Consider the following 72,089-nt stretch of genomic DNA (forward strand, 5'->3'; position numbering starts at 1 on the left):
ATGGGGTCACACAGAGTCGGACACGACTGAAGTGACTTAGCAGCAGCAGCAGCAACCCAGGGGTCCCCAACCCCCGAGCCATGAACTGGTACCAGTTCACTGTCTGTTAGGAACTGGGCCACACCGCAGGAGTTGAGCGGTGGGCAAAACTGAAACCATTTCCCCCGTCTACACCCACCCTGCAGTCTGTGGAAAACTGTCTTCCACAAAATCGGTCCTTTGTACCAAAGAGATTGCGGATTGCTGCCCTAAGCATCTTCCTTACCTCCCACTGCATGAGCGCAAACTGATTGTGGCAAGTAAATATCATGGCTTCTCTCCACACTCTCCTTATGCTTGTAGGACACGGTGTATTTGTACCCAGATTTCAGTAGCAGACATTCTGTGGATGATATATAAAATAGACTGCAGGAAAGCCTGTAAAGTATCAACTCCAGAAAACCATCTCGACAAACTTCTAAGGAAACAAGATATTATCAAATCCAACTGAAAGTTTAGGTCTCATGGGATCTGGCAAATTAGGATTTGCTTTGCATCCTGGAAAAAGAATTGCTGATTTGATGATGATTATGACAATGATAAAGATGGTGATGATGCAGCAGCACCAACTGACTGCAGAAGAACTACCAGGTGCTGAGTGGCACCTTTAAGAAGCTGAAGCCAAAGAGCCAGTGCAGCACTGGCCGCCCAGATAAAAGCAGTCACAGCCAGGGAAGACCCGATATGGCAGAATGAGTTGAATGGCTTTGGTTCTATTCTCTATTTTCTAACTTCCTGTTGACTATTAGATGGCCATTTTCCTTAGTTATCAGTGCTAATCTCTCACTCTCAACTTTTAGCCCTGTGCCTTAGCTCTTTATAATGTCTAGAGACAGTAAGCACTGCCCTTGGCTACCCTGTGAACCTCTCCCTTAAATGGCAGAATAAAAACACCACATGTCTCCTGTTTTTGGAACTGACCCTGCAGAACCCTAGGTTTGACTTTGCTTAGCCTTGCATTATTTCTGTATGACAGTTACAATCTGAAAAGCAAACCATAACATCGAAAAAAAATTTTTATGGTCCACATCATGTGCTTTCAGAGCTAAGTAACAAAAGCGTTGCACTCTTTAAGTCTTAATAACAAGACCAGTTCTGCTCTTTGAATTGGGAGCCAGCTTTGCTGCCTCTGATAGAAGAGAGATTATTTCTTGCTTATTTTCATTCTTTTTTAAAGCATCTCAGGTATTTAACTTATTTTTATCATGTTGGATTTTAGTTGATTTGCAATCTTGTGTTATGCTTATTTCCATTCTGCCAACTCCCATCGTTTTAGGCAAGAATTATCTGGATAAAAAGAACTTTAAAAGAACAAAGAATCTTCCTTTGCTTTCAGATGAAACTGTAACCCAATCACAGAGTAAGTTAGAAGTTAGGTAATTGGGAATTGTTTCTTCTGATGTGATGTGAAGTCGCTCAGTCGCGTCCAACTCTTTTCGACCCCATGAACTATACCCTACCATGGTCCTCCATCCACGGGATTTTCCAGGCAAGAGTACTGGGGTGGGTTGCCATTTCCTTCTCCAGAGGATCTTCCCGACCCAGGGAATCGAACCCAGGTCTCCTGCCTTGTAGGCAGACGCTTTACCATCTGAGCCATCAGGGAAGTTTCTTCTGAGGATGACATCATTTAGCTCTATGTAATAACTTCTGCTTGATGGAAGGAAAGGAAGAAGGAATGATCTAAGAAAAATGGATTGGGATACATGAAAACTCACAGCAGTGTTTTACCTTTCGGTTCTCCGTGAAGGAGTTTCCTGTTTCTTGGGAAATGCCATTGATCCCTATGAGAAATGTGTTTGTAGTGGTCCGTGCTAGCTCAGAGCGTCCCAGGAACTGCTAGAGATTGATGGTAAGAACTAAGGAACCACCAGAACAGCTGGCCAAGGGTGAAGAACTGATAGACAAGAGGAGATGAGGTTTGGTTTGTAGTTTGGGCCACACTAAGGAAACAGTGAGGCGAAAGAGTGGAAAGGCAGGTTGATTTTTGCTCAAGTCTTTATGAGCTGTTACACTAATTTGTGGGCAAAGAGGAGAACCGGCTCAGATCCTGGGCTGCGACTTAGCTCTACGATGAGACAGCACATCCTCAGAGGCTTCTTATGTGGCCTCACTAAGAGTCCAGGGAGAGGGATTTTCCACTCAGCTACGTGATAATAAAATTTAAGTCCTGATTTGCAGGCAGTTAAAAGAAAGGACAAAGCTAATGTCCTCGTAAAAGCCCGAAAAAAGGAAACAATTAAGGAAATGATCATGAAAACTCTTTAAGAACCATTTCCAAGATTGAATCATAAAAATGTACGCTAAAAACTTAATAGCGATAATCATGGTGATGAGGATAAAGACTGTAATCCAACCAAAGAAGTCGTTCAATTCCCATATGACTATCCTAAGAGAAAAGAGACGCTAGCCTAAAGGAAATATCAAAACTTTTTTTTCTTTGAGTGCATAATCCTGTTATTTTTTTCAGAGAATTTGCATTTGGAGGTTTATTTTGAGTAAATTTCCCCAGAGAAGCGTTATGCTCCCTTTCTCTGAGGATATAGAGAGTACAGATAGTGTCAGAACCAGAAATGGAAATGACACTCAGAAATTAAATAGGGCCCAAATGAAAATACTGTGCAGGTGAAATGTTTTTAAATCACTAGTACATTTTCCTAATCTCTCTGATAGGGGTAATTTAGTTTTGGGTGAGAGTGGGGATGGGATGGGTGGGGTGAGGGTGGGGAGAAATTGTGTTTTGGTACCACAGGACTTGAAAGGGAAAGGAAGAATACCTTTTGTTCCTCCATTTGGATTATATTAAACAATTTTCAAATAAATCATGCCTTCTCAGCAAAAAAAATAAAAAAGAACTACTGAGCTTCCAGACGGAGTCTAACTTCAGATGACCTTGGGAAGACCCTAAGGTAGTGAATTTCAGTTAAAGCTGAAGTGGAGTGGATTACCTAAGGACTCAGAATTGAAATGTTCGTAAATCCAATTATACAAATTATCTAAAAACTATTTTTAGGAGAAAAGTCACAAAATATAGTTCTGATGCACAGGTAAGATTATTAAGAAAAATTTTTTATGAGAAACAAGTCCCGGAGTTTAGAATTAGGGACTCAGTACATGGGTTGTGCATCTGTGAGAGCCAAGGGGGCCACAGGAAGGACCCAAAGGTGCAGTTTCCTTCGGCCCAAAAGAGGATGCACGGCAGGGCATACCCTCTGATGTTTGAGGATGTGAGCATATCTCCAGGTTATAGGTACCTTCGTGTTATCTTACAGTTTATGAAGCCCTTCATTTGTATATAAGCGTTTGCTGTTCTAATCAAATGCAACTTGAGATAGACTTTAATTTTAACACATTTAAGTGTTAACACATTTTATTATATACTGGATTATTGCACATCATAATAATTAGACATAAATACTAACTTTGTATTTTTGTCTTCTCATTTTGCCATTTCTTCAACATGCAAAAACTAAGGTCAATGCTTATGTCCCTAATGCCAAGTACAATTTAACTATCATCCTTTTCGGTCCTAACTTTCTCATCAGGTACCTGCTTATTTGGTTTGGTATCTGCCCCTCAGTACCTGAATCCATGCTCCTGGCCTGGGGTTCTCTGTGCCTAAGTATTTTATCCCAGTATCCCTCTGCTATACCTTCACCCCATCCACCCATTCTCCAGGATTTGGGCAACCGCTTTCTACTTCCATTCCTGCTCATTGTCTTAGGGAGCGAGAGGCTTGAAGTGGCAGGAACTCTGGTCCAAGACTTAAACTGTAGTCTTCAACAGAAGGGCAACAGGAATGTTACCAGGTTGTAATTGAGGAAAAGAAGGAACAGGGAAGGCAAAGTGGAAGGTGAAGAAGGGAAGGGATGGGATGGGCCTGGAAAGTATAGGCTGCTTCCTTTCTCAATTATGGTAAAGTGCCCACGGCATCCCAGAACCAGGAGGCCAAAGCAAGCAGGAGGAGACCTCTTTGGGATGTGGTGAATGGTGCAGCATGTCACCCACATCTCCTTGCAGGAATAAAGGCCTTATTTCTCCAAATGCCAGAAGTGCTGGTAGCCAGCAGCCTTCAACTGTCTGCCTTGTTTAGAATTGCCTGGGCTGAAGGGAGCTGTCTCCGCCCTCAGTCATAGCCCCTTCCTGCAGCTCTTTGTATCCAGTGACTGATCAAAATCAAAGGCCACTCCTTCACCCCTAACAAACAATGAACCTCTCTGAAGGTCCAGCTCAGCTTCACTGTAGCAAGGAATTGGTGTTTAATGGATGTGGAGTGTCATTTGGAGATAATGAAAATTTCTGGAGATGGATGGTGATGAAGATGGTTGCACAATAATGGGAGTGTACTTAATGCCACTGAACTGTACACTTGAAAATGGTAAGGATGATCAATTTTATGATATATGCATTTTACCACAATAAGAAGTTAATAAATAAGTTAATTGAGAAAATACAGGGAGGGGTAGGGTCAGGTATGCTTTCAGTTTCACTGCAGTTCTCTTAAGTTACGTTTCCAGCGCACTTTGGGTTGGTGTGGTTTCAGGGGCTAAATTATAGAGCAGTTCTCAATTTTGGCTGCAAACGAAAGTCAGTTTGGAAGCTTTAAAAAAATGATGCTTCAGTACCTCCATGCTGATTTATACATAATTGTCTAGGGACCTAGGTTTGGGTATTTTTAAAAGCTCCTGGTGATTCCAATATGCAAAGCTCAGTTGAGATTTACTGAGCGAGAAGAACTGCAGCCCACACCTTCCCCACCCACTTGCTCTTGCTCCTGAAGATTTATTTGGCCACTTGCATATCTTTCTAGACTATCTTTCCAACTCACCTGCTCTTGCACGTACCCAAGGTACAGCTGAACCCAACGACTTGTCATTTATCCTCTTCTGTCAGAGCCTGTCTGACTTCTGTCCCTTTGCTCCAGTTTCCTCTAGCAAGACTGCCCTCATCTGACCAGTATCAGCCTCAGTGGGCCCCTCCTTTGAGAAGCCTGCCCTCAGCACCCTCACGAGGCCATGCCAGATGCCCTCCTCTAAACCGTGGAAAGACTGCCTGTGGAGACCCCCCCTGCCCCCCCGATACGGCTGCCCTGATCACAGAGGTGGGAGACCCCTCCCCAGGTCCGGGAGCCAGTCTTTCCTCTTTGTTCCCAAGTGCAAAGCAAGACACCAAGGACGTTATCAGTACACGTCAGTTGAACAAATAGATTTCTTTAATAGGTAATTCATCCCACAATTGAATAGCATTTTTTTTTCTTCGCCACTACAAAACATTTTAATGATCAACTTTGATATCCATTTGGGCTACTTTCTTACTTTTTGAAATATGAACCTTCCTCCCTTTGAAGAATCTGGTCTTCATTATTTTTTAATTTATTTATTTTTTAATTGAAAGATAGTTGCTTTACAGAATTTTGTTGTTTTCTGTCAAACCTCAACATACATGTATCCCCTCCCTTTTGAACCTCTTTGAAGTAAATGCATTGGGAAGAACTTACCAGGTCAGTGTAAATGAGGCAGTTTTCTTTTCACATTAATTGAGCCATTATTATGTTTCTGGGATTGTGCTAAAGCTTTACTTAGAATTTCTTACTGCATCTCCATGACAACCCTAGGAGGCAGGTACTATCATCTCCATGTTATAAATAAGAAACCAATTTCAGACAGGTCAAAAATTTGCCCAGGGGCTTCCCTGGTGGTCTAGTGGTTAAGAATCTGCCTGCCAGTGCAGGGAACACAGGTTCGATCCCTGATCCGGGAAGATCCCACATGCCCCAGAGCAGTTGGGCCCACGCACCACAACTACTGAGCCTGTGCTCTAGAGTCCGGGAACCAAAACTGCTGAGCCCACATGCTGCCACTGCTGAAGCCCACGTGCCCTAGAGTCTGTGCTCTGTGACTAGAGAACCCACTGCGATGAGAAACCAACCCATGCACCCAGCTAGAGTACCCCTAGTCCTTGCAACTAGAGTAAAGCCTGTGCAGCTTTTGAAAAAACTACGAAGACCCAGCGCACACAAAATAAATTATTTTTTGAAAAATGCCTAAGCTCAATCCTACCAGGTAACCATTGTAGCCATCAAAAAAGGGGCAGATTTTGAGTTTAAAAGTGGCAGCAAGTTCATAGTCTCCCAGGTCCTCGACAGGAGAAATGCAAATCTTCTCTGAAAGAATGCCTCTTAAAACCTAAGCCTCACACTTGAGAAGAACATTTCCAAGGAATGTGAGCTCACAAAAGGAAAAAAAAAAAAGAATTTACCCAGGATCCCAATGAGTGTACAGCAGAGCTGGGGGTTTCAGCTAGAATACAAGTGATGATTCTAGGTCTTTCCTGATTTGGCAAAATCAGAGCAGAAATGTAGGAGGTCACTGGGAATCTAAAACAAGAAGAGAGACTGTAACTGGTAGGAAAAGGGAACTAAAAAAAAAAAAAAATTGAGGTCACAGACAGAAATGACAAATGTTGAAATCTTACTTCTTTTGCTCAGGCCTCAGCTTAACCATGAGGAGATATTTATTTATTTATTTTTGGTTTTGGATTTTTATTTTTTTAATTAATTAATTAATTAAATTTTTACTTTACAATATTGGTTTTGCCATACATCAACATGCATCCGCCACAGGTGTACACGTGTTCCCCATCCTGAGCCCCCCTCCCACCTCCCTCCCCCATGAGGAGATATTTAAATGACAAGCACCGGGCTGGAAGCTGGGACCCTCGTTCCTCAGATGCACTTCAGTTGAGCTCAGCCCAGCAATGTTTATTGAAGATCTGTCCCACACCAGAAACAGAACCGGTGCCAGAGGTCTGGCTCCAAGCGCAGATGATGCTAGGTCTCTTTGCTCACATAGGGCTCTCACTCTGCTAGGGCAAAGAGGTACACCATTAGCAGTCACTCCAAGTACAAAGGGATGTGTTTTTATTTTCAAGGTATGTTTCTGCAGCTGTAGAAGTACAGGGCCACCAAGTTTCCCAGAGAAATCAGGGCGGGTTTGACAGCACAACTGACATTTGAACTTGGGTTCGGTGTGTGAATGGAAAAAGAGCATGAAAGTTCAGCAGGTGTGAAAGCAAGAATTCAAAAGACAGAGTAGGTGGGAATGGGTTAAGGAGTCAAGGTTATGGTAGGGACTAGTGGGTTGGGAGGAACACAGGATCACCTTTGCCTAGCTAAGGGATCTGACCTTATCCTGTGAATTTAAAAGCAAGAGAGTAATGGGATTATATATGCGTTTTAGAAAAAATGTACTTTGATGGAGCTGTGAATGAGAGAACGCTTAGAACTCTGACAAAATGCAAATCCTGGAGTAGATCTGCAGTGTTTGTATGTGTGTGCATGTGACAGAGAGGATCTGTAGGACTTGGTAACCAATTTTTGGAAAAGAGAGATAAAGGGGAAAATCAAGGATCCTAGATCTCTAAGCAACTAACTTGATGAGTTGAAGACTGGAACCTCAGGAGCAGTTTTGCTCAGGAGGAATGTGAGGTACCCCAGAGATACTGAAGTGAGGACAGAAATAATATAGGAGGCACAGGGTTGTGACCCAAGATGTCAGGTTAGGGAGGCAGCAGAATTGAAATATTGTCAGTTTTTGAAAAATGAATGCCAAACTGCTAGTTCTATTGTCTAATGTGACATTAGAACACATCTGGGAGTCCATATGGGCTTTGGAGCCGAAAGACTCAGGCTTCCAGACTTGGTTTCTGAGTGCTGTGACCTTGGGAGGTTACCTTGCCTCTGGAAATCTCATATGTAAAATGGAAATAATATTAACCATTGTATTCACGTTAGCAAGGAAGTTTGCGAACTCCTAACAATGCTATTCTGGGTTGGCACATGGGAGTTTTTGTTAAAGTTCATGGATGGAAGAAGTTAGGTTAAATTCAGGAGAGGGGCCTGGTCTGTGTTCAAAAGAAAGAAAAAAATCCAGGGAAGGGACTTAGTTAAAGTGGCTAGGGTAAGGCAAGGTGGACTTACCCTCTGTAGAGAAATGGGTCCTTATGATCCATAGCCCTGCTCAGGTCCCAGAAGTAGGTGTTAGAGGCAAAAAAAAAGCATAGCCACCTTTTCCATTTGATTCCCTCTGGCACCCTCAAGGAGTTAAAATCATTGCATTTCAGAGTTATCCTGCCTGTGCCCCTCTCCCACCCACTCCCCAAGAAGGAAAGCAGAAGGGGAGGGGGAGGAGGAAGGAGGCCCCTGTGGATGGAAGGGAGAACCCTCGCCACATGCTTATTCATACCTGAATTTCCTTTCAGAGGATAACACATTCTTCCATTTTACAGTAGAGAAAGAAATTCAAATGAGATTCATTAATTCCAAATTCTAATCAGTCCGCTAATGTACGAGTAAAAAGGATAAAAGGGAGGTCTTTCCTGTTCCAATAAGAGGAAGGAGTGAAGAGGATGGGGAGAACTGAACCGGAAAAGGGAAGGCTAGCTGGCAGAGTTGTTGAGGAAGCGAATCTTTTTTTAATGCCAAGAGGGAGTATATAGGAAACATGCTTCAGATTTCGCCTGCAACTGTTTTCCAATATTTGACAGATGTTAGCTGCATGTAAGACGTGTCCACAGCTGCTAACAGTGGCGGCTGTGCATCTGGAAATTTGTAAAGCTGTTGTTACAGTGGTGTTGACTTTTGTTCGTAAAAAAAAAAACAGGAGCTTTGTCCCCTGAGGCTTCACAGAACTCTCTGCCTTCCTAAGAGCCCAGGCTCCCCAGATATCAGTGTTGAGTGAAGCTCAGCATGCACCTAGGCAGTGCACTCTTCAGAGACCACCCTGGGAGTGAGAGAAATGAAAAGTTTTTGTCCTCAAGGAGCTTCCAGTGTGGAGAGGAGTGGGGTAGCAGCCGTGATGGTGAAAGAGATGAGGGTGAGGGGAGGCAGATGAATAGTGACCACATAAACAGATAACATTTATTGGGACCTTGACCCATTTGAAACCATTATGTAATCACTGAAACAAGTCCAGCTAAATTATTCTAAGAATCTCTAAATGCCAATTCCATTTAATTTTAAATAACAAGCATCCCTGAGAGGAATGATTCTTCGGAACGATGACTAAGGGAAAATATTTTTCCAGCAGAGTTTCTGCACAGGAAAAAATTCATTGCTTCCATCCCCACATCCCACACCCTGCATTCCACACCCCTTGGTGTAAAAATATTTGTATTTAAATAATTTTAAATGTCATGCATTTATAATTAAAAGCAATTCTGTGCTCAGAGGAACAGAAATTACTGACTTCAAATCAATGAGAAAAACTAAATTTTCCTCAAAGGAAAATTTCCTGAGATTCAAAGGTTGTGTACATCTAGCTAATGTAAAATAAGTCTGTTAATTGCATATGGTCTCTGGTGTGACCGCTGATGTAACTACCCACCTCCAGTGGCAGGAGCATATAGGACAGTCCTGCAAGAACCCTCCATTTTCCCCAAAGGGTCTCTCCTTTCTCCATTGTCTTTCATACCTCTAAGTACCCAAGGACTGGATTTGCACAAAATGTTTTCTTTTGCTTCAAAACCACACTCCCCATGCCCTTGGTTGGTGAGATATTTCTAGTTGAACAGCTCCTGATGCCTTCTCAACCTCCCTTCTTAAACGCAACAGCCTGTCTCCCCATTCCTGGCCCCAACCAAGGCATTACATTCCCTCAGCCACAGTGACGGGTTCCCCAGGGCATGAACTGGAAGATGAGCCAGCCAAAGTCTTCATCATGGAAGATGGGAGGGGTGGATTTTCCTGATAACTTTGGGACACTCCCTGGATTCCACTCGCTGTGGTGCTTAACTTTCTGTCAGCTTCTCTGGGCTTTGCCAGGTTGTTTAGTCAAACACCAGTCTAGATGTCTATGTGAAGGTATTTTTAAAATGTGATCAACCCAGTCAATCCTAAAGGAAATCAACCCTGAATATTCGTTGGAAAGATTGATGCAGAAGCTAAAACTCTAGCACTTTGGCCACCTGATGCAAAGAGCCAATTTGTTGGCTAAGATCCTGATGCTGGGAAAGATTGACAGCAAAAGGAGAAGAGACAGCAGAGGATGAGATGGTTAGCTAGCATCACTGACTCACTGGACATGAATTTGAGCAACTCCAGAAGATAGTGAAGGACAGAGGAGCCTGGAGTCTGCAGAAGGCAGAGGAGCCTGCGGTCCATGGGGCCTCAAAGAGTTGCACAAGACTCAGCAACTGAACAATAACCACAAAACATTTACGTCAACAGACTTGGGTTAAATCAGATTACCTTCCATAATATGAGTGGGCCTCATCCAATCAGTTGAAAGCCTTGAGAACAAAGATAGGTTTCCCAAGAAGGAATTCTTCTCAAGACTACAACACAGAGACACTGCTTGAGTTTCCAGACTACTGCCCTGCAGAATTCGGATTCAAGACTCTTGCCTCATTATCCAGCCTGCCAGCCTGCCCTACAAATTAGCCCACAATCACATGAGCAAAATCCTTAAAGACCTCTCTTCTGTCTCTCTCTCCTTCCTTTCCTCCACCCTTCCCCTGCCTTTTCTCTTCCTGTTTCTCTCTCTCCTGTTGATTCTGTTTCTCTGGAGAACCCTGACTATTACACTAAGTCATATTTTCACCCTCCAAAAACACAGGGTTTCGCTTGTTTAAGCCAGCTTGAGTTGTGCTTCTATCACCTATAGCTAAGAATCTTGAACATTCTTGGGTATAATTGGACAGAGTATCTTATGGGTTGATAGATGAAAGATTCTTCTAGAATTCTGCCTTATTAGTTACTATACAATAAGCTACTTAAGGACTGAGATTGTGTCTGATGCTTTATTCAACTGCCCTTGCTAAGAATTCTTGATACATTGTCTTGTTAATAAATGTTGGTTGAGCTGACTTATGGGCTTTCCTGGTGGTTCAGACTGTAAAGAATCTGCCTACAGTGCTGAGTTATAGAAGGAGGTGACCTGGAGTGCTCAGCTCATGAAACTGTCCAGGTATGTGGGAATACAGCTCCTCTGACGTGTAAAAAGACCAAGAATACCACAGATTTTTATCATTTGGTTATGATAGCCATAGCGGCTTCCCTGGTGGCTCAGCAGTAAAGAATCCACCTGCAATGCAGGAGATGCAGAAGATGCGGGTTTGATCCCTGGTGGGGAAGATCTGCAGAATGGAAGGGCAACCCTCTCCAGTATTCTTGCCTCGAGAATCCCGTGGACAGAGGAACCTGGTTGGCTACAGTCCATGGGGTCGCAAAGAGTGGGATATGACTGAGCACACGTGTGCATGATAACTGGAACAGGTAGCTTCAGCAATTATTATTTTTATGGAGTTTCCTAGAAATCATTGCAGAGTGTTTTTGTTTATGTCCCTACATGTGTATGTCTATTATCAACACACATGGGTTTCATTCTAGGTGTTTGGATTGGATGGTGCACATTTCTTAGCCGCATCAAAGCAGTACCCATGCAGGGAGATCCCTAGTCAAGAGCAGGACAGCTCCTTCATTATTACGTTGTAGTATTAGTTGGCTTGCCCTGTCTTTTAACCAATTACCACAGACTAGGTGGACTGAAGTGACTTAGCAGCAGCAGCAGCAGCAGCAGGTGGTTTAAACAAATATGTACTCTCTCATGGTTCTAAAAACTGAAAGTCTGAAATCAAGGCGTCAGCAGGGCCTTAATTCCTCTGAAGGCAACGGGAAGGATTGTTCCAACCCTCTTTTCTAGTTTCTGATAGTTCCTTGGCTTATGAAAGCATGACTCCAACCTTCTAGTGGTATTCTTCTTGTCTGTGAATGTTCATATCTGAATTTCCCCTTTTTAAGAACACTGGTCATTTTGGATCACAGGCTACTCTGGGGTGAGCTCATCTTAACTAATTACATCTGCACTTATTAACAGAAAAATAAGGTCATATTCTGAGATATTAGGGGTTAGGAGTTCAGCATGTTTCAACCCATAACAATTGTCTGTACTTCCTCAACTAATTTCTGAGCAGCCTTTGTATGAAGACACTAGAGCCATGAGTGACGGGAGGATGGGAATGCTGGCGCCAGGGCTGGGGACACGTTGCTGAGATTCTGGCCGCTCAGTGGCTCTGTGACTGCAGCCACGCACTCCCACCCCAAACAATAATTTCTGTCTGGTGGCAGCAGCTTTGTTCCAGAACTAATACTGATCATCCTCCTCTTGTACTCTCCTCTAATGGATCCTCTTTCCTTCTCTAATATCCTCTAATTGGTTTTCAATCTGTTTCTTCTCCCTCCTTAGAAAACAATAACCAAGAAACAAGAATTAGAAACAGCAAGAAAAGAATGAGAGGAAGAGCAAGAGAGGTTTTAAGAATAACACTGTTAGAGGTGGCAAAGGTACAGTTTTCTGAGACATATAGAGCTGAGGTTGGAAAGCTTCAAAAAGGCATGTTCTGAGCTTCCAGGGTCTTTGTGCCGCTCAGACCAGCTAGAGATGGGGGAGGTGGCACGCGGGGCAGCACCTAGGACCGTGCTCGGCAGTGGGAGAGCGTGAGGCCATCGTGCTGCTGCAGGCTCTGCATCTCAGTGGTGGTGGGGGCCAGAGACAGTTCTTTCGGATGACTGGGGAGAGGGGACGTGACCGGGTGGAGGGGGGGTGGCAGGGAGGCTCGAGGAAGTTGATGAGTTTGTGGAGAAAACCTGCCTAAGGGACGCTGAAAATAGGCCCACGTGCTGTCTTTGTCGTGCCTGCTGTAGGTCAGAGCCACCTACTCCTGGAAAGCCTTCAGTGTGGTCCCTGATGCATAGAGAGCTGTGGGCGCCTGGCCTATATCAGCTGGTAATTTTACATAACTCCCATGCAGCCTAGTAGATCGACACCAGCTTACAGGCCAGCACCCAACACAGAAGATAGAATCTAAAAGCAAGTAAGAATTAAAGTTAAGACTTAAATGCATTAGCAATATTCATATTATCCCTATTTACTTATATTTAACATATTTCTTGTAAATCAGTAGCAAATTCAGAAAACTATGATGACTCACTTAAAGGCCAGAAAGTATATATCTTTTTCCAGAAACTCTCTGAAATTACACATTTCAAGAATTTTACCTGTGATGTTCTTGGGCCTGCCATCCATCCAGCTGAAAATAAAAATTTAGCCCAAGAGAATTTTTTTTTTTTGCCTACTTATCTACAAATAGTAAAACAATAGGGAAAGGATTCTCCCCACATGTTGTAATCTGATAAACCTGGATGTTTGGCTTTATAAAAATCCAGGCTATCTTTTGTAGAGTCCTTCTCCTTTTTCTTGATTTCTGTCCATATAGCTGGAAAAAAACAGTAATTTTGTGGTAATCTTCACTAATATCAAAATAATGGAGAAAGTATTAATCACAACACAATTTAAAAAGATATACAGCTGATTTTTTTTTTCAAAATACAAATCTGCTTAAAACTGGCACAAATACTGGGCCATAATCAATATTCAGTAAATGATGGTTTAAATAAATTGTAGAAGGAGGGGGCTTGGAGTGCTCCTACACACATACACACACACACACCACACACACACACCCTCACCATTTATGATGGTTTCCTATTCTTTAGGAGCAAAATACAAGTCAAGATAGGATGTAAACACTAAGTAAGGGTGTATCCTTAAGCTTCAGGTTAAGATATATTACTTCTTAGTCACTCTGAAGTTATGAGGTTTGGTCATAAGGTTATTCAGTAAGATCGTTGTTGCCTGCAAGTTACAGCTGTGCTGGTGGCAAAATAGTTCACGTCTACATAGCCACGTAGTAAGATGGATCTCGATGACTATCTCAGTTACATTCAGAATGAAGAGAATTGCTCTCCTAGCTAGTAGACAAAGTGGATTCTTTGAGGATCACAGTTAAAAAAAAAAAAAGTCATTCTGCTAAAATGTGTTCTCAACAGTGTTTCAGAGTAGTTTGCAAAGTTTTGGGGACAAAAGCAAAACATCACTTGATGCTCTTCCACGGGAAGGCTGCAGTACCGCAAGTGATAAAAACGATGACCAAATCAGGAGCATTCTTCAAGACACATATTTGAATCCAGTGAGACATTGTCTGGAAAAGCAGTTCTAAGTTACAGTTTAAAGTGATATTTGTAATACTGGCTTGCTTAGAATAAGACCAGTTTCCTAAAAACACTTGTAGGCATCTGCGAATAACATCCATAAGCAGAATGGCTTAAAGAATAAACATCTGCATCTTTCCTCACTCTCTCTTCTGCGGGAAAGGTCGCAGTCTTCTCTTCCCCGTCGCCAAATGTCCTCATCTTAGCCTCGAGCAGTGATGTTCACCAAGGGAGACTTTGTTCCCCAGGAGACTCTTGGCACTGCTTGGAGACATTGTTGGTTCTTATTAGTACATCTGGTGGGGGAAGGAAGGAGGCAAGGAGGGGAGGAAGGGGCACAGGGCTGCTGCCAACCATCCTACAATGTACAGGACAGGCCCACAGCAAAGAATCATCTAGACAGAAACATCAATAGTTCTGAGACTGAGAAACACTAACCCAGAGGGATAAATGAGGCAGGTGTGTATGTGTTCGTGTGTCTGTGTGTATATGTGCAGCACTGTCATGCAAACAGGCAGACTCTACCCATGCTTGGACTCTGAAAGCTCACTGAGACCACGTAAACTGGTAGCCTTACCAGTCAGCAGTTCCATTTTCAAGCTAGACGTGAGGCAAGCTCAGAAAGGATATTTTTTATTCTTTGCTCCACCCCAGTTCCTCAAGTAGAAGCTCTAAAGAAAGCGTTGTGGTAAACAAGCCAAGGAACTGCATTATTCTAAGGTTCAACCCATGGTAAACCTGTTGACTTTATTCTAAGGCTTTAGTATTGTGGCTGGACCTTTTAGGTGGAATGCTCCACTTCTGTATCGGGCACTTTCATGAGTTTGCTCCTTCTGTCCTAGAAGTACTAAGTGAGCATTTTAACAGTGACTGCCATGGGGGCATTCTCTCTGTCATCCCTTTTACTCAGTTGTTCTTTTTTTCTTCTCATCCTCTGGGCCCTTGTCCAAGACAGCAGGAGAGTTCGGGTCATGTTTCCTTTCCAGAGAGTTGTTTTGGATAGCAATGGGGTCTTTAGCAGTCACAGGATTTGGAGGGCTTCAGCATAATTTTGTCTTCACATACCAACAGTCCCTTATGGCAAGTTCCTTTTCTCTCTTGAAAACCATATAGCACACTTCTGTTTCCCCATCCAGTCCCCTGTCTCACTGGCCGCAGCTCTGAAATGACTATGTTCTCTACCACGGTCTTCCTGACCATGGAGAACACAGTCCTTCCTGAGCCAAGTCACAGCCTCCTTTTAGGAAAAACGACCACCCATGGTAAACCCACCTGAGGAGGGTTTTGACTCAACTAAAAAGTCAACTAGCATCTGCTGCTGCTGCTAAGTCGCTTCAGTCGTGTCCGACTCTGTGCGACCCCATAGATGGCAGCCGACCAGGCTCCCCCGTCCCTGGGATTCTCCAGGCAAGAACACTGGAGTGGGTTGCCATTTCAGCATCAGAGCCTTTCAAAATTTAACTGATAGATACTAGAAATGTCTGTCGTTTCACACCAGAAATTTTAAGCAGATAAAGCACCATTTAGCAAAACTACCTTGGAGAAGGCAATGGCACCCCACTCCAGTACTCTTGCCTGGAAAATCCCATGGACCAAGGAGCCTGGTGGGCTGCAGTCCATGGGGTCGCTAAGAGTTGGAGACAACTGAGCGACTTCACTTTCACTTTTCTCTTTCATGCGTTGGAGAAGGAAATGGCAACCCACTCCAGTGTTCTTGCCTGGAGAATCCCAGGGACGGGGGAGCCTGGTGGGCTGCCGTCTATGGGGTCGCACAGAGTCGGACACGACTGAAGCGACTTAGCAGCAGCAGTAGCAGCAGCAAAACTACCTACCAACATCCTTTTAACAAACAAAAAGGCAAGAGGGAAAAAAAGCAACACCCTATATAATTAATCTGTACAAAATAACACAATCAATGTATTTTTCACCAGTAATAATCATAGACTGCTAGAGCTGGATGGGACATTCTCTGCGGCTTAGGTGGGCTCCCTGGTGTAAAAAGTGCTGGCTTTTTTTTTACCCTCTTGTTTTGTTTTGGTTATGACGACTCAAAGACCCAGGGAGGGAAACTGACTTGGCCAAAGTCACACAGGCATCTGGGCAAAGTCAGAACTGGAGACACAATGTGTGTGTTCTTCCGCATAGTTCAAAGGCTGAAAGCAAAAAGGACTGTGGTATTTATATGCATACTTTTCCAGTTGCTTCCAGTGCTTTCCTTTTTCCCCCATTATCTTTTAACCAAAATTTCCCATATTTTGGAAATTAGAAGACATATTTTTAATGCAAATAATGCCTTTTTAAAACAAGTTGTAAACACCCACAACATTTTTATGTTTTGTGACTTGATTGTTGTTGTTCAGTCGCTATTGTGTCTGACTCTTGAGACTCCATGAACTGCAACATGCCAGGCTTCCCTGTCCTTCATTATCTCCCTTAGTTTGTTCAAACTCATGTCCACTGAGCCGTGATGCCATCCAACCATCTCATCCTCTGTCGGCCCCTTCTCCTCCTGCCCTCAGTCTTCCCCAGCATCAGGGTCTTTTCCAATGAGTCAGCTCTTTGCATCAGGTGACCAAAGTATTGGAGCTTCACTTTCAGCATGAGACCTTCCAATGAATATTCAGGGTTGGTTTCCTTTAGGATGGACTGGTTGGATCTCCTTGCAGTCCAGGGGACTCTCAAGAGTCTTCTCCAACACCACAGTTAAAAAGCATCAATTCTTCAGCACTTAGCCTTCTTTATGGTCCACCTCACACATCCGTACGTGGCTACTGGAAAAACCATAGCTTTGACTAGACAGACCTTTGTCAGCCGATTGATGTCTTTGCTTTTGAATATGCTGTCTAGGTTCGTCATAGCTTTTCTTCCAAGGAGTAAGCATCTTTTAATTTCATAGATGCAGTCACTGTCCACAGTGATTTTGAAGCCTAAGAAAATGAAATCTGAGACTGTTTCCACTTTTTCCCCATCTATGGTGTGAAATGATGGGACCCGGTGCTGTGAAGTGATGGGACCAGATGCCATGATCGTCATTTTTTGAATATTGAGTTTTAAACCAGACTTTTCACTCTCCTCATTCACCTTCATCAAGGAGCTCTTTAGTTCCTCTTCACTTTCTGCCATTAGGGGGTATCATCTGCATATCTGAGGTTGTTGATATTTCTCCTGGCAATCTTGATTCCAGCTTGTGAGTCATCCAGCCATTTTGTATGATGTATTCAGCATATAAGTCAAATAAGCAGGGTGATGGTATACAGCCTTGATGTACTCCTTTCCCAATTTTGAAACAGTCTGTTGTTCCATGTCCAGTTCTAACTGTTGCTTTTTGTCCTACACACAGGTTTCTCAGGAGGCAAGTAAGGTGGCCTGGTATTACCATCTCTTCAAGAATATTCCACAGTTTGTTGTGATCCACACAGTCTAAGGCTTTAGTGTAGTCAGTGAAGCAGAAGTAGATATTTTTTTAAAATTTCCTTTCTTTTTCTATGATTCACTATATATTATGTTGGCAATTTGATCTCTGGTTTCTCTGCCTTAAATCCAGCTAGTACATCTGAAAGTTCTCCATTTATATACTCCTGAAGCCTGGCTTGAAGGATTTTGCGCATAATCTTGAGCTAGCATGTGAAATGAGCAATTGACAGTAATTTGACCATTCTTTGACATTGCCTTTCTTTGGGATTGGAATGAAAACTGAACCTTTCCAGTTGTGGCCACTGCTGAATATTCCAAATTTGCAGCACTTTCACAGCATCATCTTTTAGGATTTGAAATAGCTCAGCTGGAATTCCATCACCTCTGCTAGCTTTCTTTGTAGCAATGCTTCCTAAGGCCCAGTTGACTTGACACTCCAGGATGTCTTGCTCTTGGTGAGTGACCACACCATCATGGTTATCTGGGTCATTAGGAGCTTTTTTGTACATTTCTTCTGTATATTCTTGCCACCTCTTCTTAATCTCTTCTGCTTCTTTTAGGTCCTTGCCATTTTTGTCCTTTATTGTGCCCATCTTTGCATGAAATGTTTTTTGCTCTCTCGAGTTTTCTTAAAGAGATCTCTAGTCTTTCCCATTCTATTGTTTTCTTTCACTTCTTTGCACTGTTCACTTAAGAGGGCTTTCTTATGTGTCCTTGCTGTCCTCTGGAGCTCTCCATTCAGCTGGGTATATCTTTCCCTTTCTCCTTTGCCTTTCACTTCTCTTCTTTTCTCAGCTATTTGTAACGCCTCCTCAGACAACCACTTTGCCTTCTTGAATTTCTTTGTCTTGGGGATGGTTTTAGTCACCACCTCCTGTACAATGTTGCAAACCTCTGTCCATAGTTCTTCAGTCACTCTGTCTACCAAATCTAGTCCCTTGAATCTGTCATCTCCACTACATAATCATAAGGGATTTGATGTAGGTCATTGGTCTAGTGGTTTTCCCCACTTTCTTCAGTTTGAGCCTGAATTTTGCAATAAGGAGCTAATGATCTGAGCCATAGTCAGCTCCAGGTCTTGTTTTTGCTGACTGTATAGAGCTTCTTCGTCTTCAGCTGCAAAGAATACAATCAGTCTGGTTTCAGTGTTGACCATCTGGTGATGTCCATGTGTAAAGTTGTCTCGTGTTGTTGGAAAAGAATGTTTGCTATGACCAATGCATTCTCGTGGCAAAACTTTGTTAGCCTGTGAAAGTGAAAGTGAAAGTGAAGTCATGTCTGACTCTTTGCGACCCCATGGATTGTAGCCTTCCAGCCTCCTCTGTCCATGGAATTGTTAGCCTTTACCCTGCTTCATTTTGTACGCCAAGGCCCAACTTGCCTGTTACTCCAGGTATCTCTTGACTTCCTGCTTTTGGATTCCAGTTCTCTATGATGAATAGGACATCTTTTTTTTTTTTTTTGGTGTTAGTTCTAGGAGGTCTTGTAGGTCTTCATAGAACCATTCAACTTCATCTTGTAGGTCTTCATAGAACCATTCAACTTCACCTTCTTTGGCATTAGTGGTTGGGGCATAGACTTAGATTACTGTGATGTTGAATGGTTTGCCTTGGAAACGAACAGAGGTCATTCTTACATTTTTTAGACTGCACCAAATACTTCATTTCAGATTCTTTTGTTGAAAATGAGGGCTGCTCTAATCTATGCCAGCTACATATGTTCATGGGATGATGGGTGGATATGGATTATAAATGTCATTCGTATATTCATATACGTTTGTACACCAGATTTCCAAATCTAGTTGCTTCCCCTCATCTCCAGGGAAGACACCACTCCTGACATTTTGATAGCAGTTCTACCATGGGAGTTTGTATTATATGTAAGTTGATGATAAAGGTAAAAATATTAGGGCTTGATAGTTTTCTTCCAGTGATACAAATCTTTTTTAAAAAAACTTACTGTTTTGTTTTTGGCTGTGCCCAGGCTTGCCAGGTCTCAGATCCCCAACCATGGATTGGACCTGGGCCCCTGGCAGTGGAAGCGCTGAGCTCTCACTGCCAGGAATTCCCACTGTCATCATCGTTTGCTAGGAAGGGCTTCCCTGGTGACTGAGACGGTAAAGAATCTGCCTGCAACGTGGGAGACCCGGGTTCGATTCCTGTGTTGGGAAGATCCCCTGGAGAATTAACTGGCAGTCCATTATTCTTGCCTGGAGAATCCCATGGACAGAGGAACCTTCAAAGACAAGCAATCAATGCTTTTCTGTAGAAAGGAAGGAAAGTTAGACCTACATAAGAATAAGCAGCATCTCAGGCTTGACAAGCTTTTCTAAGAAGTCTTTTTTCCCTTCTCTGCAGAGAACCCCTAACATGGGACATGAGTTTGGTGAAATATGTGCCCATGCAAATCTTTTTCTCTATTTTCTATAATCACCATCTGAAATCAGTAAGTGAAGGACACCACAGTCTAATATATCTTACTATTCATCTTCATACTTTAAAATAAACATGATTTATTGGTGAGTATACTTGAGAAGTTTTCTATTTAAATTGCATATTATGTATGATACCAATTTTTAAAAACTGTGTGTGTGTGCGCATACATAGGGAAAAAAAGTCTATATGTGTGTTTACCAAGATGTTGATTGTTTTCTTTCAGTAGTATGTATGACTTCTCTTTATACTCATCTGTATTTTTTACAAAAATTATTGATTTCTTTAATATTTAGAAAATTGTTAATTAAACACAAAATGTTTATGTATAGCCTTTTCAAATGGCCTTCCTTGTCTCTCTGATTCACTGGAGTTTGTACCTATTCATTCAATAAGTAATGAATACCTGTCGTGTTCAAGGTCCTGTGCTAATGGCTTAGATAGTTTTGCTGTTTTACAAAACCCAAGCCCGTCAGCTCACAGATATTCAGAGTGCCTGCGATGTGTTCATAGCTGCCCGGTAGGACCTCTGTATCCAATAATGAACAGGAGAGCGTTCTTTCTCCAGGAGCTTATATGCTATAACCATGTAAACGGATAATAAGTCATAGTGTCCAAGACATATGTTATGAAGAACATTTGGGGGTAATACCACAGATAGTGACTAGGAGGGTGGGGCTGCTTTAGCTGAGGGTTTGTGGAAGGCCTCACCTGATGGCCTTCAACCCAAATGTAGGACTGAGAAGGTCACGTTTGGGTTGAAGCTAAATATTAGGAGAGGCTTTGTGAAGATATGACCTTGAGCAGAAGGAACAGCAGAAGGGAAAGACCCAAGATGAGAGCAACTTGGTTTGTTCGGGGAAAACAACAAAAGTTGGCAGAGTACCGAGAAGGAAGGGATGTAAGCTGAAGCCAGTAGCGCAGCCTTCCAGGCCACGGTACAGCATTCAGATGTTATTCTCTGTTGCAACGAGAGGTTTATGGTAAGTTCTAACTAGAGAAGTGATGTTGCCTCGTTTGCATTTGAGAAAGAGTCCTGCTGACTTCTGGGTTAACAGTTAATTTGGGGGAGGCAGAAGTGGTGGCCAGATGCTATTGAGGACACAGCTAGAAGTTGCTGCCTAAGGATGATAGTGGAGGAGAGATACTAAAAACTTAAAATGGGAGAATGACAGATATTCCTGGGTTCCAAAATCACTGTGGACAATGACCATGAAATTAAAAGACTCTTGCTCCTTGAAAGAAAAGCGATGGCAAACGTAGACAGCATATTCAAAAGCAGAGACGTCACCTTGCCAACAAAGTTTTGTGTGGTCAAAACTACGGTTTTTCCAGTAGTCATGTACGGATGTGAGAGTTGGACCATAAAGAAGGCTGAGCACCAAAAAATTGATGCTTTCAATCTGTGGTGCTGGAGAAGACTCTTGAGAATCCCTTGGACAGCAAGAAGATCAAACCAGTCCATCCTAAAGGAAATCAGCTCTGAATATTCATTGGAAGGTCTCATGCTGCAATACTTTGATCACCTGATGCAAAGAGCCGACTCATTAGAAAAGACCCTTATGCTAGGAAAGATTGAAAGCAGGAGGAGAAGGGCCGACAGAGGATGAGATGGTTGGATGGCATCACGGCTCAATGGACATGAATTTAAGCAAACTCTGGGAGACGGTGAAGGACTAGGAATCCTGGTGTGCTGCAGTGCATGGGGTCACAAAGAGTCAGACATGATTTAGCAACTGAACAACAACAACCTCCTGGTTGGAACAACACCACCAAAAAAGTGCTTTACCATTGTATAGCTACTCTTCTGTTTGAACTTTTGTCAGAGTGTGGCTGAGATTGCTGTCATCTCATGGTATCCCTTCTCCTCTACTTTTGTATGAACTCCCTGAGTTCTAGGTAGACACATGTCTATTGGGTTGTCAACTACATATCCCAGTTTTCCTTGTTACTGGGAGGGACCTTGACCATTTAGACCATCGGGAAATGAAGTAATGTATGCTCAGCCTAGATTATCTCAAGGACACAGCCCTTGGTAAACTCGTCACTCTTCCCTTGGGCTGAAACTCAGACGTGGCTCAGCAGGGCGTGACCCCAGGGCGTGAGAACATCACCCTAGTGCATACCATGCAGCACCAGCTGCGAGGACAGACTTCCCTGAATGACCTCATGGGACAGCCCTCTGTCTGGCCTCAGCGCTCGCCTTCAATCTGTATCACATGAGCAAAAGAAACTTTTTTCTTCTTAGAGCTCTTCTGAGTTCTAGGGCGTTTTGGTTAGAACCGTTTATATCCCATACCTTCAGTAAATGGGGAGCTTTGGGGAAGCCAAAAGAAGTGTTTACAGCAGAGAAATCAGGGAATGGCATATGTCTTTGGGCTGATTAGTGCCCTCTTGTTTGGAATAGGAAAAAAGCATAACCAAATGAGAAAAACTATATATAGATACTAATCTACTGCATCTACTCCAAAGCTCTAGGGCTATACCCAAGCCTTGGGAGAGTTCTGACCCCCCAGCTAAGATTTAGGGTGAGTAATAAAGGAACATTCTGGTCATGAACTCTTTATAAAATTGTTTGTGATAAACTGATTTAAAAAAAAGAAACAAAAATAAAACAGGCTTGTTTTCTTTACCAGGTATTTTAAAGAAACTTTCCATTTTGAATTAATTATTCCAAGTGAAGAAGTATGTATAGATGACACATAAATGGAAAATACACCAAGTTCTATATCAATGGAGCACGTGTCCACACAACCCTTATTCCTGCATCTGTACTGGGTGGCTGCAGCCAGCTGTTTTCATCTGGTTACAGGGTACCTTAATTTGGAACCTTACTATTTTTTTTTAAAAGCCTATATCAAGATTATGAAGCTTTACACGCACACAAAGTGAATTAAGTAATACTGATATTACATTAGGTAAGAAATACTCTTCAACATGGGAGAAACACAAGCTCCCTTAGAGGATTTTTTGAGAATTAAAAAAGAGAATATATGTTAAGCAGCCAGCAAAAAATGTTGTTGTTAGTTTCTCCCTTTCCTATACATACTAAATTATTTGGCTTTCAAATTCCAACATACTCTGAAATCTGCCATGAATCCCTGAAAGAATGATCATTCCCAGTAAACTGGTAATTTGGCTTTTCTACATTTCTCAGTATAGGATTGGAGTGAAAGGTGGGAGGCAAGGGACACTAACATTTATGGAGCATCTACCTTGTGGACACTTTAGGTTGGTTATTTCCTCTGATTCTCATAATTCAATGTGGTGATACCATCATTCTTTTTTTGTAAATTAATTAAAGTGTAGTTAATTTACAATACTGTATCATTTCAGGTGTACAGCAAAGTGATTCGGTTATATTTTTCACATTATATTCCATTAAAAATTATTATAAGATAATGATTATAGTTCCCTGTGCTCTTCAGTAGGTCTTTGTTGCTTATTTATTTATTTTATTTTATGTGTAGTTGTTTGTATCTGTTAATCTCATACTTAAAAAAGTGTTTTTTAATTTTTATTGGAATATAGTTGATTTACAATATTGTGTTAGTTTCAGGTGTACAGCAAAGTGAATCAGTTACATATATATGTAATACATGTGTGTAATTTATGTATACACACACACATATATCCACTCTTGCAGATTATTTTCCCATATAGATCATTACAGAGTATTGAGTAGAGTTTCCTATGCTCTACAATAGGTCCTTATTGGTTATCTATTTTATATATAGTAGTGTGTATATTGGAGAAGGCAATGGCACCCCACTCCAGTACTCTTGCCTAGAATATCCCATGGATGGAGGAGCCTGGTAGGCTGCAGTCCATGGGGTCGCGAAGAGTCGGACACAACTGAGTGACTTCCCTTTCACTTTTCACTTTCATGCATTGGAGAAGGAAATGGCAACCCACTCCAGTGTTCTTGCCTGGAGAATCCCAGGGACGGGGGAGCCTGGTGGGCTGCCGTCCATGGGGTCGCACAGAGTCGGACACGACTGAAGCAACTTAGCAGTAGAAGCAGCAGCAGTGTGTATATGGCAAGGAGGGCATGGCAACCTACTCCAGTATTCTTACTTGGAGAATCCCCATGGACAGAGGAGCCTGGCGGGCTGCAGTCCAGGGGGTTGCAAAGAGTCAGGCACAACTGAGCGTCTAAGCACAGCACAGCACAGCACAGTATGTATATGGCAGTTTCACTCTCCTAGTTTACCCCCTGCTTTCCTGCTGATGACCGTGTTTGTTGTTTATGTATGTAACTGTTTCTATTTTGTGAATAAGTTCATTTTTACTTTTTTTAGATTCCACATATAAGCAATATCATATCCCATACTCTTTAATTTGTCCCTTCCTTCCTCCTCCCTCCCTCTCTTTCCTTTTCTTTTCCTTTCCTCTCTTTTTCTATGTCTCTGAGTCTGTTTCTGTTTTGTTTATACATTTATTTGTATTATTTTTTAGATTCAAAATATATGTGATATCTTATTTATCTTTCTCTGAGTTGCTTCACTAAGTATAATATTCTCTGTGTTCATCCATGTTGCTGCAAATGGCAATATTTCATTGTTTTTATGGCTGAGTAATATTCCATTGTGTATGTATATATTTTTATATGTTTATATATATATATATATGCTACATCTTCTTAATCCAGTGATCTGTTGATGGGCACTTGGATTGTTTCTGTGTCTTGGCTATTGTCATTGGTGCCACTATAAAAACTGGTGTGCATTTATCTTTTTTAATTAGAGTTTTTGTTTTTCCCAGATATATACCAGGACTAGGATTGCTGGATTGTATTATAGCTCTGTTTTTAGTATTTTGAGGAATCTCTATACTGTTCTCCATAGTGGCTGCACCAGTTTACATTCCCTCCAACAGTGTAGGAGGACTCCCTTTTCTTCACACGCTCTCCAGCAGTTATTATTTGTAGGCTCTTCAATGATGGCCATTCTGACCAGTGTGAGGAGCTATCTCATTGTAGCTTTGATTTGCATTTCTGTAATAATTCGTGATGTCAAGCATCTCTTCATGTGTGTGTTGGGCATCTGTATGTCTTCTTTGGAAAAATGTCTGTTTAGGTCTTCTACTCATTTTTTAATCAGGTTGTTTGTATTTTCAATATTGTACTGTATGCACTGTCTGTATATTTGGAATATTAAGTTCTTGTTGGTAGCATCATTTGCAAATACTTTCTTCCATCCCCCAGGTTTTTTCATTTTTTTGATGAATTTCCTTTGTTGTGCGAAAGCTTTTAAATTTGATTAGGTCCCACTTGCTTATTTTTGCTTTTATTTGTTTTGCCTTGGGAGACTGCTCAAAGAAAATATTGCTACAATTTATGTCAGACTGTTAAACGCCAGTTCCTCTTTTGACAGTAAAGAAACCTGCTTTGACAGAGGTTAATAAATTCCTTGAAGTGAAGTAAAGTGAAGTGAAGTGAAGTCGCTCAGTCGTGTCCGACTCTTTGCAACCCCATGGACAGCAGCCTACCAGGCTCCGCCGTCCATGGGATTTTCCAGGCAAGAATACTAGAGTGGGCTGCCATTTCCTTCTCCAGGGGATCTTCCCAACCCAGGGATCAAACCCCGGTCTCCTGCATTGCAGACAGATGCTTTACCCGTCTGAGCCACCAGGGAAGCCTATCATATAACTGATAACTGGTTGTTAGTCATTGAGCTAAAATTCAAACCCAAAGCTATGTGGCTCCAAAGCTTACCTTTCTGGCTGCACCTCTGGAGTGTCTGAGCCTCACAGTGCCCAGAATGCAGGGTTGTATGCACCAGTCCCAAACGTGGTAGTAGACCCCAAAACCACTGTCTACTCTCAATTTTCTTTTTTAATCCCAGGCACAATTAATCATTTTCTCCTCTGTATTCCCATGTGACATCTTTAAATTTTTTAAAATTCTGTTTATATGTATTTACTTTGGATGTGCTGGGTCTTCGTTGCTGCGCAGGCTTTTCTCTGGTTGTGGCGAGTGGGAGCTGCTGTATGGTTGCAGTGTGTGGGCTTCTTTTGCAGTGGCTGTTCTTCCCGTGGAACATGAGCTCTAGGGCATGTGGCCTTCAGCAGTCCCAGCTCCCAGGTTCCAGAGCACAGTCTCAACGCAGTGGCAAAGGGGCTTAGTTGCTCCTTGGCATGTAAGATCTTCCTGGATCATGGACTGAACCTGTGTCTCCTGCATTGGCAGGTGGATTCTTTACTGCTGAGCCACCAGGGAAGCCCCCGTTTAACATCTTATATATCTTATATGTAGAATAATTACTGGTTTACAGACCTATTAATGGTTGCCTCCCATGGATTGACAGCTTTACATCAAACATTTAGGCAAATATTTTGACATCTGTGTATTCTTCGTGTCTCATTCAATACCTGCAGATAGCAGGTACCTAATGAATGTTTCGGAGAAGGCAATGGCAACCCACTCCAGGACTCTTGCCTGGAAAATCCCATGGGTGGAGGAGCCTGGTGGGCTGCAGTCCACGGGGTCGCACAGAGTCGGAAACGACTGAAGTGACTTAGCAGCAGCAGCAATGAATGTTTGCTGAAGCATCAACAGATTCCCCAACAGCAATAATGTATTATCATCCAGCTGTCCATGACCAGTCTCAGGTCTGTCTTTGACTTATCTTCAACCCAGGCCCCTAAGCCTGGAGGAAAGCCTCAGGGTTTCCATGAGTTAGCAGCTGTCACACGTGTGTGAAAACGTGCGAAGCACTGCGTTTCAGAATTGTTACACATCAAGTAATATACACAAAGGCCTTTTGAAGTTGTGTTTTAAGGTAACTGCAGAAACCTTTCTCAGTAAATGAGAAAACAGCTCTCTCCCTCTGCCTTGATTTGACGTATTAAAAGGTTCTGAAGGGCAGTCCATGTGCGCACGCACACGTCCACACGCACAGTGAGCGCTAGCATTAACCCTCCAGTATCAGGGACCTCCTGAACTATAATCTCACTGCATGAAGTCTGAGTAACAATAGTAAACATCAGAGGAGCTTTCACAACAAATTCTTTAAACAAATTCACAGCTGTCAGCCATGATACGAGATTTAATTAGGCCACCCTGAGTTGTGCTGCATACAATCTTTACTGTAATTAGGTTCTTTGTTGTACCCGCTGTGTGGCCACTGAGGAAAGGTCCTTAAGAGGCACACTCTCCCATGGGTAATCACACCCGGAGCCCAATAAACCTGACGGCAACTGGCAAAGAAAATACACGGTTTCTTCCCCTGCATGGTAATACGAAAGGAACAAGTAGTGCCTGGATCCTACTCATTTTCATTTTTTTGGTCAAAATGTTCTTTGTACAATCTTGCTGAGTCCACAAGAGCACGTAACAAAGTTATCACTCTCAGTCTGACAACACGAGGAAGAAAGTTAGGAAGTCGGCCTCATTTCTGTAGAGCTCTGCGCTGTGATTGCTGTTCAGTGCTGGCATGGTGTCAAGAGCTCTGAAGAGTCTGATACTGTGCTCTGCGAGCTGGCAAGTTAGCCTGCCATAGTTTCAGGTGTTCTGGTAGAAGAAATAAGAAAAGAAGAAGAAGTCAGAGACAAAGGACAATTTATTATTCATAGCAATAGTGGGCAAACCAACTGTTTTGGCCTGGGGTTGCTATTAGGAGAAAAGTAAAAGCATCTTACCTGGGAATAGTCAGGGAAGAGTCCTAAAATTTTTAATTAGGACTCTGTGTGTGTGTACGCACACTCAGTTGTATCCAACTCTTTGTGATCCCGTGGGCTGTAGCCCTCCAGGCTCCTCTGTCCATGATTTTCCAGGCAGGAATACTATAATGGGTTGCCATGCCCGACTCCAGGGGATCTTCCTGACCCAGGGATTGAACCATTCTCTTGCATTTCCTGCAGTGGCAGGTGAATTCTTTACCACTGCACCACATGCGAAGCCCAGATAGGACGATATATTGTGCTAATAACTTCCTACCCCTTTCATCCTAATCATTACCCTGGAAGCAACTGAGAGAAAGTGATCCCCTTCTGGGGAGAGTTGCATTTAGTGATATAATTATCTTCCTAAGGTATGTGGACCAGGAGGAGGTGAAGGAGTTAGAGTTGGAAATATTGTTGAGTCAGTTATCTAGGAGCCCATTTCAGAGTTCAGCAATACCAGATGCCTGTGGATGGCAGGAAGCATGGAAGGTCCATCAGATACCTTGACTGGCCAGCCCATTGTTGAGTGGCTTGTGATAAAAAGCACACCATTGTCAGACTGTAGATGGTCCAGAGAGCCAAAAACTTCACCTGGATTAGTTTCAAGGGCCACGGTAGGCTCAAACACACCTTTATTAATTAAAATTGGAACCATTACAATCAAAACATTTTTGCCACCGAGAAATGTTTGCTTATTCCTGTAACATAAACACCTGTGCTTCAGGATTCGATGAACTCTTGGAAAGCATTTTCTGTATTCTGCTGGTTGTGGAAGCCTTTTCCTGCAAAAAGTTGTCAAGATACTTGAAGAAGTGGTAGTCGGTTGGCGTCAGGCGAATATGGCAGATGAGGCAAAACTTCATATCCCAATTTATTCAACTTTTGATGTGTTGGTTGTGCAATATGCAGTTGACACCGTCATGGAGAAGAATTGGGCCTTTCTGTTGACCAATGCTGGCTATAGGCATTGCAGTTATCAGTTTGCTGAGCGTACTTCTCAGATGTAATGGTTTCATCAGGATTCAGAAAGCTGTAGTGGATCAGACCAGCAGCAGACCACTAAACGGTGACCATGACCTTTTTTTGGTGCAAGTTTGGCTTTGGGAAGTGCTTTGGAGCTTCTTCTTGGTCTAACCACTGAGCTGGTTGTTGCCGGTTGTCATATAAAATCCACTTTTTGTCACATGTCACAATCCAGTGGAGAAATGTTTCATTGTTGTTGCATAGAATAAGAGAAGACAACACTCCAAAATGACATTTTTAAAAATTTTCTATCAGCTCATGAGGCACCCACATATCATAGAGCTTTTTCACCTTTCCAGTTTGCTTCAAATGCCTGGTGACCATAGAATGCTCAACATTGAGTTCTTGGGCAGTTTCTCGTGTAGTTTCAGGAGGATCAGTTTCGATGATGCTCTCGGTTGTTGTCAACTTCCGATGGCCAGCCACTGCCCTCCTCACCTTCAAGGCCAGCCCCTGCCCTCCTCACCTTCAAGGCCCTCGTCTCCTCGGCAAAAGTTCTTGAACCACCACTGCACCGTACATTTGATAGCAGTTTCTGGGCCAAATGCGTTGCTGATGTTGAAAGTTGTCTCCACTGCTTTACAACCCATTTTGAACTCAAATAAGAAAATCACTTGAATCTGCTTTTTGTCTAACATCATTTCCGTAGTCTAAAATAAATATAAAATAAGCATCAAGTAAAACAGTAAAGAATCTACCTGCAGTGGGGGACACTTGGGTTCGATCCCTGGGTTGGAAAGATCCTGTGGAGGAGGGCATGGCAACTCACTCCAGTATTCTTGCATGGAGAATCCCCACGGACAGAGGAGCCTGGAGGGCTGCAGTCCATGGGGTTGTAAAGAGTCAGACACGACTGAGCAACTAAGCACAGCACAATGTCATTAGCGAAAAAAAAATAGTAAAAAGGAGAGATGTGCATTAAAATGATATGTAACATCACCACATTTATTTAAGAATGTATTCCATATCAAATGGCAAAGTTCAGCAGTGCAAAACTGTAGTTACTTTTGTACAAAGCTAGTAATAGGGCATAAAGTTTCCCCTAAAGGAACAGGTACCACTTCTACGTGTAAAATCTAGGTGCTGTGGAGGCCAAGCTGGTTGTGTTCTCGAAGGTGCTGTTTTCATTTGACAAGTGAAACTTATCGGGACTGTCCCCCTCTGTTAGTCATTGAATCTGAGGTGACTCACCCAAAATAGGAATATCACATCAGAGAGTCACAAGGTTTCCATGGGTCAGGCATTCAGTGTTGATAAGAGCACAGTGGCACGCTAAGAGCTACTTTTTAAAAAGAAGATCTTTGGTGGTTTCATCAGGGACATAATGAATCTAAAACGTCACAGGAGCATCCCTGGGTGGAGACAGCCTCCTTTTGCTAGAGGCTGCAGTCAACAAAACCATTAGTCACAGAATTTTGTAACTCAGAGGGATCATTAGAGATTTGGGCCCCCAGATTAGAGAGTGTGTTATTTCAATAACTTTCCATACAGCTTCCAAGGCAGTCTCTAGGTTTGGGCCTCATCCAAAGGATGCTAATTTGCAAATTAGCGCATGTAAAGAACCAGATACCGTCTCCAATACTCAAGCTGTCCCACATGGGCCTCCTTTTTGGTGATAGAAGGGCAAAGAGACAGCAGGTTTTTGGTTTTGTTTTGTTTTGTTTCTGCCAGAGATACTGAGTATTGTGAATCTACCCTCATTGTTTCAAGAAACTTTAATTGGTCATCAGACTCCTGAATTTTTATCTGGATTTATCAATAAGTTTCCACTTTATCAATAAAATTGCCACGTCTGTCAATAGGGATATGATCTATATGCAGGTCAGGAAGCAACAGTTAGAACTGGACATGGAACAACAGCCTGGTTCCAAATAGGAAAAGGAGTACGTCAAGGCTGTATATTGTCACCCTGCTTATTTAACTTCTATGCAGAGTACATCATGAGAAACGCTGGGCTGGAAGAAGCACAAGCTGAAATCAAGATTGCTGGGAGAAATATCAATAACCTCAGATATGCAGATGATACCACCCTTATGGCAGAGAGTGAAGAGGAACTAAAAAGCCTCTTGATGAAAGTGAAAGTGGAGAGTGAAAAAGTTGGCTTAAAGCTCAACATTCAGAAAACTAAGATCATGGCATCTGGTCCCATCACTTCATGGGAAATAGATGGAGAAACAGTGGAAACAGTGACAGACTTTATTTTTTTGGGCTCCAAAATCACTGCAGATGGGGATTGCAGCCATGAAATTAAAAGATGCTTACTCCTTGGAAGAAAAGTTATGACCAACCTAGATATCATATTCAAAAGCAGAGACATTACTTTGCCAACAAAGGTCCGTCTAGTCAAGGCTATGGTTTTTCCAGTGGTCATATATAGATGTGAAAGTTGAACTGTGAAGAAAGCTGAGTGCCGAAGAATTGATGCTTTTGAACTGTGGTGTTGGAGAATACTCTTGAGAGTCCTGTAAGGAGATCCAACCAGATCCTCTCCTGTAAGGAGAGAACTGTAAGGAGATCCAACCAGTCTATCCTAAAGGAGATCAGCCCTGGGATTTCTTTGGAAGGACTGATGCTAAAGCTGAAACTCCAGTACTTTGGCCACCTCATGCGAAGAGTTGACTCATTGGAAAAGACTCTGATGCTGGGAGGGATTGGGGGCAGGAGGAGAAGGGGGAGAAGGGGCCGACAGAGGATGAGATGGCTGGATGGCATCACTGACTTGATGGACATGAGTTTGGGTAAACTCTGGGAGTTGGTAATAGACAGGGAGGCCTGGCGTGCTGCGATTTATGGAGTCGCAAAGAGTCAGACACGACCGCGCGACTGAACTGAACTGAATACTGCAGTAAAAGTAGTTGAACTGAGGCTTCTGACTTGCCCATTGACAATGCATCATGTATAACAGGTGTCCGCACTCTCCAAGATTTAATGATCTGATGATCTGAGGTGGAGCTGATGTGATAAGAATAGAAATAAAGTACACATTAAATGTGATATACTTGAATCATCCTGAAACCATCCACCTGGCCTGCCCCAACAGTAACCCTCCCCCCACCCCCGCCCCTGTCAGTAGAAAAATTGTCTTCAGTGAAACTTATCCCTGGTGCCAAAAAGATTGGTGCCTACTGACTTATGTATTGAAAACTTTGGACATCGGAGGGTAAAGGCACTCACTAAATGCTGGAAAATGTCCTGGCAACCAAAATCAGCTGTTGCCCCACAGCGTCAACTTTGCTAGACGCTGTGACTGCACCCAAATCTATTTTACAGATTAGTGGCATGTTACAGACAAATGACGCCACACCACTGGCACTTGATCAAGATCAGTCTCGTTTGCATGGCAAGGCCTCCGTGTGTGTTTAGTGCTTCTCCAGGGATACCAGATTCCCCTCGGCATCATTAAAAACGTTTGTGTCCTATCAGCATTCTCTACATGCAGCTCTTCTCAATTGTGGAGACTCCTCTCTGGCACTTATGAGAGAGGGAAGTAAAAGCATCAATTCTTACTGACATAAAGATGTAAAAGCAGCAACATCTGTACATTAAATTGACTCAAAGTGCCCCACCCCCAAAGTCAGACTAGCTTCTCCTTCCCCTCTGTGAAGGCTGCCCAAACCCCGTTAGCTGAATCTGCGTGCATTTTCCTCCCACATGTCCAGGTGTAACAGTGTCTTGGACTCCTGTGTTTAACAGAGCCGTAAAAGTTTGATTCACTCCGAGATTCCCAGCTTACTGAGATAGATGTGTGTGGCCTTCGACCTTCCTTGCTGCTGCTGCTGCTAAGTCGCTTCAGTCATGTCTGACTCTGTGCGACCCCACAGATGGCAGCCCACCAGGCTCCCCCGTCCCTGGGATTCTCCAGGCAAGAATACTGGAGTGGGTTGCCATTTCCTTCTCCAATGCATGAAAGTGAAAAGTGAAAGGAAGTTGCTCAGTCGTGTCTGACTCTTCACGACCACATGGACTGCAGCCTACCAGGCTCCTCCATCCATGGGATTTTCCAGGCAAGAGTACTGGAGTGGGGTGCCGTTGCCTTCTCTGTCGACCTTCCTTAGGGATGGGAAAATATTGACCCCCATCTCTAACTGTTTCTCCCCAGTGTGGCTGAGGTCTGAAGAGGTAGGATGACATCATTTCCTCATTCATCAACATTAGATACCCACTCCAGAGTACTGGCTTGTTGTCAATGCCATATCTGTGGTTTCCCATGGAGTTTTTCTGTGTCAGAAAAAAAATCTCCCCATGAAGGTCAGTGTTGCCTTATAGAAGCCAGAATCCACTGCAGAAAAAGTCTGAGACCTTTTACTGTCATCTCCAAATGGATCAAAAGTTAGCATTAGAGGTTGCAGGAGGATTTGTTGTGAGAAAGCCTAGTTGTCATTCTTCCTTAATAAACTTTACACACTCCACATCCTCAACTCCTAAGCAAACCAGCCAAAGCTCTATATTTGTCTGGTTTTTGCTCATAATGATAGCAGTTTTTCTTCCTTTCATGCTCAGTATGGATGTGGGTCCCTGTAACTTGTCTGAATGCAAGTGGAACCTTCTGCCAACCGAGATGAATCTTAGTGTTGTTGTTTATTCAATTCACTAAGTCATGTCCGACTGTGTGACCCCATGAATTGCAGCACGCCAGGCTTCCCTGTCCTTAACTATCTCCCAGTTTGCTCAAACTCATATCCATTGAATCGGTGGTGCTATCAAAACATCTCAACTTCTTCCACCCCCTTCTCCTCTTGCCCTCAATCTTTCCCAGCATCAGAGTCTTTTGCACTGAGTTGGCTCTTCACATCAGGTGGCCAAAGTATTGGAGCTTCAGCATCAGCATCAGTCCTTCCAATGAATATTCAGGGTTGATTTCCTTTAGGATTGAGTTGTTTGATCTCCTTGCTGAGGAAGGGACTCTCAAGAGTCTTCTCCAGCACCATAATTCAAAAGCAGCAGTTCTTCGGTGCTCAGCCTTCTTTATGGTCTGACTCTCACATCTTTACCTTTCTACTACTGGAAAAACCATAGCTTTGACTATTCATACCTTTGTCGGCAAAGTAATGTCTCTGCTTTTGAATACATTGTCTAGGTTTGTCATAGCTTTACTTCCAAGGAGCTGGCATATTTTAATTTCATAGCTACAGTCACCATCCGCAGTGATTTTGGAGCCCAAGAAAATAAAATATGCCACTGTTTCTACTTTTTCCCCATCTCTTTGTCATGAAGTGATGGGACCAGATGCCATGATCTTAGTGTTTCGAATACTGAGTTTTAAGTCAGCTTTTTCACTCTCCTTTTTCACCCTCATCAAGAGGCTCTTTAGTTCCTCTTCACTTTCTGCTCTTAGAGTGGTATCATCTGCATATCAGGTTGTTGATATTTCTCCCAGTAATCCTGATTCCTGTTTCATCCAGCCTGGCATTTCTCATGATGTACTCTGCATATAAGTTAAATAAGTAGGATGATAATATACAGCCTTGAGTACTCTTTTCCCAATTTTGAACCAGTCTGTTGTTCCATGTCCAGTTCTAACTGTTGCTTCTTGTCCTGCATACAGATTTCTCAGGAGGCAGATAAGGTGGTCTTGTATTCCCATCTATTGGCTATTACAGTGGGGTAGATTAGAGTTTGACCCCTGGGTTGGTGAGGAAAGTTCCTTCACCCAGAGAAGAGTTAGCAATAAGCAGGGCACTCACTGGTCAGGCAACTGTCTCTGAAACTCCTTCCTAATAATTCAGCCTGCAAGTACCTACCAAATTCCTTCAATTTAGCAGGAAATAAAATAAAATTTTAAAAAAGACAAGCAAACAAACATTTATTTCCTAGTTGGCCATACCATTTGCAGTTCAATACTGATTCCCTTGGACTTTCCTCAAATCCCGTTAATTGGCCTGGGAGGCCCTCATGCTTCCTGTTTCAGAAAGCCACGTCTTTGTCATCATCCCACCATCATTGCCAAAACTGTCAAGAACCCTAAAGGGTCTGCACTTGCCCTCCTTGTAAACCAAAAAGTTAGCCTGCCACAGTGTCATGATGAAAGCCTGCGATTCCTAGGTCAAAGATGAGGTTTATTACAGCACTAGCAACAACCTGAGCATCAGCATTTTTATGTCAGTTCCCAGTTCCCATGGGGGGATGAGAGTAGGATCAGGTGACCTCTGCCTGTGCAGTAGGTCATGTTACAGAAAGACCCCAAGCTCAGGGACTCAGGATCTCTTTATAATGCCAAGAAGTATGCCCGCCCTTTGTTCCAGAGAGAAACTACCTTCACTTCCAAGGCTGCTTGCTATACAAAATCCTTTTAAAGGAACAAAGGGTAACCCGGTGCTTTGCTCACAGGTGTGCAGAAATATGAGAAACCCTCAGAGAACTGTCTCCATTAGCAGAAAGAAATAACCAGCAACAGCAATAGGGGAGCGGCACTCAAACACCTGGCAACTAGGGATTACGTCCACGGCTCCTGTCCTCCTGTGGACTACAGACCTGGAGGTATTGGGAGCTGATGATCACACAACATTCTCAACCTTCCACAAGAGGTTGTGGAATAAAATAAAAATCCTCACAAGAAGAGGAAGAATCTGAGAATTTCAGACATCGCAGTGACATCAGAAGTCGAGGTGTTTTTTTATACTAAATTAAACTCAAGAGCTATTGAAAACTGTTGAAGCAGTATGATAGGTATTTGGGGATGCTTTTTACTGATCACTCTATAACTATGTGTTTTAAAGTTTTTTATAATAATTAAAAATTTCTTTAAACAATGTGAAATTAACAGAATTCTCCATTGAAGAGAAAATGCTCAAGATAAAAACCTCTAATAGTTGAATTTGGTATAGAATATTTCTCCACCAGAAAATATCTACTGTGGTAGGGAGAAGAAAAATATGTATTTTATCCATAGATATTATTGAAATTTTAGTTTTAGAAATGCTTGAAGTATTTTGAATATGGGGACAAAGACCTGGGATGAAAGAAAATTGAAGAATTGAATTTTATTGGATAGACTTAACTGCTGAAGAGATCTGGCGTCTAAACCAAACATCACTAAGATGCCAGTGTTCACTGAGAACAAGGAGAAGAAGGAGCTTGCACATGTTTCCAGCAGAGGCTGCTTCCACACAGCAAATGCAGCAAAACAAACTGACCGTAAGAGGACTGTAGGTATTCGTTCTTTCACTCAGTATCACCCGAGCATCACCCCTGGGCTCGGTGAGTTTATCTAGAAAAAGAGAACAGATTTAAAGATTTATTTTTTAAGAGAAGGGGAATGAAGTCATCATCTTCAGTATTTTTTCTTAAAATTATATTATCCTTACATTGTGATAGTTCTTGATTAGGATTTAAACATATTTACAGAAAGGAAGTAGAGAATGAAATCTGAAAGGGGACCTGGACAGGTGATACAGGTCTGAACTGATATAGATAAAAATGAAATGATACCTCATCAAGCTTGGGAAATGGTTAGAAAAGTAGCTAGTAACTCTGCATGGGCCATCAGCAGACAGTAAGTGAGTCTTGGGAAAATTAACCTAACCTATGGTCCTAAAATGGTCCTCTCTGAATTATTGAAATCATTAGAAATCCTGGAAATAGAATCGTTACTGCCCTGTTCCTCTGACCCCTGTTTTATAACTGCCACAACCCCACATCCCAGGAAAGACAGAGCAGGGTCAATAGGCTCTAAATTAAGAATTAACGGAAAGACTAAGATCCCTTAGAAAGATGATCACTGAGAAAGGATATTATCAAAATATGTACAATCTTGATGAACCCAGGAGCGCTGTGTAGCTCCGTGCCAGCTGCGCCCAGCAGGGCAGCAGATAAGGGCATATGAGGGGCAGGGAGCCGGGAGGAGACCCAGCCAGGACTGAAGCCATGCTCGGCTTACTGGGCTGTGCACTTGCTCCAAAAAGGGAGTGCCCATTCCTCCACTCGAGTGCCCAGAGGGCATGGCTTTCCTTACCCGCCTAAAGCCCTGTCTGTGCTAGCTGTGGCTCTCGAGTGAGAGCATCTCAAATCCTGGAATGTTTCCGGGCATCCATTGAAATGCTATGAAAGTAGTTTAAAGACAAATAAAAGATGGCATTACTTTATACAGTGGGTAGTAAACATATGGAACTCATTATCCTCAAGATGTTGCGTAGCTTACAAATATAAATAGGATAAATGAAGATTTAGATAAATTCATGCTTGTTTGATTCATATGAGCTGCTAGAGCATTGTTAGAAATACACAGGGAACGTCTCCAAATGCTTTCAGGGGAAACACCGTGTTTATCTTCGAAATGTCCTGGAGTGCCAGTGCCGTGAATTGAACAGGCAGCTCTCGGACTCTCCGAGTTTCTCAGCACCCACGGTACTCAGGTTAGATTTCAAGTAACTGAGGGCTAAGCTTCTGTATCATAAGGATTTTCTTTACATTAACAAATTACATAAACATTTTTCTCAATGGTGGGTATGAAGTTTCATGTGACCTTAAACCTTTCCCTGAGAACTTGGAATTGCCGTGACAACTGTGCATTTCATACTGGGCTGTAAGAGAGTGCTGTGTTAGGACCCAGCTCAGATGTGTGCTGGGCTGTAAGAGAGTGCTGTGTTAGGACCCAGAGAGTGCTGTGTTAGGACCCAGCTCAGATGTGTGCTGGGCTGTAAGAGAGTGCTGTGTTAGGACCCAGAGAGTGCTGTGCTTGGACCCAGCTCAGGTGTGTGCTGGGCTGTAAGAGAGTGCTGTGCTAGGACCCAGCTCAGGTGTGTGCTGGGCTGTAAGAGAGTGCTGTGCTAGGACCCAGCTCAGGTGTGTGCTGGGCTGTAAGAGAGTGCTGTGTTAGGACCCGGCTCAGGTGTGTGCTGGGCTGTAAGAGAGTGCTGTGTTAGGACCCGGCTCAGGTGTGTGCTGGGCTGTAAGAGAGTGCTGTGTTAGGACCCGGCTCAGGTGTGTGCTGGGCTGTAAGAGAGTGCTGTGTTAGGACCCGGCTCAGGTGTGTGCTGGGCTGTAAGAGAGTGCTGTGTTAGGACCCGGCTCAGGTGTGTGCTGGGCTGTAAGAGAGTGCTGTGTTAGGACCCGGCTCAGGTGTGTGCTGGGCTGTAAGAGAGTGCTGTGTTAGGACCCGGCTCAGGTGTGTGCTGGGCTGTAAGAGAGTGCTGTGTTAGGACACGGCTCAGGTGTGTGCTGGGCTGTAAGAGAGTGCTGTGTTAGGATCCAGCTCAGGTGTGTGGTGCTATTTCACTCTCACCTAGACCCACAGACTTTTTGTGGTTGTATTTTTCATTTCTTTCAGTATTTGTGCTTCCTTTATGTAAGATTTTTAAAATCTTCTCTCCTGTTTTTCAGGCTTCTCTTTTCAGCCTTCTGAGTGGGCTTGCAGGGAAAGCCCTTTCACTCCTAATATGCAGCTCCCACCTCTTTGACTTCAGAGCAAAGCCCCCAACTCCCTTCTGTATCATGTCATCTCAGCTATGCAGCAGACCTCCCCTTAACTCACTGCAGCCCTCAGAGACCAGGCTGCACCTTTAACAAGCTTAACTGAAGTGTGGGGAGTAACAGAGGAGAAGGACATCATAGCCCCGCTGCTGGATTTGGCTCCCCGGTCCCCAGCCTCCGGGACCTAATGCCTGATGATCTGAGGTGAAAGCTAATATAATAGAAATAAAGTGCACAACAAATGTAATGCACTTGAATCATCCTGAAACCATCCCCTCTGCCTCCTGGTCCATGGCAAAATGGCCTTCCATGAAACCAGTCCCTGGTGCCAAAAAGGTTGGGGACCCCTGAGCTACCAGATGAGCTTACCCCAAACCCAGCGAGGCTCAGACCCATTCTGAGTCCTCCACAAAGATTTGCCTGTGTAGCTCCCATCTCTGTCCTGCTCAGGCCAACCCCAGAAGCAGGTCAAAGGTATCCACAACCCCAAGCACAAGCCCACTGCCGAACTCCAGACATGGGAAGGAGGTGTTTCCTTCCCCCGGTTTGGAGCCCACTTCTCCAGTTATCATTGGCTAGCGACTGATTACTTTTCCTAAGATGACAGACCAACAGAATCATGAACTTGTCTCATGGTTCCCTGTAGGATAATGCATCAAAACATACCAGTACAGTATCAATACATTCTAGATTATTTGACCTTATGTAGTCCACAAGGCAATGGCACCCCACTCCAGTACTCTTGTCTGGAAAATCCCATGGACGGAGGAGCCTGGTAGGCTGCAGTCCATGGGATCGATAAAAGTCGGACACGACTGAGTGACTTCACTTTTACTTTTCACTTTCATGCATTGGAGAAGGAAATGGCAACCCACTCCAGTGTTCTTGCCTGGAGAATCCCAGGGACAGGGGAGCCTGGTGGGCTGCTGTCTCTGGGGTCGCACAGAGTTGGACACGACTGAAGCGACTTAGCAGCAGCAGTAGCAGCAGCCCACAGACAGGGCTTCCCGGGTGGCGCTAGTGGTAAAGAACCTGCCTGCCAATACAGGGCGTAAGAGACTCGGGTTCGATCCCTGGGTAGGGAAGATCCCCTGGAGCAGAGCATGGCAACCCGCTGTAGTATCCTGGAGAATCCCATGGACCCTGGGAGCTGGTGGGCTACAGTCCATGGGGTTGCAAAGAGTGGGACATGACTGAAGCAACTTAGCACACACACAGCCCACAGACATGAACAGTCTGGGCCCGGTTTTCTGTCCTTGGCAGGGCTGTCCGCTAGTGACATGCAAACTTGCCTAATCCTTCTCCACACAATCTCTAGATTTTGCTTCTGAACAAGAGTGTACAGATCTCCAAATGAATTAGTGATACTTTATAGGTACAATAAAGCCTAAATTCACTCTTTCACGATAATAAACATTTATCAAGGGAAATACAATGTGCAGAGATGTAATTCTTCAGATTACAAAACAGACATTTATTGTTGAGTTATAAAACAAAGATGTTTAGCAACTCAGAGTCACCCTGATTGAAAATCACCAATTCAGAACAAGGCCTTTGCTTAGATTTGACACCTAAAGGACTCATTCTGTTGAATTTTCCCCAAATAAGAGAGAACAGTCTAGCCTGAAGGTGAATTCTAGCTGTCATCTCTAGGGAGAAAAAAACTGACATAGCTTTTAAATCCCTTTTCTCCATCCTCTGTCCATCAAGTTTTCAAAGATCTTTAAGGCTAAGTTTTAGTGCAATCTCCCCCTTAGGTAAGTGTCTTTTAATAGATTCTAAAACACACTTATTTTATCTTATTCATTTTAATTTTTACATTTCAACATCTCTGAAATCAGGATGCAATCCATGACAGTCACACTTTAACAATCACACTTTGCCAAGCAGTGTTCATGACATAGTTGCCTACATCCATGAGAAATTAGTCCATTAAAAAATGAGCCTACTGAAAATATCATGACTTGGCTGTTCCCATCAGGGCCTGATTGGACAACTGCAGCGCTTCAGACAGCAAATCGTTTGAGGCTATCTGAGACAGTATAAACCTGTTGTCTGAAAACCTTCCAGCAACTCCCAGGAGGATTCATAAAGCTCCACATTTAAAACATGCATAATGGGTGTTACTGGTTTGGGAAAACTTGTTGAGCTAAAAATGGAACACTTTTAAGAAATGCTGCCTCCCCCATGCTCTTGGTGGCATGGTGTCTGTAGAAAATCACAGATACCAGTTACTGATTCAAAAGTGATTCAAAACAATAAGCCCCTACATGTACAGAAGTTTCAGAGAATACTTTTTTTTACCAAAATATAGTTCATTTGCAATGTTGTTTTAATTTCTGCTGAATAGCAAAGTGATTCATTTATGCATATATATACATTCTTTTTCCTATTCATTTCCGTTATGGCTTATCATGGGATATTGAATACAGTTCCTTGTTCCATATGATAGGACCTTCTCGTTTATCCATTTTGTGTGTTCCATTTTGTGTGTACTGGTTTGCATCTGCTAATCTCAACCTCCCACTGCATCCCCCGCCACCTTGACAACCACAGGTCTGTTGTCTATGTCTGTGGGTCTGTTTCTGTGTCATAGATGTATTCATTTGTGTCATATTTTAGATTCCACATATAAGCGATATCAGATGATGTTTGTCTTTCTCTTTCTGACTTACTTCATTTAGCATAATAATCTTTAGGTCCATTCATGTTCCTGCAAATGGCACTATTGCATTTTTTATGGCTGAGGAGTATTCCATCGTGTGTATGGATCTCATCATCTTTATCCGTTCATCTGTTGATAGACATTTAGGTTGTTTCCATGTCTTGGCTGTTGTGAATAGTGCAGCCATGAACATAGGAGTGCGTGAATCTGTTCGAATTAGAGTTTTGTCCAGATATATGCCCAGGAGTGGGATGGCTGGATCGTGTGGCAACTCTATTTTTAGTTTTTTGAGGAACCTCTGTACTGTTTTCCATAGTGGCTGTACGAACTTACATTCCCACCAACCTTGTGAAAGGGTTCCCTTTTCTCCATGCCCTCTCTAGCATTTGTTATTTGTAGACCTTTAAGGACCATTCTGACTGGTGTGAAGTGGTACCTCATTGTAGTTTTGATTTGCCTTTTTTTAATAGAATACTTTGTGTGCACCCTGAGTTGCTTAGTTGTGTCTGACTCTTTGCAACCCCATGGATTGTAGCCTGCCAGGCTCCTCTGTCCATGAAATTTTCCAGGCAAGGATACTGGAGGGGGTTTCTATTTCCTACTCCAAGGGATCTGCCCAACCCAGGGATCAGACCTGCATCTTCTCCATTGGCAGGCAGAATCTTACCTCTGAGCCACCAGGGAAGCCCTATGAAATACTTTAACTGATTTATTTTGATTAATTTACCCTCTTCAGCATGCAAAAGAGTAACAAAAGATTTTTAAAAATCTGTGGTCTCAAATAACTCATTCTGTGCTATCAGTTCAGTTCAGTCGCTCAGTCGTTACTGACTCTTTGCGACCCCATAAATTGCAGCACGCCAGGCCTCCCTGCCCATCACCAACTCCCGGAGTTCACTCAGACTCAACGTCTATCCAGTCCGTGATGCCATCCAGCCATCTCATCCTCTGTCGTCCCCTTCTCCTCCTGCCCCCAGTCCCTCCCAGTATCAGAGTCTTTTCCAGTGAGTCAACTCGTTGCATGAGGTGGCCAAAGTACTGGAGCTTCAGCTTCAGCATTAGTCCTTCCAGTGAACACCCAGGGCTGATCTCCTTCAGAATGGACTGGTTGGATCTCCTTGCAGTCCAAGGGACTCTCAAGAGTATAGCCTAAAGGCACAGTTTGACAGTGTTTCCCTCCCCCACCCCCAGCTTAGACACATGTAAATAAATGGTTCATGTGACTGAAGAGTGTCCTCACCTGTCTGTGCTCTTTCTAAATAGACTGTGCATGATACCAGTTCTGGCCAGAGGATGTGGATGGAAAGTGACTTGTGTTCCAAGCATAGGAAAACTAGGTCTTGATTGCCAGTCGCTTTTCTCACCTAGTAAACCCTGAACCTCTCATAGAGACAATGGGGCCTTTATCACTCATGGTTCCTGAGTGACCAAGTCGTACAGAAGCCTCAAGGGACTCTCCTTGTAGCATGAAACAAACTTTTGTTGTGTAAGCCCCTGGCGTGTGGGGTTTGCTTTCGCCACACCCTGAGTCTAGCATATCCTTACTGTAATATAACCTATAGTAACCAATGATAGCTTACACTTGGTGAGATACAGTCCAGGCGTACTTGGTGGTGTGCAAGTGCTCAACAGCCAGCACCCATGGGGGTGAGAGGAGTCCTTGACATGTAGTATTCATCTGTTTTTGTGGTGTGGTGTAAATACTCCATCATGTCCAATTTTGAGTTATCAATGTGACATCAACCAGCTTTCTAAACTCCAGCGAATTTAATAACTGACTCCCATGAACCAATATACGTGGACTCCAGCATGCCAGCAGACATACGCTGCAAACCTCCCCAGTTTACATCTTCTCATAGAATATCTCTTGGTTTTTAACACCCAACTTCACAGAACATACATCACTCTCAGCATATCATTTTGGGGCTGATATTTTTATGGGGAAAATACATGCTTACATACTCAAACCTCAGTAGAACATTTTTTAAAAGCAAATATGCAGGGAAGTAACTGATAGAGGCTTCCCTGGTGGCTCAGACGGTAATGAGTCTGCCTGCAATGTGGGAGACCCGGGTTCGATACCTGGGTCGGGAAGATCCCCTGGAGAAGGAAATGGCAATCCACTCCAGCACTCTTGCCTGGAAAATCCCATGGATGGAGGAGCCTGATTAGGCTACAGTCCATGGGGTCGCAAAGAGTCGGACACAACTGAGCGACTTCACTTTCACTTTCTTTCTTTAACTGATAGAATCATGTGCACAGACTTTTAAAAGTGCACATCATCAATAAAGATGAGTTTCTGTGTCACTGGTACTAAGATGTGAAACTGATACAAAGAGCAGCTGGTAACTTCTGTGTCCGTTCTTTTATAATCAGTAAGCTTGCTGAGTCATTTTACTTCATAATATGTCATTTGTTACTTACATGTTCACATCTTACTATGGTTTCACTACGTTTTTAGAAATTTGGTGGTGGTTTAGGGCCGATGTGTGACACGTTATAATTTTCCCCATTTGAAATAATGGGAAACAGGAGTCCAGTCAGCTTGTTTCATGTACAACAGCTGATTGTCAGTAATGAATTACCGTTGTGAGGTGGGAGATGTCGATTATGTAAATTCTAAGATCTTTAGGTCTTACGAGCTTCCATGTGAATGTAATGACATCTATTTGCCTACGAGGGGAATTTTTTGCATAATTCTTGGTTTATAGTTGTGTTCCAGATGGACAGTACTGCTGGGGAGCTAAGTTGTGGATGGCTGAAGCAAAGAATTCCTACATTTATAATATAGTTAAAAATATATGGTACAACATTAGTTACTATCTATTCTGAGGTGAGAAACAGGGTGGAATCTAATTAGTTCTGATTCATTGATGCAAAATAAATCAGTCACCATTGAGAAGATGGTTAACAACCTTTGCTAGTTCATGTGCTCAGATGTCTTTCCTTTGGACTGAAGCTTCCATCTTTTGACCTTCTCAATCCTGAGGAGTCAGAATGAGACCGAGACCCTTCTCAAGACTTCTCCCAGCACTGTCATTTCCCCCACTCCTTTCATCCTGGGTAATGTCAATCTGCAGAGATGTGAAAAGGCCATTTAAAGCAAGTCCACCTATTAAAATATACTTTTCTACCTGTCACAGGGTCTGACATTTTCCTGATAGCGTCTTATCCTTTAGTGTCCTGAAGATGTGGAGTCTTACAGATTCCCCAGGGAAAGGTTGCACCTTAAATTCCTTACTGTCTACTTCAATGGAGGATATTAAGATAATTAGTTGAGGTCGAAGCCCTGAGAGAAAAGATCAAGGTAGCCTCTTAGGGAAAAGCATGTTCTAAGAAGGGAAAAGACAGGTAAGAAGGGACTAAAATATACTTCATTTCCTTGTCAGTGTAGTTTGGCATTCTCAAGACTTTGCTGACATTTACCCTAAGAGACCACGTTATCACTGCTCTAGTTGAAAAATTTGAAAATGTGTTGGACTTTTTGTGACCCCCGACCATAGCCTACTAGGCTCCCCTGTCCATGGAATTCTCCAGGCAGGTACACTGGAGTGGGTTGACGTCCTTCTCCAGAGGATCTTCCTGTCCCAGGGATGGAACCTGGGTCTCCGGCATTGCAGGTGGATTCTTTACCATCTGAGCCACCAGGGAAGGAGATGTCAATCCAGGTCCAGACAGATTTCATACTCCCTCACATAATAAATTTTGGCCAGTAAACAGAGACATATTATGGTTTTCAAAGGGCATCACAAGGCTCTGTTCCTTGTATACTATGGGTTTTGTGATTCCATGCACGGGGTAGTGTTGAACCTTATTCTCCTAATGCAGCGTCAAATAGGTGAATACCTGCAACTCCCTCAGCACTTTCGTCTACATTGTAGATTCTACAGCCTGGCTTCTCTGAGTGACCTGTGGACAAGTATCATCGGTATCTCTTTGAAATATATTGAGGGGCTTCCCTGGTGGCTCAGTGGTTAAGAAGCTGCCTGCCACTTAGGGGAAACGAATTTGATCCCTGATCCAGAAACAAAGATCCCACAAGCCACAGGGCAACTAAGCCCATGCACCGCAACTACTGAGCCCGAGCTCTAGAACCCAGATGCCGCAACTATTGAAACCCATGTGCCCTGGAGTCCGTGCTGCTCAGCAAGAGGAGCCACCGAAATGAGAAGCCTGTCCACAGCAACTAGAGAGGAGCCCTGCTTGCTGCAGCCGGAGAAAGCCTGGGGCAGCAACAAAAAGACCCTGCACAGCCAAAAATACAATGAATTAATTAATAAGTTTTAGAACACATCATTTGATGCATGCTTAAAAAAAGGGAACTATTTCGTATATTGACTAGAATCTCAGGCCCACCCCATGCCTACTAAATCAGAATCTGCATTTTGATCCATCCCCAGGTAATTAAAAGGCACACTGACATTTGAGGAGACTTGTCAGCAGTACTCGGAAAGCTAAGGATGCTCTAAGGACTTCTTGCTGCTGCTGCTAAGTCGCTTCAGTCGTGTCCAACTCTGTGCGACCCCAGAGACAGCAGCCCACCAGGCTCCCCTGTCCCTGGGATTCTCCAGGCAAGAATACTGGAGTGGGTTGCCATTTCCTTCTCCAATGCATGAAAGTGAAAAGTGAAAGTGAAGTTGCTCAGTCGTGTCCGACCCTCAGTGACCCCATGGACTGCAGCCCACTAGGCTCCTCTGTCCATGGAATTTTCCAGGCAAGAGTACTGGAGTGGGGTGCCATTGCCTTATCCGAAGGACTTCTTGACTATCTCTCAAATGAGCACTTCGTAGTTATCTGTACTTGGTGCTTTGCAGACATCTGACAGTTTTTTTTAATCACTGAAGAGAACACCTGTGGTCTTCTTTCTTGCTAAGTCGCTTCAGTTGTGTCTGACTCTGCAGCCCTGCGGACCATAGAGCGCGAGGCTCCTCTGTCCATGGGATTCTCCAGGGAAGAATACTGGAGGAGGTTGCCATGCGCTCCTCCAGGGGATCGTCCCCACCCAGGGATCAGATCCTTGTCTCCAGCATCTCCTGCTTTGGCAGGAGGATTCTTCACCCGTGCCACCGCCTCGTCTTCTTTCAGGACTACACAAAGTTGGACTGCATGGCTCATAAGAATCGAGGCTATTCAGGAATGACTGATCAGAGTTCCAGCCTGTTTGCATTGAATACTACCCGCTGGTATATGACAGGGCCTTCTTCTCTATATTCAGTTTGCTTCAGGGTTACTGTGGAGTACTTGGGCCTCAAGTTCTCTCTGTATTTCTGTGCTGTACATACAGCCTGTCCAATAACAGTGCTAATCACACAGAGACATTCTTTGTTAGTTGACCATTTAATACTATGATCATTTCATATCTAAGGCACTTTAATGTGTGAAATAATTCTGTATTGCTTAAAGCATTGTGTAGTCCTAGAATCATAACATCTCAGGGTTTTTACATAAGTCTTCAGGATATCTTAAATACACACCTCATTTGCTGCTAGACACCCAACAACTGGTCCTCTTCCCTCTATTTGAACATATCTAATGACATGACAGACAAATACCGCTGAAATTGCACAGTTCAGATTGAGCCTTGAACCCACACCTGGTCTCAGGACTTAATGAAGCCCAGGTTCTTTATGTCTCGTTGAAGAAAGAATTCAGTGAGAGACAAAGTGATAGGTTAAGAAGTGGATTTATCTACAGAGATACACATCCCTTAGAGAGAATGCAGTCTGTCTCAAAAGGTAAGAGCAGCGTTGAAATATGGAGTGGTTAGTTTTTGTGAGCTGGGTAATTTCATAGGCTAATGAATGGGAGGATTATTCCAACTACTTTGGAGAAGGGGCAGGGACTTCCAGGAATCGGTCCACTGCCCACTTTTTGGCATTTTATGGTCAGGACTCTGCGTGCGTCATTTAGCATGCTAGTGTATTACATACAGTAATGAGGCTCAAGGTCCACTGGGAAGTCAGATCTTCCACCATCTTGCATCTAGTTGGTTCTAACCAATTTATGTCCTATAATCTTTGACTATGTCATTCTTTCAAAGGTTAAGCCCTGTCCCCTTACCTCCTGTTTCACCTCCTCCTAGTTTTGAATAGTTGTAATTCATGAAAATTCTTTCTCACACTGGATTAAAATTTATTATCTAGTTGTCTTTATAATTATTTATTCATTGCAGTTATTTTACATTATATTTCCCTTAGCTGGTTGATGTAGTCTTTCTTCTTACTAAGAAAATTGGGAACCAAGACACAGAAATATTACAGCACGGTTCCAAAGGCCATCAGAAAGCACATGAAAGAAACCAAAACAAGAAACTCTTTTCTTTCTAATTTATAGTTCTATTCACCAGACTGTCTGCCAAGAAATACTGCTCTGTGACCAACACTATGATAATAACGCAAGCAAAAACATCAGTCCCTGGGAAAGATCATGGATCAGGGTGTGGTAAAAATCCAGTAACTGTGTCCCTCCCTTTTGGGGTCAGAAATCTGGCAGGGTAGGATCTGTGGCCAGAATCCAGCGTGGGGAGCTGATCCGTTCCCACAAGGAGATCTGACCCTCTGGCAGCTGGCAGTTCTCCTTTGTGAAATGGGTGTTCCTGGCACTCCATGAAAGTCCTCCCAGCCTCCTCACTCTTTTTTCTCTCCACCCTCGCATTCCACACCCTGCAGCACACACCCTCCCACGCCTACATCAATAAAACCCCTCCCTAATATACCTTCTGCACACGCACATGCCCCCACAGCTTCCTCTGCAAACATGCCCACGCCCCTCTAGGAGGCCCACCAGGCAGCCCCAGGCTTTCTGTCTCATGCCCTCATCCGCGCTTCCACTCAGCCTCCACAGGGCACCTTATACCACACTCACCACCCTGGCCTCCAATTCTCCCATCGTCTCTGTTTTACTTCGGGGTTTTCCTTCACCTCATCCCAGCTCACCCCGCTTGGCTCCCAGGGCCTGGGAAGGCTGGCACTGTATATGTGTCAGCTGGAGCTGTCACAGGCAAGAGCTGTCAGCCTGCGTGTGCCTGCCTGTTCTCCCATAGCCAGTCTAAGGCGGAGGATGGCAAGGAGCTGGCAGTCAATCCTGTTTCTGGAAACTGCAAGAACTCTTGTTTTCCCTCTTGAAATTACTGGTGGGACCATGCTGGCTCTATGGTAGTCACCATCATCCCTCCTTCCCTCTAACTCTGTCACAGGCTTTTCCGACCCTCCTTCAGATGCCTTACCTTATGGGGCCCCGGGGTGGCATCTGTCACATCCTGTCCATTATAACCAATCACTCAGGGTAGGAGACCCTACAGAGGGCAATGAAAGAGGGGAATTAGTTTGATCATGTTTAACCAGATCTTTAGATAATTTAAATATATGCGAGTCTTCTGGAATCTACCTACAGTTATAATACTGAAAAAAAAATGCTGAAATCAATGAAATACAGCATGTATCAGTTTACAGAACTTCTATGCTGTAGTACCTGATATCTTCACTAGGATTTTAAAGTGGCATTCTTGGGCAAATGATTTGCCACAGTTGCTTCGGTTTCTTATTTTTCCTGGTGAGGCAGATGATAGTTTAGCTAAATAAATCTTAAGAACAATGGGCATCCTTTATTCCTTCTATACTAAGAACTCTTGAATTTTTAATAACAGCCGGTGTTTACATCAACTAAATATTAAGCAATAGCCTACCAAATTGCATTAGACATTAAACAAGCAAGTAAAATAGATATTGTTTTTGTTCACTGAAAATTTACTGTCTAAAAAAAGATATCAATAGGACAAAAAAATGTGAATAAATAGCCAGAAACAGCTTTGATCACTTTCTTTTCACATTAAAAGGAAAAAAATTATGAGCTTGTGTTTTCCAAAGAATAAAATCCTAACATAAATTTGGTATTCAAGAACCTACTGATTTGAGTCCCACGCTCTTCTTCCATTTTCCCCACCAATATAGTAGTCTACACACTGGACTCATTGCTTCATAAGCATCATCTGTGCTTTCCCACACACTCCTGGGGTCCTGTCGTTTACACACCCCTCACTGTTCCAGCCACCGAGTCACATGTCATTTTATAGTTGTTGAATAAATATTTGCTGAAGGTAAGCTTCATGAGAATAGTGCAGTTGTATATGGGGTGGGGGGCGGGGGAGAAGTAGAACTTGCAGCTCCTGGAGTCAAAGAAAGGCATGTCATGCCCTCTGAACTTTCACAGTGCCTGCTGTTTCCTTACGTTAAGCCGTCGCCCTTTAAGCGCTCTTATTCACCAACACTGTTTTTCCCGTTGCCATAACTGCCCCATAAGGTTAATACAGTTCATGGCTTTAATACATGCTTATTCAGCTCCACATGTCCAGGCTTCGCATATCTTTGGACTGGGTTTTACCAGAGACTTAACAGGTTGCTATCGCCACATGTATCCAAAACACGCGGAAAACAGCTCAGCAGAGCACAAGTAGAGACTAGAACCAGACCCCGCAAACTGGTTAACTCATCCGCAATTCAGTCCATCGCAGAGACACTGTTTTCATGGGTATACAAGCATTCAACGTTTCCTTAATTTCTTCCCTCCAAGGGAACAGTTCATCTCTCCCATCCTCTTAATGCTTTGGTGCATTTTTTTGCTTCCTGCTTTATTTAATATCTATATTTATTAATTTAATACTGATAAAAGAGTTACATTTATAAACTGGGCACAGTAAGAAATTAGAGATGATTTAATAATAGAACAGTTACAATAGTATATTTTAGTGAAAGTTGTGTGAATGTGGTCTCCCTCTCAAAATAGCTAAGGCTTTTCTGTCTTCACTGAGTACTTATCAGGTACTATGGCTATAACTTTTGCAGTTTGAGGTGCCACCACAAAACTAGCATGAAATTCTTTTTCCTGCTTTACAATCTCACAGGTGGAAGGTTCATTCTTACCGTACGTGTTGGGACCCTTTGCATATGATTGTGTTCTTTCCTTATTAAGTCAAGAACTCTCACTTTTTCACTTAAAAGAAGCACTCTCTGGCTTCGGTATACTCGAATTGCGGGCATCACTGCTTTTGCGCCTTGGGGCCATCAAGTATACTAAGGGTTACTTGCACAGGGGCACAGCCGCAGAACAGCCACCGCTGTTGGTCTGATCACCCAGGTGGCCTCTCCGTGACAAGCAGGAGGGACGGGCTGAACAAAGGGATGATTCACGTCCCGGGCAGGATGCAGCTGGATGACGAGAGACTGTCACTCTGCTCAGAGTGGCACACAATTTAAAGCGTATGAGTTGTTTATTTCTGGAGTTTGCCATTTAATGTTTTTGTACCTTGGTTGACCATGGGTAACCACAGAAAACATAACCGTGGGTCAGAGGGGACTACTGTAGTCTTTTTAACCATTAATGTCAATGTCTGCCTTTTCCTAACCAACACTTTTAAAAAATAAGAATCATAAGAGAGCAATTTTAATTTCATCTCACCCACTTGACCACCTTATATCACGAGTTAGAGGTATTTACAAACTGTGAAATGGCTCATAAGGGAATAACGAAAGAGAAGAAAAAGTTTTGAAAGTTCTACGGACTAGATGATCAGGTCACGAACAGATGAGAGCTTTTTAAAAAACAGTATATTTTGTGAATCTTTAGTAATATATCACAAGGAAATTCTAAGTTTTTAGTAGAGTAAGTAAAAAGTTCCTTGGACTGCAAGGAGATCAAACCAGTCACTCCTAAAGGAAATCACTCTGAATATTCACTGGAAGGACTGATGCTGAAGCTGAAGCTCCAATTCTTTGGCCACCTCATGCAAAGAGCCAACTCATTAGAAAAGACCCTGATGCTGGGAAACATTGAGGGCAGGAGGAGAAGCGGGCAACAGAGGATGAGATGCTTGAATGGCATCATCGACTCAATGGACATGAGTTTGAGCAAGCTCCAGCAGATGGTGAAGGACAGGGAAGCCTGGTGTGTTGCAGTCCATGAGGTCTCAAAGAGTCTGACACAACTCAGCAACTGATCAATAACAGCAAAGAAAAGAGAATTTTAGTTTCTTACACCAGATACTTTAGAATTTAAGCTTTGGTGTTTTGTTTTGTTTTTCTGTCTTCAGCAATATTTATTAGAGATAGCAGAGCTTCCTATTGGAAATGTTTCTACATAAAGCAGAAAGATTTGCCTTTCACTTCATGTGATCCACTGTTGATCACAGGAGATGCATCTGAAGCAGCACATCAAACCTCTGAAAGAGTCTGTACAGCTAAGATAAATAGAACTCTGGATACCTAGCAGGACTTTAATGACCAATACAAACAAAAAGTCTAAGAACTGAAGCTTCAATTTAAAAATAATTGAACAAAGCTTTGCCGGGTTAGGTGTGAGGCTAGAGTGGTAAGACGGTACGGCAAACCATTTTTGGGGGATGGAGGGGAATTGAAATTCTGGGAAGCACTGTAAAAAGAGCCAGAGTCCTGAAAGTAAATTCCTAATTGTCTGGGGCTAGAGGGTGAGGTGGGGTGGATGGAGAGATTCGAGTGATGGCTGAGAGGTGTGGGATTTCTCTTTGAGGTAATGAAAGTTGTCTAAAATTGATGGGGTTGATAGATAACACAACTCTGTGACAGTTTTAAAAGCCACTGAATTGTAACTTTAAATGGTTGAGTTGAATGGTATGGTTGAGTTGAATGGTATGTGAATTGTATCTTAATTGTTAAAAGACAGAAAGAGACAGAGTCAGTAAGTGTTTGGTTTGAGAATTTAATCCAACTCATTCCAATCTGACTCATTCCACTCCAATTTTGAAACCATTCTTTTCTTTCTTAATTTATTTTTAATAGGAGTATAGTTGCTTTACGATGATGTGTTATTTTCTGCTGTACAACGAAGTGAATACACATACGCCTCACTCCCGCCCCCCCCCCCGCACTCCCGCCCCCCCCCGCACTCCCGCCCCCCCCCGCACTCCCGCCCCGCCCCCCCGCACTCCCGCCCCCAAAGTCATCACAGAGCGCCGAGCTGAGCTCCGTGTGCGATATGGCAGCTTCCCAGCAGCACTTGTGTTCCACACGGTGATGTATGTACGTCAGCGCCGCTCTCCCAGTGCGTCCCGCCCGCCCCTTCCCTTCCATTCTCTATCTACATCTTTGTTCCTACCGTGGAAATAGGATACTGGTGAAACCATTTTTTTCTTTTTATAAGTATATAAATCTTAACTTCTGTCAGGAAAACCGTAGAAGGTATCTGAGTTCATATTGTTTCTTCTGTGGAACAAACAGGGGCTTGAATAGCAAGCTACTGTATCTTTGATTCAATTTCTGTGTATCTTTCAATAAGTTTAAGACAATAGAAGTTTTGTTGCAGGATTAAATATAAAATTTAGAAAACAAAAGTAAAAGAAAATTCACATAATGATGTAAGTAGTTAAAAAATTGTGCCATAGACTTCCAAAGGCAAAGAAAAAAAGATGGAAGGAAACACGCCAGATTTGAATCCCAGCTCTGCAGCTTTCTAGCTGGATGATGTTAGGCAAAATACTAACCGTTCCAAGCTTTGTTTTTCTCCTTTATAATGGAGGCTTTTATAATATGCAGGGTTATTCTGAAGATTAGAGATAATGTGTAAAATTGCCTGGCAAATAGAGGGCATTGAATTATTGAATAGAGGGTAGTAATTATTATTATAAAGGACATATATTGAATGCCTATCATGGGCCCAACATCTCATTCATGTTATTTTATTAATCCTGAGAAAATGTGCAGCAGTCAGAATAGGCTTGGTTATACTGCAATAACAGACAATGTCAAAGTGTCAGTGGCTTAAAAAACACTCAAAGACTTATTTCTTACTAAGTTCACGAATCCATCACAGATTGGCTTCAGGCTTTGCTCCGTGCCACCCTTAGTCTAGGACTCACTTGAAGAGCTGGTATGATCGGAGATAAATAATCCACCTGCAGTGCAGGAGATGTGGGTTCGATCCCTGGGCTGGGAAGATCCCCTGGAGAAGAAAATGACAGCCCAGTCCAGTATTCTTGCCTGGGAAATCCGATTATCAGAGGAGCTGGGTGGGCTACAGTCCATGGGGTCGCAAAAGAGTCAGACATGGCTTAGCAACTAAATGACAACAGATGATCTGAAGTATTTCCAATCATATGGCAAAGGCAAAAAAGAACGTGGCATATAACACACAGGTCCTTGAAATGTATGCCTGGAGATGACACTTGTTACTTTTGCTTCCATTTCACTGGCTAAAGAAAGTCACATGGCTATATCTCTCTTCAGTGGAGCAGGAAATTGCATTTTTACCCTGTGTGTAGCAGATGGTAAAATAATATCTGTCAACAATCTTAAAAAAAACAATATTTATCAAGAATCACAATCTTATGAGGAATTTTTTTTATCGTCAATTTTAAAATAAGGAATTGAGGCACAAGGAACTTGCCTACAGCTGTTTAACTAGGAAGTGGCAGAATAAGAGATTCAAACCCAAGTCTTGTGTTTCCTGATCACTCCAGCCGGACCCTGAAAACTGAAAATATTCTACCTACAAGGATATGTGAATATGTCTTCCTCCCCACCCTCATAGAAAAATATGCACATTTCCTTTGGGAACAAATTGATACAGCCTTCTTAGAAACCAATTTGGAACAAAAACATTAAGAATCATACACTGTTCACATACCCTTTGACCTAGTATTCCCAGTTCTGGGAATTTTCCTAAGGGAGTTGTTCCAGGAAGATTAAAAAAATATACACTTATGGAAAAATCTTTTGTGACATTGTAAAGAACTGGAAAGAATCTACATTCTCAATAATAGGAAGAGTCAAAGCATTATTGATTATACACACAGTAATCATGATAAAGCTGTTGCTTTATAATTTTGAAGACCATGTAATAACATGGGGTAAAAGCTTTTGATTGACATAATGTTAAGTAAAAAGCAAAGTAAAATGGCTTTTACTGTATCACAACTCTGTGACACATTTGTGTGGCAAAGCTACACACTCCTCATTTGTTCTCTCTTTTCTCCTTCTGGTAAAAGAAACCCCACCTCCAGTTTTAGCTGGTCCCAGCCACGGAGGACATTTCCCAGCCTCCTTTGAATCTAGGTCTTGCCCCGTGACTAGGTCCTTACCAACAGAGCATAAGCCGAGGATATGTGTACACTCCCCAGTTTTGACTAGAAATGTTCTCCATCCCTTATTAACCCCCCTCTAGGAAGGAAATGGTGACAACTGAAGCAATTGCCTTAGGTTCAAAAATGAAAGTAACACATTAATGGAAATAGGAATTTTTTATTTTTTATAAAACTTCTTTAATATAATTTACAGCATATTAAAAAGCAGAGACAGTCCTTTGCCAACAAAGGTCCTTCTTGTCAAAGCTATGGTTTTTTCCGGTAGTCATGTATGGATGTGAGAGTTGGACTATAAAGAAAGCTGAGCGCCGAAGAATTGATGTTTTTAAACTGTGGTATTGGAGAAGACTCTTGAGAGTCCCTCCAACTGCAAGGAGATCCAACCAGTCCATCCTAAAGGAAATAAGTCTTGAATATTCATTGGAAGGACTGATGCTGAAGCTGAAACTCCAGTACTTTGGCCACCTGATGTGAAGAACCGACTCATTTGAAAAGACCCTGATGCTGGGAAAGATTGAGGGCAGGAGGAGAAGGGGACGCCAGAGGATGAGATGGTTGGATGGCATCACCGACTCAACGGACATGAGTTTGGGTAAACTCCAGGAGTTGGTGATGGACAGGGAGGCCTGGCGTGCTGCAGTCCATGGGGTCGCAAAGAGTCAGGCTGAACTGAAAACTTCTTTAATATAATTTTTGTTATTTTTAGAAGGTAAGAAAGTGTTTTAGCTATAGTCTTAGTGTCATTAGTAGTCAAAACTTAAATTTTGTCTTTCTAAAAGGAAAATGGGTCTCATATTTGTGGAGCTGTTCGAGGAAAACCTAAAACATGTTTCAGCTGGCTTCTTGTGGCTTCCCTGGCGGCGCTAGTGGAAAAGAACCCACCCGCCAATGCAGGAGACATAATAGACAGCAATAGTCCCGGATCAGGGGAGATCCCCTGGAGAAGGAAATGGCAACCCACCCCAGTATGCTTGCCTGGAAAATCCCATGGAGTCGTAAAGAGCTGGACACGACTGTAGCAGCTTAGCATGCATGTAAATGACGTTATTGCTCCCGTCTGGGCAGTTTATAATTTTGAACCACCAGAAATGATTAGGAACATGACTGGAAAGGACGATGGATGCAGAAGGCATGCCGCAGTGTTAGGGGTAAAGATACCCAGAATCTGTGCTGCCCTGGGGCAACGTGAGACTGTCAGGCTGTGGCGGGGAGAAGAGAGGCGGTGATATCATCAGTACAGGTTATTAAGGGAGAAAGTGGGAGAAGGGGAGGGAAAAAGAGACAAGCTAGTTACTGCTCAGTCTTACTATGTTGCCTTTCCTTTCATAATGCTACTGTGGAACATAACATTAATTAGTTCAAAGCCCTGTGGTTTGTCTTCAGGGATCGGCATTTTTAAGTTATCTACCAATGGATGGAGGAGCCTGGTGGGCACAGTCCATGGGGTTGCAAAGAGTCGGACACGACTGAGCGACTTCACTCTCTCTTTCTCTTACCAATGCAAAACCTGGCAAATTTTACATATCTGGAAGAATTCTTTTTTAAAATTGTATTTATGTATTTATTTTTGGCAGTGCTGCGTCTTCGTTGCTACACACAGGTTTTCTCTAGTTGCGGTGAGCAGGGGCTCCTCTCTGGTTGTGGTAGGTGGGCCTGTTGTGCTGGCTTCTCTTGTTGCAGAGCGGGGGCTCTAGGGTGCACGGCTTCAGTAGTTGAGACTCTGGGGCTCTAGAGCACAGGCTCAGAAGTTGTGGCGCATAGGCTTCGTTGCTCTGTGGCATGTGGGATCTTCCCAGACCAGGGATTAGACCCATGTCTCCTGCATTGGCAGGTAGATTCTTTACCACTGAGCCACCAGGGAACCCCCAAAATTCTTTAATAAAGAAGATTGTCACAGTTACCTCTGGTTTTAAAGGAAAAGATTTTAATTTAAGCCGAAGATATGTTGGGCTTCTCAGGTGGCTCAGTAGTAAAGAATCTGCCTGCCCATGCAGGAGACATGGGTTCTACTCCTGGGTGGGGAATATCCCCTGGAGAAAGAAATGGCAACCCAACCTGGTATTCTTGCCTGGGAAATCCCATGGACAGAGGAGCCTGGCAGGCTACAGTCCAGGGGGTCGCAAAAGAGTAGGACACCACTTAGCAGGTAAAACAAACAAAGCTAAAGATATATTGATAGCTATCATTTACTAATCACTTACTATTCCAAGTACATTATATATTTTAACTCATTAATTCTTCCAAATTCCTATTAAATAGGTATGATTATTTTTATCTCCACTTTACAGAAAAGGAGACTAAGTCACAGAGCACTGAAGCAATTTTCTCAAGTTCACACAACTAATAGACGGAAGTCAAGCAGTTGCTTCAGAATCTGTTTTACCTCCTAGCTACACTCCCTTAATCATTGAATTATTAAATCCAACAAAAATATATAATCAAAACTTCAATTAATGAACTTGCTAATTAGTCTTCCTTAATACATATTATGTCATCTTTTCTGGCAGTATATATGAAATAATGAATTGACAGATTGCTTTTGTTTGAAATGAATTACACAGCAATTACTAAAAGCATGTTGTAAAGACTGCTGTTTCCCTACCAAATACTCATTCTCCTCTGTCAGATTAATGAAACTCCTAGCTCAAGCTAGACATCGTGTCACCTGCCTAAAAGATCATAACTTGCTACTGAGTTTCCAGCTATTGGTCATGTGACTGCATTCCGCATAAGTAGACTTAAATGGGGATAGGACAGTGATTTCTACCAAGTCTTCCTAAGAGATAAAGGGCACACCCGTTCCCGCCTCCATCCTGCTCTTTGAGGTGTGGGTGTTCTGGCTTTCATTCCCTGAGCCTTAGCAATAAAGCAGCAGGATCCTTGATTATTATGAAGCCACCATGCTAGCCTTGGGTTACTTTCTCCAGAATTCTTTTTGCAAGAGGGAGTAATCTGATTGTTTTAACAACTATCTTGGGGTCTCTATTAAGTTACTTGTAGCTTAATGATTCAAAATCATACATAAACCTGCTGCTGCTGCTGCTAAGTCACTTCAGTCGTGTCCGACTCTGTGTGACCCCATAGACGGCAGCCCACCAGGCTCCTCTGTCCCTGGGATTCTCCAGGCAAGAACACTGGAGTGGGTTGCCATTTCCTTCTCCAATGCATGAAAGTGAAAAGTGAAAGTGACGTCACTCAGTTGTGTCCGACCCTCAGCTACCCCATGGACTACAGCCTACCAGGCTCCTCCGTCCATGGGATTTTCCAGGCAAGAGTACCGGAGTGGGGTGCCATTGCCTTCTCGGATACATAAACCTAGTGCTACATAATTTCCAGTCAGATGTGGAAGACATTGAAAACCATCTGAAGTCATGCAAATTAAACTATTCTTTTTTTTTTAAATTTAATTTTATTTAACTTTACAATATTGTATTGGTTTTGCCATATATCAAAATGAATCTGCCACAGGTATACGTGTGTTCCCCATCCTGAACCCTCCTCCCTCCTCCCTCCCCATACCATCCCTCTGGGTCGTCCCAATGCTCCAGCCCCAAGCATCCAGTATAATGCATCGAACCTGGACTGGCGACTCGTTTCATATATGATATTATACATATTTCAATGCCATTCTCCCAAATCATCCCACCCTCTCCCTCTCCCACAGAGTCCAAAAGACTGTTCTATACATCAGTGTCTCTTTTGCTGTCTCGTACACAGGGTTATTGTTACCATCTTTTTAAATTCCATATATATGCGTTAGTATACTGTATTGGTGTTTTTCTTTCTGGCTTACTTCACTCTGTATAATAGACTCCAGTTTCATCCACCTCATTAGAACTGATGTACCACAGCTTTCTTATCCATTCATCTGCTGATGGACATCTAGGTTGTTTCCATGTCCTGGCTATTATAAACTGTGCTGCGATGAACATTGGGGTACACGTGTCTCTTTCAATTCTGGTTTCCTCAGTGTGTATGCCCAGCAGTGGGATTGCTGGATCATAAGGCAGTTCTATTTCCAGTTTTTTAAGGAATCTCCACACTGTTCTCCATAGTGGCTGTACTAGCTTGCATTCCCACCAACAGTGTAAGAGGGTTGGAAGCAACCTTCTTCAGACTTTAAAGAGCTGCCAGTCCTTAGAGTGGATTTTTATGGCACCTGTTAAGGAAATGCTTCCCAACCTTTTTCATGACAGGGCACTCAAAGAAAAATTATAATCAGCATTCAGATCTGCATAAAACAGGCTATTCCTGTCCAGAGGCTAGTAATTCAGGGTGCCTGCCTACCCTAAGCAATGCAGGGATCAATATCTCAACCCCCCTTCCTAAGCATTAAAGCTGAGCTTTAATGGGAAACCACAATGGATAAATTGGCTCTAATTACTATTAGATAAAATTTGGATCTGGAACTTTTTCAAAAATCAGTAAGGCTTGAGAAAAGTCATGTAAGTAAAGTGTGTATTACACTTTATTGTTGAAAAAAAATAGATTCATTGCAAAGCTAGCCAGATTACACAAAAGGTATTTCTTATTTCACATGGGATATTTTTTAATGACTTCATTATATATGTTCATGCTAGGTATTCCTTTTATATCCAAAGTGTACTGGGAGGGTCCTTGTGAGTCAAGCAAAGAGGCATTTCAAAGAGTTCATGCTCCTGAACACTAGTGCCTGAGTTCTTCATCTATGAGAGGAAAGAAGGGAACCTTTATTGATCATTTTCAATCCACCAGGAGCTTCCAGATATGTTTTCTCATGAGCTGCTTACACTGTGTAAAGAAGATGTGAAAGATTTCAAAGATGAGGAATCTGCAAGCAGCAAGGCTTAGGAATCAAAGCCCTTCCTAAGCGTCTGCATGCCTGAATTCATTCCTGCAAATTAATTGTTTTATTTTTATTTAAAAATTTTATTCAATGTAATATTGTCACAAGTCTACAAAATCAAATTGTTTTAATAGCGAAAATCAACTCCGGTTCTATCATCCCCCCCAGTCCCCCGGAAAAAACTTTCAGACTTTCCCTTTAGTTTTTATTTATTAAGTTATACTTAACATACAATATTAGTTTCAGGTATACAACATAATAATTTCATACTTTGTACATTACAAAATAATTGCCACAGTAAGTCCAGTTACCATCCATCACCAAAGTTGTTAAACTCTTACTAACTCTATTCCCTACGTATTCATTACATCCCTATGACTCCCTAGAGCTTTTTAAAATGGTTGCCTCCATAACTCAAAAATAATATGCATGTATTATTTTTCTTTCTGAAATTGTTTATATTATTTTCATCTAAGTTACAAGCGTACAGAGTTTAAAAAGCCAAATCTCTCTTCAATGCCTAAAAGAAAAAGAGATCACCTTTCCCTGAATCGTCTGCAAGTTCTAGTTCTAATTCCATCCCCAGAGCAACCACACTCACTCTCAGCCGTTTCTTCTGGTATTTATCTCCACATTTCTAATGCTGTTTCTTGATTTTTCAAAGTTCCGGGTGTTATCTATTACTCTTTTCCATAGCAGATGTGGATTTGGCCTCTTATACCCTCCTCTAATTCTCCCAATATAGTTATATCACTATTCAGTGTTTATATAACGAGTGTGTCTGACTCTTTGTGACTCCATGGACTGCAGCACGCCAGGCTCCCCTGTCCTGCACTGTCTCCTGGAGCTTGCTCAAATTCATGTCCATCAAGTCGGTGACGCTATCTAACTATCTCATCTGCTGCCGGCCCCTTCTTTTGCCTTGGTCTTTCCCAGCATCAGGGTCTTTTCCAAAAAGTCAGCTCTTCTCATCAAGTGACCAAAGTATTGGAGTTTCAGCTTCAGCATCCGTTCTTCCAATGAATACTCAGGGTTGATCTCCTTTAGAATGGACTGGTTGGATCTCCTTGCAGTCCAAAGGACTCTCAAGAGGCTTCTCCAGCACCACAATTCGAAAGCATCAATTCTTTGGCACTCAGCCTTCCTTATGGACCAACTCTCACATCCATACGTGACTGCTGGAAAAACCATAGCTTTGATTGTAAGAACCTTTGTCAGCAAGGTGATGTCTCTGCTTTTCAATACAGTCTAGATTTGTCATAACTTTCCTTCCAAGGAGCAAATGTCTTTTAATTTCATGGTTGCAGTCACTGTCCACAGTGCTTTTGGAGTCCAAGAAAAGAAACTCTGTCATTGCTTTCACTTTTTACTTTTCTATTTGCCATGAAAAAGCATGGCAAATGGGGTTTCCCTGATGGTTCAGTGGGTAAAGAATCTGCCTGCAATTCAGGAGGCACAGGAGACATACGTTCTATTCCTGGGTTGGGAAGATCCCCTGGAGGAGGAAAATGGCAACCCACTCCAGTATTCTTGCCTGAAAAATTCCATGGACAGAGGAGCCTTGTGGGCTACAGGCCAAATGGTCGCAAACAGCTGGACGTGACTGAGCGACTAAGCACACGGGCACAATGAGACAAAATGCCATGATGTTAGCTTTTTGAATGTTGAGTTTTAAGCCAGCTTTTTCACTCTCCTCTTTCACCCTCCTCAAGAGGCTCTTTAGTTCCTCTTCGCTTTCTGCCATTAGAGTGGTATCATCTGCATATCTGAGGTTGTCAATATTTCTCCTGGCAATCTTGATTCCAGCTTGTGATTCATCCAGCCTAGCATTTCGCATGGTGTACTCAGCATATAAGTTAAATAAACAGAGTGACAGTATATAGCCTTGAAGTACTCCTTTCCCAATTTTGAACCAGTCTGTTGTTCTAAATCCAGTTCTAACTGTTGCTTCTTGACTTGCATACAGGTTTCTCAGGAGACAGCTAAGCTGGTCTGATATTCCCATCTCTCTAAGAATTTTCCACAGTTCGTTGTGATCCACACAGTCAAAGGCTTTAGCATAGTCAACGAAGCAGAAGTATATGGTTTTCTGGAATTCCCTTGCTTTCTCCATGATCCATTGAATGTTGGCAATTTGGTCTTTTCCAAATCCTTTTCCAAATCTAGCTTGTACATCTGGAAGTTCTCGGTTCATGTACTGTTGAAGCCTACGTTGTAGGATTTTGAACATAACCTTGCTAGCGTGTGAAAAGAGCACAGTTTTACAGCAGTTTGAACATTCTTTGGTATTGCTCTAATGAGGAACTCTGTGTGTGTGGATGGGGTTTATAGGGTGATAGTTCACTTTTCGGAGAAGGCAATGGCACCCCACTCTAGTACTCTTGCCTGGGAAATCCCATGGACAGAGGAGCCTGGTGGACTACAGTCCATGCGGTCGCTGGGAGTCGGACACGACTGAGCGACTTCACTTTCATGTTTCACTTTCATGCACTGGAGGAGAAAATGGCAGCCCACTCCGGTATTCTTGCCTGGAGAATCCCAGGGACAGCGGAGCCTGGTGGGCTGCCGTCTATGGGGTCGCACAGAGTTGGACACGACTGACGCGACTTAACAGCAGCAGCAGCAGTTCACTTTTGGATGGTAGAGAAAACATTTTGTTTTTTCTCTGTCAGGAAGCATTTAACAGGAGGCTTTCTGTGTACTGTTTTGGATCTGTCAGGAATCCTCTGTTCCTTATTAATTCCTGAATATTCAGGAATTAAGAGGAGAGGCAAGCCTCTCCCAGGGCTGAGGAATCCAGGCATTTCCTTCATTAGTTTTTCTATACGGTTATAAGTACCCTCTTCCTTCTTGTGAACCATATGGTAAAAGTGATTATTTACAACTCTCTCTCTCTCTTTAATATGGATCGCCTATGTTTGTTAAGTCTGGAATTTTAATCTTTATCTTTGCTGAAAATAACTACAGTATATATGCCCACACCATGTTGATTAAAACACCTTTGCTCCATCAGAGCTCTGGTCCCCGTGTCTTTCTCTTTCTTTCTCTCTCTCTCTCAGGCTATTTCTCTGCAGGCTCTCTGAGTTCACTTTCCTGCCCTGGCTTCTAAAACCCTCTCTAGAAGGTGCTCTGCACCTTCACCCCATCGAGAGGGCGCCTGAGGCCTCCGTGAACAGAGCAAGCCCCATGCCAGGGGCTTTATTGGCTTCCTGTGTAAACCAAGGAATATCAGCCTCTTTCTCTCTGCTTTACTTTCTTATCGGTCGACTCCAGACCACCAGGTTCTGGTCCATTAAAGGACTTCAACACTTCTCTGGGTCTGTTTAGCTTTTTTCAGAAAAACATTCCTGTAATTTCTTGCCTCAGGAAGTGACTTATAAACATTTTTGGCAAAAAGAAATCATTTTTCATCATGTTAGTTCACATATATATATGTACATTTATACAAGGCATGCCCACGTGTGTGTGTGTATATACGTATATATATGTGTATATATATATGTGTGTATGTTTATGCAGAAAAGTTTCATGAAACAATATTTATCTCTTCTACATGCACTCTGATATTTTCTGTTTAGTCTGTTGAATTTTATTTTCTTGAATGTTTGTGACAGACCTTGTGTTTTACCAGTCATATCCTCTGCAGTGACAGCCTGGTTGCCCCAGTCGCTGAGGACTGCTGGTGGGCAGGCTTGAGCTGTCAGCCCCTCCAGGGATTCCCTCGGTTCAAAGAGTTGACATGCGCAAGGTCATACGTCCAATAAGGGAGGAATATATTAATTTTCTAGGGCTACCATAATAAAATACCGTAGACTGGGTGACTTAAACAACAGAAATGTATTTTCTCAGCCTTCTAGGGTGAAGATGTAAGCATTTTGTTCTCTCTTTTTGGCTGCACTGTGTGACATGAGGGATATCAGTACCGCGACCAGGGATTGAATCCGTGCCCCCGCAGTGGAAACACGGAGCTTTAACCACTGGACCAGCAGGGAATTCCTTTCCTTACTTTTATTGTTTGGACGCACCGCACTGCGTGTGGGATCTTGTCTCCTGAGGCCTCTGTCCTTAGCTTGCAGATGGCCGCTTTCTCGCTGTGGCCTCACGCGGCCTCTTCTCTGAGCAACCCCCAGATGTTTCCTTCTCTTCTTGTAAGGACGCCAGTCACATGGAATTAGGGCTCTGCCCTGAGGGCCTCAGTTGAACTTACTCGCCTCTTTAAAGACCTAGTCTCCCAATCAAGGATAAAGGGGATAAAGGCTGGCCACTTTGGCCTGACTGGGGACAATTCTGAGGAGCTGTTTTAGCTTCTGTGTCCCCTGTGGGCTTGGCTGAAGTAGTCACTGGACCTTGAATCACAGCCCTACTTTCCCTTTTGTCTAGTTCTTGTTTCCTTCTACAAGTTCTGATCCCAAAGTCTCTCCCTGATGAATATTCTTGGGCTTCCCAGGTGTCAATAGTAGTAAAGAACCTGCTTGCCAATGCAGGAAACATGTAAGAGACCCAGGTTCCATACCTGGGTCAGGAAGATACCCTGGAGGAGGGTATGGCAACAGACTCCTGTATTCTTGCCTGGAGAATCCCATGGACAGAGGAGCCTGATGGGCTACAGTCCATAGGGTTGCAAAGAGTGGGACATGATTGAAACGACTTAGCATACAATGAATGTTCTAAACTCTCAGTCTGTCTCAGAATCTGCTTCCTGGGGAGCCCAACCAATGACAGTGTTTATTATGACCCATTAAACTGATTTCCTAACCCACAGTTTGAAGAAGCCTGGCCTCAGGGTTAGTTTCCTGATTAACAGTGCTTTGATGATACGGCAGTGGAGAGGGACAGGTGATCCAGCCATTCCCAGTGCAGGCCTCCAGTTCACTTGGCTGTTTACATCCCCATGCCTTACCCATGTCTTCTAGAGACCTGATTTCTCTGATGCCCAGGCCTTTCCTACTGAGTGTCTCCAGGAAATAAATCCCTCCTCCTCCTCAACTTCCCTGGTGGCTCAGATGGTAAAGCGTCTGCCTACAGTGCCAGAGACCTGGGTTCAGTTTCTGGGTCAGGAAGATCTCCTGGAGAAGGAAATGGCACCCCACTCCAGTATTCTTGCCTGGAAAATTCCATGGACAGAGGAGCCTGGTAGGCTACAGTCCATGGGGTTGCTAAGAATGGGACACAACTGAGTGACTTCAGTTTCCTCCTTGAAGAAGGAAGGAGTAGCTTGGCTCCTGATTTTCTCTGCCTGGGGTTGTAAGAGTAGGTGACTGACCCATATATAAGGTTTCAACTTCCGCTTTACATCCCACACCTTACCCTTACTTTCTGCCAAATGTGGTGACTGCAAGTCCTGAGCCTCCTTCAGGTTCTTCATGGTGAAATATCTTGCTTATCTTCAGCATCCCCAAGTACACATACTTTAGACTGTGACTTCCTTTCCCATTGGGCCAGTTAAATTTCCTCCATCCTCTTTCCACCAAATATTTATTGAAATCTTGCATCTATTTATAACCCCTCTTCTGATTTCTGCTGAGAAGAGATAATGTGCTGTGTTCCTTTTACCATCTTTAGCTGGAACCTCACAGCTGGAAACAACATTGTGGCAGTCAGATCGCTGTGGGGTGGCCCAGGAGACATTTATTTCTTGCTTTTCATACTTTGCTTGCGTCTTTCTACGTGAGGAGTTTTTTTTATGTAGGGATCTTTGCATAGGATGTATAAATCATATAGAGATTAACTTAAAAGTCCTTATGAGCCATGATGAGCTCTAAGATTAAATATGATACAAGAGAGAAAGTGATTAGATATGTTAGACAGTAGACCCAACATTGTGGAAATTTAAAGGAAAAAAGTAGTTATATTCAACATAAAGAGTAAAATAATGGTGGATGAAAAGTAAAATAAAATTGGCTCTAAAGGTTTAGTATTGATAAGAGAAATTACCAGGGATAGGCAGCAATTTTCCAGCCTTATTAGTCATGGTACTTTGGCCACCTGATGCAAAGAACCAACTCATTGGAAAAGACCCTGATGCTGGGACAGACTGAGGGCAAGAGGAGAAGGAGGCAAAAGAGGTTGAGATGGTTGGATGGCATCACTGATTCAATAGACATGAGTTTGAGCAAACCCAGGGAGATAGTGAAGGACAGGGAAGCCTGGTGTGTTGCAGTCCATGGGGTCGCAAAGAGTCAGACATGGCTTAGCGACTGAACAACAGCTCAGAAATATAAATAAGAAAGAGAAATGGTCCTAGCCTTCCTTCAAGGAGTGCACTTCAACTTAATATAGAGATAGCCAAACAACGAACCAAAACCAAAAAATATCAACACAAATTCAATTGTGTGCTTCTTAAAATCCACCCTAATGCTCATATTTCCTATTAAAGAGTGGATTTGTAATATTGCAGAATAGATTCTGTTCACACCATGTGGCATATAATCTGAGCTCCTTGGAAAGATAAAAGTAGTTGCCACAAATGGGAAGAAACTCCAACAGCCTCTTTCTAATTCTTCATACTTTAAATCCTGAGAAGCTTCAGGAATGACTCTCTAATGCTGGGATTGTAGACATGGCAACACCGGGGTGAGGATGATTTGAGGAAGGTCTTCCTAGTAGCCTTATAAATACACACAGGGGGTACAGGCTGGCCTCCTCGCCCCCTCTGGGGCCTGCCTCCCCAAGAGTATGCCTTGGCAGGCTTTTAATGAGTGGGCTGACCCTTGTTTCTGGCGTTGGCTCTGGAGTTGCTCTGGCATGATCCACAGCCAATTAATCTTGTCAGGCAGCCTGTTGATTCCAGCTTTAGCTCAGGTACTGGCATTACAAATAACCATCCCAACAAGCCACTGTCTCATTGGTATACCCATTCACTTCAAGATGTGAGTGAAATATTTCAGTGTGGACAAAAGATAAGGACAAATATTGTCACTGAAAAAAATTGCAACATGAACATACACATATATTTTGGTAGGGTTTTTTTTTTAATAAAAAACCCCAATTATTGTGTATGAGGGGGTTTTGGAGGAGTAGTTTAAGAATCAAAGAACTGTTTGTAAACTATTCATGTGTGAATAGAGCTTGCTAATTAAATAAAACATGATGATCATTGGAAACATTATTCTTCCCCTCCCTTAAGCCATGCTTGTGCTTTGGCTGCTGAGCAGTGGAAGCATGAATGTGTCTACCTGTGTGAAGGAGAGCAGGTGCGTGGGTGGACTTGTAGGAGAACACAGGAGAGCTGGACAGTGGGTGCCAGGTCACTGAGTGTGAGTGTGGGCAGAGCCTGGGCCTGTGAGTCAGCAAGGAGGAGGAGGCCAGGCATGTGTGGGCCACGAGTGGGCGCAAAGAGAAAACAGTACAAAGCCATTTTGCAAATGTGACTATCTTAAGAAAATATCCATCAGTTCAGTTCAGTTCAGTCGTTCAGTCATGTCCGACTCTCTGCGACCCCATGAACTGCAGCATGCCAGGCCTCCCTGTCCATCACCAACTCCTGGAGTTCACTCAAACTCATGTCCATCGAGTCGGTGATGCCATCCAGCCATCTCATCCTCTGTCGTCCCCTTCTCCTCCTGCCCCCAATCCCTCCCAGTATCAGAGTCTTTTCCAATGAGTCAACTCTTCGCATGAGGTGGCCAAAGTACTGGAGTTTCAGCTTTAGCATCGTTCCTTCCAAAGAACACCCAGGACTGATTTCCTTCAGAATGGACTGGTTGGGTCTCCTTGCAGTCCAAGGGACTCTCAAGAGTCTTCTCCAACACCACAGTTCAAAAGCATCAATTCTTCAGCGCTCAGCCTTTTTCACAGTCCAACTCTCACATCCATACATGACTACTGGAAAAACCATAGCCTTGACTAGCCGGACCTTTGTTAGCAAAGTAATGTCTCTGCTTTGGAATATGCTATCTAGGTTGGTTATGACTTTCCTTCCAAGGAGTAAGCATCTTTTAATTTCATACAAAAAAACATTAGAAAATAATTTATTAGCAATTCTAATTTTGAAAAACAAAGCATTGCTGATAATGCCATCTCACAGATAGTCATTTTGAATTCTTTAGATGATGTTTTTCAGAATTATATGTGTGTTAGCCCGATGACAAACCTAGACAGCATATTAAAAAGCAGAGACATCACTTTGCCAACTAAGGTCCATATAGTCAAAGCTATGGTTTTTCTCACATATGGATGTGAGAGTTGGACCATAAAGAAGGCTGAGTGCCAAAGAATTGATGCTTTTGATCTGTGGTCCTGGAGAAGACTCTTGAGAGTCCCTTGGACTGCAAGGAGATCAAACCAGTCAATCCTAAAGGAGATCAAACCAATCAATCAAAGGAAATATTCATTGGAGGAACTGATGATGAAGCTGAAGCTTTAATACTTTGGGCACCTGATGAGAAGAGCCGACTCATTGGAAAAAAACCTGATGCTGGGAAAGATTGAAGACAGGAGGAGAAGGGGACAACAGAGGATGAGATAGTTGGACAGCATCACCAATTCAATGGACATGAGTTTGAGTAAGCTCCAGGAGATGGTGAAGGACAGGGAGGTCTGGCATGCTGCTGTCCATGGGGTTGCAAAGAGTCTGACATGACTGAGCGAGTGAACTGAACTGAGTTAGCTGGATAATTAGTGGTGAACCTGCCAGTGTCACTGAAGGAGAATGTTTCAGGTTACATGTAGTTCCAGCAGTGAACTCTCTCAGAGTTGCCTCTATAAATGAGTGGCCCAAGGCAGAACAAAGGAGCAAGTTGAAGACCCACAGGTAATCGTGAGATATGCTTAAATTTTCTACCTAAAATTAAAGAAGAAAGGTGGTACTTTTCTCCTCCTATCTGTTAGGCAATGGTATCTATATTGAGTTTCTTTTGTAATTGTACATGGGAGTTTTTTTTTTTTTTTAATCTGCATGAAAGTGTGAAACTGCAGAATAGATTCATATAACATTAGGGTGAAGAGGAATCATAGAGATCATCTTGATGAACAACCACATCTCTAGAATGAAGTACAGATTCAGAGAGCTGAAAAGGAGTCGGCCAAAGAATAGAGTGGGGAGTCTAGAGAGTTTGATAAATCAGTCAACCAATTGGAAACAAGGGCACTGGCCCCCACCCGCAGCAGCCTCCTGAAATAAATGTTAAATGGGAAGCTCAGAGGCAGAAGCTGGGAGTGTTCGCAGCTCCACAGAGAGGAAAGAGGCAGGAGGAGAGGCTCGTGGACTGGCTGCTGCAGGATGCAGACTAGGAAGAGCCCCGTCTGGTGCTACAGGCCCGTCTGTGGATCACAGGCCCGGGAGGAGACACCCAGTCCATCTGTAATCACAGGAGCTTCCTGGCTGAGAAGTGGCCTTATCAGACCAGAGCTTAGCTAGAGTTCATGTCCCGTTGCTGCTGTTCTTAGCCTGTGTTTTTCCTCTGAGCTAATTCCAATCTGCTGGGCTTGCTTCTTGCTGAACTTCCCAAAGAGAGAAAGGGCTTGTCAGATTTTTTTCTTTTCAGTCAGCCCAGTGAATCCCAAATAAAAGATTTCTTGTCTTTCTCTTTTCTTTTACTGAAATCTTTTAATTAACATGTACCAGCTTTTCATGCATTTGTGTGTGTGTGTGTGTTGAGGACGTCCAGTCAAGGGTAAGATGAAACAGTTGGGCAGCAGTTAAGTATACAGTACTTTTTTTATAAGTAAAATAAAAAACTAAGACCTTCTTATTCTTAAAAAGTAAAGTTGGTAGCCTCCAAGACTCTCCTGGGGTGGGGGGGGGGGGCACTAAAATAGAAAATCTATCTATCCAAAATACAATTAAGTAACTGAACTCATTATATTATGAGAATAGCTGTGGTGTTGTTTGTAATGCTAGTATTTTGGCATTTATTTTGTAGAACATAAAAATGACTGTATTTGATTCCTTTATAAAAAATAAACATAAATGGTGCTGTGGACTAACCTAAAACAAATAGACTGCTAGTTATTTCTGCAGCAAAAATGGGCTTATTTAGTATTAACAATGAGTTGCAGTTCACAGTGTGCAACCATGGTGAGCCTCACATGCAAGTGCCCCACAAAAATGGAGAAGAGAACTCTTATGGTGGGGAAGAAGTGCGGGGGCAAGCAGGCATAGTAAGCAGAGAGTCCATGGCTTTTCAGCGGGTGAGTTCTGACTGTCATGGGCTGGGCTCTTACCAGGGAAGAAGTCTTTCTTCTTCCTATTGGGCTCATCCGAGGGCGTGAGAGCTCCCCCTTCTGGTCTCTCGACTCTACTTAACTGAGATTTCTCTTCATTAATTTTTTACAGGCTGAATTTTGTCTCACCTTCATATGTTGAAGTCCTAAACGCGAGTACCTCAAAATGTGACTGTATTTGGAAATTGGGTCTTTAAAGAGGTAATTAAGTGCACATGACATCTTATGCTGCTGCTGCTGCTAAGTCTCTTCAGTTGTGTCCGACTCTGTGCCACCCCATAGACGCAGCCCACAAGGCTCCCCCGTCCCTGGGATTCTCCAGGCAAGAACACTGGAGTGGGTTGCCATTTCCTTCTCCAATGCATGAACATGAAAAGTGAAAGTGAAGTCGTTCAGTCGTGTCTGATGACTTATGAGTGGGCCCTAATTCAGTCCAACTGGGTCTCCTTATAAGAGATTAGCACAGAGACACACACGGAAGGAAGATCCCATGAAGACACAGGGAGAGGTTAGCCGTCTACAAGCAAACGAGAGAGGCCTCAGAAGAAATCAACCCTGCTGACATCTTAATCTTGAATGGTAGCCTGCAGAGCTGCGGGAAAATCAGTTTCTGTTGTGTGAATCACCGGGTCTCCAGCACCTGGTCTCGGCAGCTTAGCAGACTACTGCCGATCACGACGACGTGCTACGTTCTGCCCTCAGGTGTTCTCTATCTGGGGAAGGGTGAAAGTTCAAGACAGAGATTACTCTCTCCCACTTATCGGGCCTTCTCAAGTGGGATGATTGGAGAAGGTTCTGTTTGAAATAAATTATCCTAGGAGAGAAGGGGACAGGCTGCAAGAGAATGAATGGTCCTGAGGGGAGCAGAGAAAATCTGGCCCCAGGGAAAGGGCGTGCAGGCTCCCAGGAAACAGTGGTAATGGGTTGATGGGTCCTGGGAACCTCATTGCCTCTTCCTTCCCAGTAACCTCTCTAACCCTCCTGGAAGAAGCATTAAAGTGTTTCCGAATGAGTACAGTTCTGTTCCATTTGAAATATTAATGAAGTATATAAATTCTCTGGTTACCTGAAGTGCAGTGCAGTAGCGGTTGTGCAACCAATTTAGTGGATTGCATTAACTTTTCCTAGATGAACGAGGTTAGGGTGGACAATATAAAGGTAAGTAAAGTTTCATCAAATTTTTATTTATATCAGGAACCTCAGATATGCAGATGACACCACCCTTATGGCAGAAAGTGAAGAAGAACTAAAGAGCCTCTTGATGAAAGTGAAAGAGGAGAGTGAAAAAGTTGGCTTAAAGCTCAACATTCAGAAAACGAAGATCATGGCATCTGGTCCCATCACTTCATGGCAAATAGATGGGGAAACAGTGGAAACAATGGCTGACTTTATTTTTCTGGGCTCCAAAATCACTGCAGATGGTGATCCAGCCATGAAATTAAAAGACGCTTATTCCTTGGAAGGAAAGTTATGACCAACCTAGACAGCATATTAAAAAGCAGAGACATTACTTTGCCAACAAAGGTCTGTCTAGTCAAGGCTATGGTTTTTCCAGTTGTCATGTATGGATGTGAGAGTTGGACTATAAAGAAAGCTGAGCGCTGAAGAACTGATGCTTTTGAACTGTGGTGTTGAAGAAGACTCTTGAGAGTCCCTTGGACTGCAAGGAGATCCAACCAGTCCATCCTAAAGGAGATTAGTCCTGGGTGTTCATTGGAAAGACTCATGTTGAAGCTGGAACTCCAGTACTTTGGCCACCTGATGCAAAGAATTGACTCATCTGAAAAGATTGAGGGCAGGAGGAGAAGGGGACGACAGAGGATGAGATGGTTGGATGGCATCACCGACTTGATGGATGTGGGTTTGGATGGACTCCGGGAGCTGGTGATGGACAGGGAGGCCTGGTGTGCTGCGGTTCATGAGGTTGCAAAGAGTTGGACACGACTGAGTGACTGAACTGAACTGAATATATAATATGCATATGAATTGGCATGTAATATGTATTTCTTACTATAGATGGTGTTCAAGGAAATTCAGAACCATTCCTCTAAGACAAAACTGACCCGTTCCCTTTCTTTCTTGAAATGCTTTATTGGACCCTCAGTGTCTACAGAACAAAGTCCAGAGATTCAGCAAAACCTTCAAACTCCCAAGATGGAGCCCCAGTCTACATGTCTGTATTTCTTCTTATGCTTTCAAACTGAGGAGCACTTTAGGAGTATGTAATGTGCCAGGAGATACTAAGAGCCATCCGAGAACAGTCTGTGCCTCCTTATAACAAAAATTTTACTTGCTGATGTGTATGGAAAATATGCTTTTTGTATTCAATAGCACACATATATTGTGAAGTAGAATTTAAAAGTTGCACGAGGGGCTTCCCTAGTGGTCCAGTGGTTAAGAATCTGCCTTCCAGGCAATGAGGCAATGAGGTTCCCAGGACCCATTACCACTGTTTTCCTGGGAGCTTGCACGCCCTTTCCCTGGGGCCAGATTTTCTCTGCTCCCCTCAGGACCATTCACTCTCTTGCAGCCTGCCCCCTTCTCTCCTAGGGTAATTTATTAAAAGGGGACACAGGTTTGATCCCTGGTCAGAGAGCTAAGATCCCACATGCCCCGAGGCAACTAAACCCAAGCACGCTGCAACTCCTGAGCCCACAGACTCTAGATCCTGTACTGGGCAACAAGAGAAGACCAAGGGCCACAACTAGAGAAGCCTGTGTGCTGCAGTGAAGACCCAGCACAAACAAAATTTTTAAAATAATAATAAAAAGTGCATGGATTTTAAGGTAAGAGATTAGCATGCGATAAGAGGCTGCCTGGAGGTTGGGACAGGATTCTCTTCTCTGCTGTTCAGAGTATGCCAAGTAAACCCCGGAAGAGCTGTGCTGCAAGCTCCAGAAGTGCTGACCCTGTCCTTTCACATCTGCCACGAAGTGAAGCAACTCATGTCCAGCAACATGCAGGTGTTGCGATGCCACGTGGAGCCCTCTAAGCACTGCAGGTCACACAAAGCGCCTTCTGGCACTGACCTTAGCTAGCAGGCAAAAGCAAACCACAGGCGCTGGAGTTTAGAAACTCAGGTTCAAATGCCGCTCTGTCTCCTACGGCTCTAAGGGGCTAGACAAGGCTCTTGGCCAGCCTGTGAGGGAGATCTGCCTGCAGCACCTGTCACCCTGTGGGTCCTCAAGAAGTATTTGACCATAGAGCTTGCCAAGCAGTTTCCACTTCCTCCCGTGTGGCTGCACAGGGATCTCTCCCAAACTGAGCCCTCAGAGGACAAGTAAACACGTAGACGGGTT

General features: G+C 43.1%; 1 long non-coding RNA gene across 1 annotated transcript; it reads right to left on the bottom strand.

Moving 5' to 3' along the window:
- Window positions 1–26,929: 26,929 nt before the first annotated feature.
- LOC139186660 (uncharacterized) lies at window positions 26,930–47,688 on the bottom strand. The gene is made up of 3 exons (XR_011570331.1): window positions 47,558–47,688; window positions 35,754–35,827; window positions 26,930–27,445 (listed from the first exon to the last, which is right to left on the bottom strand). It is a non-coding gene; the product is annotated as an uncharacterized lncRNA (long non-coding RNA).
- Window positions 47,689–72,089: the final 24,401 nt, after the last annotated feature.

This window comes from Bos indicus, chromosome 2, assembly GCF_029378745.1.
Source record: "Bos indicus isolate NIAB-ARS_2022 breed Sahiwal x Tharparkar chromosome 2, NIAB-ARS_B.indTharparkar_mat_pri_1.0, whole genome shotgun sequence".
NCBI classification, from domain to species: domain Eukaryota; kingdom Metazoa; phylum Chordata; class Mammalia; order Artiodactyla; family Bovidae; genus Bos; species Bos indicus.